We start from the raw sequence: 60,948 nt of genomic DNA, 5'->3' as shown, positions 1-60,948 counted from the left end.
CCACAGTTGGTCAAGGTGGGTCAGGGCGACGCACCTAGCTTCACGGCAAGCGCAATACTGTCTCGTAGAGGCCCGCGTAAACAGGTCGCGGAATAAATGGTCCCGGAACAAATGGTCCCGGAACAAATGGCCCCGGAACTTATGGTCCCGGAACTAATGGTCCCGGAACAAATGGTCCCAACTTCAAAGTAGGAAGAAATGGTCCCACCACTACTACGCCTTAGCGCCTGCATGAGGGAAGGAGGGGGGTCAATGTATTTACATTTATGCTTGTATCTGGGCACACTGTATTTTGCATCTGTTCGTACACAGTATATTTGCTAATGCTGAATTTGCTTGAGCTCAATGCTGTATACAAACTTTTTTTGTCGCACGTGTACGATCTCCCGTGCTTGCTTTGTTCGTACTTTTTTGTTATTCCGAGTGCCAGGCAAACCAGTGGTGAACCTTTTAATCAAAAATCCGCGTGTACTGGGCCGCCATCGGCCGCTGTTCAAAGTGAATACAATAACGGGATACCGTAATTTTCTTCGTGAATGCAGTTTTCTTATGAAGTGGAGCAACACAACTGTTTAAATTAACATGGCTGACGTGCAATACTCGCAAGAATACAAGATTTTGTTAATGCTTGAGAAGTGAGTCTGACTTCCTGCAGTACGTTGAGCCTATTTACAGTGACGGCATTATTTAGGTTAAGCAAAGTATCAAAAATGTGAGTGGGACGGCACTGTTGACCGCCAGTCAACATATAGCTCTACTGGTGCATTGCGCTCGCCGTTTTGTCGCTATTTCAAAAAGAAACTTTACTCGATGAGGGTTTATTGGGTAGGCTAAGCTGAGTTACTGTGCTCACCACCTGAAATGCTTCGATATCTGCAGTTCGAATCAAGCGAAGCAACACTAATCAAGATTTTGCACCTCGATAATTTTACAGCTTGCAGTTTAGAAACTGGTTTTTCTCCGAAAATAGGCAATACTTTGCTGGCGGGCGGCATCTCCTCAAAAGCCAAAGCCGAACGTTTAGAGCGGTCTTCGCGCGGCTAACACCTTAGGGTGTCGTCGCCTTCCTGCCCTGCCTTTGTCGCCGCGCGCGCGGGCAGTGAGGGAGTCGTGGCTAATCTCTTCCCTTCCCAGACTAAGGGACGCCGCCGCCCGCCGGACTACCGAGAAGAGCTCCTTCAACCCGAGGCGAATTCCTAAGGCGAATGACCATCAACGAACAGCGCCGACGCCGGCTTCGTAAATCGTCAAAAACTAGAGACAGCACCCTTTCGCTTCCCGTCAGCTCGTCACCGAACGACCCCATACCAACAGGGGAACTAGGGCTCAGCACCCCAGTCTTTTGCCACATAAAAGAGGAAGGAGCACAAAGCATGCACTCCGCGACCCCCAACTTCGCGTCTTTGCGGCTGCATGAAAGGAACTGAGCGTACAGCTAGAAGCTGAGGCGACGCGAATACATGAGCCACCGGCGGCTTTCATTAATTAAATATGAAGCACGAACTTAACAGTGCTGACCATCGCGACAGCCTGGCTTGACCAGCACCTCAGCTGATGTTTGCTATCAGACCAGACGTCCGCATGTCTCGACACTGTGCCCGTCACCCCCCTCCCTTACTAGCGGCGTCTCGCGACACGTGCGGCTTCCTGGAACACGGCCGGACTCACAAACAATCAAAACGTGGAAAACCGAAAAAAGGAAAATATTACAAAAATCAAATACCGAAAGAGAGAGGGAAGTAATAAATAAGAATGTTCGTCTTGAACATATAAAAAAATTCGACGACTAAAATAAAAAGGCCGGATAAATTACGCATAACAAAATTCCGAAAACAGGCCAATCGTGTAATGAATACCCTTCAATTACACAAAAATGCGTGGTTGGCAGAAATACCGCGTTTAATCGTTCTAATCGCCCAAATTGAGCTAACCGGTTTAACGAAATCTGAAAAAAAGAAAACAAAAATAAAGAAACCTAAGAAATTAGAAACTGCACTCCAGCAAAATAAAACAAATTTAAACAGAACCCACGTGGAGTTTTATAGAATCATTTTGCCTGAACAGGTGCCTGGGACAATTTGTTCCGGGGCCATAAGTTTCGGGACCATTTGTTCCTACTTTCGAGTTGGGACCATTTGTTCCGGGACCATAAGTTCCGGGACCATAAGTTCCGGGGCCATTTGTTCCGGGACCATTTGTTCCGGGACCATTTGTTCCTACACCCCGCGTAAACATGCCCCCGACAAATACGCACGCGACAAAGCGGAGCATCAGTTTCAGTCGGGCGTAGGGCGTTTCTACTCAAGGCCGAAAATCAAGCAGCTAATTAATGTGGTAGAGCCCTTTTGGGCAATCCGCTGTTTGTTCAAATCGGAGCTTTGCTCTACGGCACCTAGGACTCCGAAAACCTCAACTACTGACGTCTACCCCCCCCCCCCCCCCATCACTCCGTAACTGTGAAACTAATGCGCTCATTGTAAATGTAATGCATAACGGTCATTCGGACAGCGGTACTCGCGGCAGGGTTGGGGTGGGGGACGGCGCGGTGCAATGTGTTCGACCGCGCAACCACCGGACTGCACTTCGCCCACCGATTTGGTGCGGTACGATGAACTGTTGTGTGACCGCGGCAGACTGTTTTTGTGCATTTTTTTTCGTAAGTGTGCGTATCAGTGCCTGACGGAGGCAGCGTAACCGAACATTTACATTTCTTGCGCGGCGGACACTCATGGTGTTCTACGAGATGACCTCATCCTTTTCTGTGGGTTCCATTGCTTGTGTTTTGTGCATGCGCCTGTTTTCTTGGCTTCTTTTGCCGCTAGAGTTGCGCGTTAGTTCAGTCTGCGCCTCGCCATGTTATATCTTTTTTGCGCGTGTTCCCCTGAACTGTTGGCAACGCAGATCAAACCTTCTTTTTCGTCTTAATCCATTTAATCTAGTGGGATTAAATGTATCTTGTGTAGGAGGTGTAAGGTTTGACCATGGAGGTCGTTGCACTGCGGGTGCCCCCAACGACGGAGACGCGGAGACGGCCGTCACCCTTCGGAGGGCCGCTAACAATTAGGCCGTCTCGACGCACGGCGCCTACGGAAACGACCAGGGTCGTGTCCGGCCCGGGACAAAAAGGCGCCGCTCTCTTTGACAAGTTGGGTGGCGACGACCATGTGTGGAGGTTCTCCGAACGCACCTTGCTCGAGCCCCGTGTACATGGACGCGACGGGGGCGGGGTGAGTTGAGTGGCGGGTTCAGCTTACCTCGACGCGTCCGAGTTTATATGAACCCCGTCCAAAGAATCGAGGTGAGGGGAGCAGCGGGGTTCACGGAAAAGGGGCTACCGTATTTTCACGATTCTAACGCGCACGATCTCTTGCTAAAAGGTAGCTTAATATTTGTGTGCGCGTTACAATCGGGCTGAAAAACGAAATAGGCTTTAAAGCGGCCAGCAGCATTGCCATGCGCAACGGACACGAAGTACCCGCAAAATCCAACTCAATCCAATAAAAACAATCCGTCAACACCACGTGAGTGAATTTCGTCGCACTGATTCTTCAATGGCATGCCGCATACCCTGGTCAGATGTTGCACATTTTTTTGTGTGCTTCTGCTTAGCCCCTAACGCTTAGAATTATTAAGATCAAGGCACTTGAAATTGCGAGCAACTTCAGTGTTCCCCGCTATAACTTTATTTCCAGCAGCAGCTGGATAAGCAACCTTGTGAAGCACAATTCATTTTTGGCTTCCAGAACTGCATACACCAAATAAAATCTCCCTCTTCCAGGTACGTGGTGTCGTGTCTTTTCCATCTGCGCAGTACCGTCAGTGTCTCATTTTTTTTTTCGAATTTTCCTGCGCGAAGTTACCCGCGCGTTACGATTGGGGGTGCGTTAGAACCGCGCAAATGCGGTATTATGCTCCCCGCGGCCCGCCGACTCAGCCCGACGAGAGAGCTAACCCACCCCCTGCCTCCGAGTTGACTGGACTCGCCGCGACGGCTCTCTGACCCACCCCGTCCGCTTATACATGGGGGTGTCGAGTCCAAAAAACCTGTTTATTTCGACTCAACGCGCCCTCGTCGGGTCAATGTAAACGGGGCTTCGGTCGGGGAGTATTGTACCCGGCCTTGCCGTTTCTTGTTTTCTTTGAACTTTCCCTTCCCTCACCGAGGGTATTTATGTCAGGCCCGGCGAGAGGATGGGGTCTTTTTGCTCTGAACTTGCCGCAGGTCACGGGGAGAGTCCCGCCTGCGCCGGCTAGACACCCGCAAGCTTCTAAGCCCCACTGCGGGCTAGTTCTGCTCCCGTTGTATATGCCTTGTAAATAATTCCTGTACATAAACTGTACATATCTTGGACATCCGAGTCTGCCTCGTCCCTCACGGCGACACGAGACACCGCGGTGCATTCCTGGGTACGGAGAAGACCTGAAAATTACTAGCACTCTACCAAGGACTGCAAATTAACCGCATATAAATCGCTCGTCAGACCATTGCTAGAGTACGCTTCAGCGGTATGGTCACCCTATACTGCACTTGACGTAAATATGCTCGAGGGCATACAGAAAAAAGCAATACGGTTTATTTTCGGCCACTATGACCGCAATTTTCTCCCTTATTTCACGCATGTTCATTGCCGTTAGAACTGTCATGAATGGGCCTAGGACCAGCTAGAAAGTCACGAGTCGGTAATACGTGCGCAAGTAGGGATAGGTTTATGCGTGGAAAATGAGAGCAGAAGGTAAGAGAGTAACGGAAACACAGAGCGGAAACGAGACTACAGGAAAGAGCGTTAAATGCGGTAGCAGGCTAAGGAAAACTGTTCGCTAAAGAGAGCAAGGGAGGAAACGTCCTACATGGTCAGGATGCGCAGCAGTCCAACGAGGTCTCCTCACGAAGTACGTGGGATCGGCCGATGCACCACGGCGCGGCTTGCTCGCTGAGAAGTCTCACGTCACGTCGGGTCCGGACACGGGACAGCGGCCGGACGTCAGGGACCGTGCACTGTGGTTGACGGCTCGATGGCCCAGCGGCGGTTGTGAGCCGGTGTTTCCCCGAACCGCGCTGTCTGGCCCAGCGCGTCACCCGATCCAGGCACGGGCCAGCAGACAGACTTCGGTAACCGGACCAGCGGCCGACGGCTCTCCGGCGACAGCAGCGGTTGAGACCCTGGCTTCTAGCTCCAAGCGATCACAGGGCCGCGCTCACTCGCCCAGCGCGTCAAATGCGTCCGCTGAACCCTTGCCGATTCGATTCTTCTGCACGCACTCGATGCAGCTGCGCGCTCGGTCCCTTCTTCCTCGTCTTTCACAGGCACTTCATCACAATGACCCCAGGTTTAAGAAAGTTGTTGGGAAGCAACAACTATTCTATAAAAAGAACAGTCATTTAGAGGCGCGGAGAATTTCCGGGGAAGCACAATAAAGTCCACAGTTCACGGCAGCACTATCAGTCACAATAGAACACTTAAAACGCGCAACGCACGAAGTTACAGAAGGAAAAATACAAACAGAGTAAAGAAACAAAGTGACGTCAAAAACAATCGAAGAACACACTATATACAAAAGACGGGTGGCAGGCGAGGATTAACCCTACCCATGTTGGCAGCCCCTGCATCGCCAGTCCGGTAGTGACCGGCTTCAAGAAGACCAGTGCGTCAGTGACTTGTCTCTTAGATCCTAAGATTCTGTACCAAGTTCGCGAAATGGTCTTTGCGGCCTCGTAGTCGTTTCATTGTCGTATCGGACGGATTCTTTCGCTGCCCGACCTTGGTGTTCTTGTAATGGCTGGACGTATCATGTGGGCGACCTTCTGACTTGTTAACGATGATTCGGGTGTGATGAAACGGCGGCGACTGAGTGAATACGTTGTTGTACGCGGTTTCACAGTCTAGCCGTTGGACCGTCGACTTGGTAAATGTATCGTTGGACATGTGCGATGACGTTTTGCTCTTGAAAGTTTCTTGGTCTGGAACGTCTACGCCTTGGGTACAGCAAGTTGGCATGTCTCCTGCTAGTGCCGAAGGTCCCGTCTTTCTTTTGCGTACATTATGCGGACAGGTTCCGCAAGTTCTGACAAAGTGTCGTACGTCTCGACGTAGGTCTGGCCAATAATACTCTTGCATAACGCGGTCGGTCGTCCTTCGGACACCTTGGTGCCCCGCCAAGGTGCTCTCATGGGCTACTCGAAGGATTTGTTCCCGCAGTCTCTTTGGAACGACGACTTGTTCAAATTCTCTGCCGGAGGCAAGCTGGTATTGGCGGCATAAAACATTGTTGGATTGAAGAAACGAGTACCTCTGTCCTTTTGCCAATGAAAACGTCTTCCCCAACTTCCGGAAGCAACATCGGAGGGTCGGGTCTCGTCGTTGTTCTTCGGCCAGCTCTTCTCTTGGGATGTCGGCGCACCTGATTAAAGGCACAGTTAGAGGCGTAACCTTTCCCTTCTCTGTATTCGCGACAGCCGGAGCCAACCGATCGGTGGGCAGCTGAGTGGCTATTGCGGCCAGTGCCACACGTGGGCCATGTTTCCCTTTGAGCGGCCAGTAGGGATCTGGCATGAGAGATTCCCTCACACCTGGAATATTCCCGATCACGACATCATAGATTAGCTTGTCCAGGCAAGCGGCGGTAACCTCGCCTACAAAGTACGGGGTCTGGACGTATATGTGGGCCTCCGGGAGCTTCTTGACTGTCCCGTCCAAGAGCATTAACCGGGTAGTTTGTCCCGTTAACTGGGTTACTGCGACCAAGTCGCGTCGGACAAGAACGGTATTACTACCCGTGTCCCGCAAAACGGTGACAGGCTGTCCGAATAATCGCCCTTCGACCACTGGCATCCCTTCGGCTAGGCAAGAATGTTCTTTTACGATGCCACAAGAATACTTGGTACAAGCATTCTCATCGTGCTTGTCATCGAACTTGATACACTGCGGTTGAGCTTCCCGGGGCTCAGTGAGGGCACAAGCAGCAACCTGCTCTGTTCCACTCAACCCATGTCCGTAGTGCTCAGCTTTATGCCCGTGGAGACCACGCGTAGCGCGACTTGCCGGTTCTCTCAAGGAGTTGCGGCACTCTCGTGCACGGTGCCCTGGACGGTCGCACAGAAAGCATTTCGGTGACGCTTTCGTTTGGGCGTCTGCCGCGACTTTAGTTGTATCCCGGGCGTCATCGGAGACCTTCCCGAGGTTCGACAAGTTTTGCGCTTCGAGGAAACGATCCGTCGCATCGGCAAGGTCGCTCAGCGTTTTGCACTCGCGTTCTTTCAAGAAAATCACAAGTTTAGGATGGCAGCAGCTGATGAATTGTTCCCCGATGATATGGTCACGGAGAGCCTCGAACGTTTTCTGAATGTTCGCCATCTCTACCCAATGGTCAAAATAACCGGTGAGTCTCGCTGCAAGCTGTTTTCCGGTTTCACCATCCTCCGCCCGCGCTTTCCTGAATTTTTCCTGATAGCCTTGGGCTGTAAACCGGAAACGCTGAAGCAACGCCTTCTTTACTTTACCGTAGTCAAGAGAGTCTTCTGCGGTCATTCGGCCAATAATGGTAAGCGCCTCTCCCCTTAAGCACATGCTTACTGCAAGAGCCCATTTGTCTTGCGGCCATTGTTGCCCTGTTGCTACGCGTTCAAATCGTTGCAAGTACGCGTGCAAGTCGTCGCGCTTCTCGTCAAACAGAGGAAGCAATTTCTGCGGGTTGAACGCATTCATGCTGGCAAGAGCTTCATTTCCCGCGGCGGGATTCGATGGGTTTGCACCGCCCTCTTGGAGTCGGATTCGTAAAAGTAGCAGTTCTTTCTCCCTTTCTGCGGCTTCTTTTGCTCTTTCTGCAGCTTCCTTATCCCTTTCCGCGGCTTCTTTTGCCCTTTCTGCAGCTTCCTTCTCCCTTTCAGCTGCTTCTCGGCTAGCTTCCCTCTCAGCGGCCCTTGCGGCACGCTGCTCAGCACGTTCGCTATCTACCCAAGCCCTAAGCTCTTGACCCGAAAGCCCCAGCTGAGTTCCCGCAGCAATTAACTTCTCTATGTCCATGCTTTCCAGCCAACCTTACAGGCGCGTTCGCGGCTTACCGACTCCTTTCAGCGGATGTTAAGTATCCTGGCAGGCTCGCCACTTTTTGTCATGAATGGGCCTAGGACCAGCTAGAAAGTCACGAGTCGGTAATACGTGCGCAAGTAGGGATAGGTTTATGCGTGGAAAATGAGAGCAGAAGGTAAGAGAGTAACGGAAACACAGAGCGGAAACGAGACTACAGGAAAGAGCGTTAAATGCGGTAGCAGGCTAAGGAAAACTGTTCGCTAAAGAGAGCAAGGGAGGAAACGTCCTACATGGTCAGGATGCGCAGCAGTCCAACGAGGTCTCCTCACGAAGTACGTGGGATCGGCCGATGCACCACGGCGCGGCTTGCTCGCTGAGAAGTCTCACGTCACGTCGGGTCCGGACACGGGACAGCGGCCGGACGTCAGGGACCGTGCACTGTGGTTGACGGCTCGATGGCCCAGCGGCGGTTGTGAGCCGGTGTTTCCCCGAACCGCGCTGTCTGGCCCAGCGCGTCACCCGATCCAGGCACGGGCCAGCAGACAGACTTCGGTAACCGGACCAGCGGCCGACGGCTCTCCGGCGACAGCAGCGGTTGAGACCCTGGCTTCTAGCTCCAAGCGATCACAGGGCCGCGCTCACTCGCCCAGCGCGTCAAATGCGTCCGCTGAACCCTTGCCGATTCGATTCTTCTGCACGCACTCGATGCAGCTGCGCGCTCGGTCCCTTCTTCCTCGTCTTTCACAGGCACTTCATCACAAGAACCCCTTGCTTTTCGACTTACACTTGATCGTATCACTCTGCTACGTAAGAATGTACACAGCCGCAGTTGCATTGAAGCACCGATTACTTTTTGTCATTCCGCCCGACGAGCCACGCGCTGATCTTACCCACTCAACATTGTTCCCTTCCAGTCATTTGTAAATTGCTTTAAGCATTCCTTTTTTCCAGCCGTTGTTGAGATTTGGAACAACCTAGATGGTACCCTGCGCGAAAAACCAATTGAACTGTTTTTGAAACAACTGCCTAACCATATTTTGTAATATGTTTTAAATGCTTTGTATGCTTCTGTGGTGTTGTTTAATGTATGTTCTTTTCTTTTCCTGATGTACCCAATCCTGCTATGTCTCGTGTATCGAGACAGCAGTATCTGTAAATAAATAAATTAATTAATAAATAATATGGGAGGGAAGGGGGACAAGAAATTCTCTCTTTATGCCCAGGTGGATGGTGAGAGTATAGGTGTGGAGGGTGGGAAGGGGGTGACTGGAAAAAGTGGAGGGGGCGGCTCACGAACACAAATCCGTCAGGCAGTCACAAGGATAATACCACTACATTGGCAGTGGGTATAGATGGCGTGTGCCTGAATTTTGTTATAATTGTTGGGGTACTTACAGAAATATTGGCCCCATTGCAGTCAGGACCATCAGCAAGACGCGGTGTTATGTATGGCCGACAAAGGCTAACTCCAAACAAAGCTAAAAAAGAACGGCGCAATTATAAAAAAGAATATGCTGATTAAAACATTAAATCTGCAATACTGATTAATTGGTGAGTAAGTAAAAAGTATGTTATTCTAACGTTCTTTGTCCCCTTGAAGCAAACAAGTTTATGCACCAACCTTACGCTGCGAAAGTGGATGTCCAACGAGAGACACAACCATTACAGCTTCTGATAGGGATAAGTACTGCTTTATTGTTTCAGAGTAATGGTAATTAGAACCACTTCGCGGCCAATACCAAATACGTACTCGATCCGTACACAGAAGGTGGATGATTGAGGTAGTTGTGGTAAGCCAGTACAAAGTTGTCCAATGCCAAAGCCACAGACCATTCGTTTTTGCCCTGTTTCCCAATGTCATCATTAAATTCGCGGAAAATAAGCACTGGTATTTCTCGTTCGGGTATCCGTCATACAAAGTGCTTGGGTGTGAATAGAAGAATGTTTTGTGTTTTTAAAAGGTGGTGTAGGGTGTGCCAGTTTGGGTACTGCCATTCGTGTTTATACTGCAAACATTAACACAGTCAGTAGCTTTGGCATCTGGCTCCATCGCAGTGGTGGTCCCAAGAGGGGGGGGGGGGGGGGCGAAGGGGGCGATCGCCCCCCCCAAAGAGGTCCTCAGCTTCTTATTTTTTTGTTTTTTTCGAAGCATTCCACTTGCGCGAGGTTAAATCCCACTTGTGCGAGGTCGCAAACGTGTTGCGGCCGTCAGAAATACGGGCTCGAGTCAGCCGTTGCGCCGCCTACGGGGAGTCAAAAACCACTGTGTCGCTAAGTGATTTGTGCGCAAGCGGGTTACACCACATACGCGCACACGCCGGCATTGTTGTCACCTCCTCCGCAGAACTGGCGCAAGGAGAGAAGCGGTTCTTATTCGCCCCCACAAAAAAAAAAAAAAAAAAAAAAAAACGCCCCCCCCCCCCTCTTTCTTTCAAAAAAAAAAAAAAAATCGCCCCCCCTAAAACCAATCTCTGGGACCGCTACTGCTCCATCGTCAGTACGTGTATGGACTGAGTGGTATGCTGCTCACATATGAGTTTTGGGAGCGGCACGAAAACAAACGTCACGGGGAAAGCATTGCCAAATACGCATCTTTGGTTAGGAAACACTTGAGCACTGTCAGTCACCAGAACTGAAAAACCCGTGGTAAACGCCAGCCAATACGCCTGTGCAGTTACATGCTGCTCTTCGGATATGCAACGCTGTGTAAGAATTGAAACTGGCATGAAACAAAACATCCCGTAGATAAGCTATGGCCAGTATATATCTGGGGTACGTGTTATGAAACTTGTTCCGCCGAATGTTAGGTAGCTCCAACGTCGAGCCTAACAACATGCTAAGCAACGTCGAACTCGTTGAATGTTTGCCTTCCGTACCTGGTAAAGTCGTTAGATCTAAAGAGCAGTGATAGGCCTAACGTCAGAGCGTTGGCTGATACCCCAATATCCGTATGTGCTGCCGTTCGCATATGTAACATCGCATAATTTTTGTGGGCAAATGGAGGACACAGAAAAGACCGACTAACAAGACTGCATCTACCTCAAAACTGTGGCGCCCACTTTTTTTAGCACTTTACTCCGCTGTTGCGTGTTATGTTTCAGAACTGTAATCACTGTCCTCACGACCAGTGCCGTGGCAATGGAGAATTTTCCTGCTTCTATCTAATCAGTTGAACGTTTTCAGGGCGTATCCCCCTTTAAAGTGTGTGTCCCCCTTTCAGGGTGTGTCTACCTTTAGAGGTGGACACACTTCTTGGATGTCCATCTTTAAAGAGCACACTGTATATCGGAAACAATTTTAAGAACGGCTAGATGCAGTCACCTGTAAGTGTGACCCGCCGCCCTCAATGAACGCCCATGGGGTACCTTGCACATGTACAGGTGGCCCAAAAATTAAACGGAGCACACCTTCGTGAAATTAGAACAATTTCAATTTTATGTGGCTGCCAGCTTATATAGAATATGCGCGGCCCGATTTTATTTCAGAATGACTTTTTGGAGAGTCACTTTAAGGTTGCTGGCTAGGCGCATAGCGGAGAAATCCCCTCAATATATCCAACACGTGCTCCTTTTACTTTTTGGGGTACCTGCACGTCTTTATATTTATACACAAATAGATTTGATGGTCTAATGCGGCACGTGGCCTATACGACGCCCCCTTCAAGGTACAAAACTGAAAAAAGACCGATTTTCAGGTGTCTTTCTATAGTGGCGGATTTAATGGCATCCTCTCTATTCACTGCTGTCCGATATTAAAAGCCCGTTAGTTCTGGGAAGTCCACTGCCACAGTCTTAATCTGGCGCATTATTTTCCTCAGTAACAAACTTTTGCGCTATTAGGCTGACTGGTAAAGATACTATCTGGCTACTTGCCCCGATTCATCATCATCATGCCGGTAAAGGGTGCCTCAATGCCGCAAAAGTGTAATGGCGGTAAGAAAACATTAGCATTAATTTGAATACACAATACTCCTACTATCCACGCTATTCTCCCGCCCCGTACTCGCATTACTCCACTTCTTTTCCGTTTTGATCCAAAGATCATGATCTGTGGATGCATCTAAGGTAATAGCGAGAAACTCTCTCAAAACAAAGAACGTTTCGCATTTCAAGACAATCATTGGGAATGAATTCCGCCTGCGATTCTTCATTACAGCTCCCTATCTATCGCTAGTTGATAGTTGAAGTTCCAGCGGCATAGAGGTTTGGGCGAGACATGCAGAAGGACGACTTTTTGCGTCGTCTTACGGGATCATACAAACTTATTCTAGCAAATGAACTGAAAGGGACGGCCATACTTCATGGCATTTATAGCGTTATGTCCATGGATTTCTTCATAACAACCAGACGGAATATATGGTGTTCCAATAAAAGACGCCTTTGTCATGCATGCTGGTGTCGGTTCGTGGTTTGGCACCTCGAAAAAAATCTCCATACTACATGGTCGCGCATCTGTCGCATTTGTTTTCACTGTTTCTAGTCTTACGCAGTACAATTTACAAGCTCGTATTCTTTAAATTGAAGCTTTTCTTCCTCTTCTGCAAGATTTTACGGACAGTTGCTGCTGGGCCGATCTTGCTGCTGCTACTTTCTTACCGGATGCGCCAGATAACGCTGGCGCCCGTGTAGCGCACCCGCATGACCTGGCAAGAGACTTGCCGTGAGGCAAGATAACGCTGACCTCCCCGTACAGGGCTCTAGGGGCTGGCTGTGCAGCGAATTGTGGATGGGGGGGGGGGGGGGGGGGTGACGGAGGCCTGGGGAAGGCCCAGTTCCTGCGTGCATCACTCTCGGCGCGTGGAACTTCTAGCGTATTCGACAGGAAGATGGAGGCGTTGAATGTTTATCGTGAGGTCTCGTTTTCCTCGGCACACTCGCAACTGCTCATCGTTGTGAAAAATCAGTAACTACGCCAAGCATAATAACACTCTCAAAAATGCCGCATGGCACTTCACTTTAATCCAATCATGCCGCGATGAAAGCTTCGCGTTACCTAGATTCCCCCCTACACGTTGGGTCCCCCAATTTTCTTCTTAGAGGCAATCATGACGCTATTGTGACCCATGACGCAATCACAATTCCCCCAATTGGAATCGGAAACAGGCGTTCTCCGCTACGCATAACAGAACAACCGGTGTTGTTCATTCACCAGTCTCACTCCAGACTCTCTGAGACAAGCGCTTAATTCGCGTGGCGAATATTCACAATTCCAGCCAGCTCCAACGTAACCACTCAGTTTAAGAGAACACCCCTTACCTGTAATAACTGTTGCGAGCCCAAGAACCTTGGACACCATTTCGTCGAGTTACGAAAAGTTAGTTGCGGTATTTTAATGGTGTACGGCAAGCTCACGTTTGGCAGCTTGAAAGCGAAGTGCACCACTGGCTGAGTAAATGTCCCAACATCTGATTTAACATTTTTGCTTGGCAGTTCACCAAGAAACAAACGGCCCATCTGAGGCTGCTGGTGCCACATAACTTTAACCTGCCGTCAAGCTTGACTTGGACTTTTCACGTCGTCGAGTTAAGAAGCGACAGGCGGCCAGTGAATTCAGTAGGTATCTTGAAAACATCTAAGACGAGCATTCTCAACCTGTAAACACCTGCGTAAGGAACTTGCTTGTCGTAGGCGTAAACACATAGCCTTGTAAGCGCCCACAAGTGCCGTCTGGACATTTAAATTGAACACTGAAAAGGCTGACCGTTGGGCTGATATTTTTAAAAACACCCTTTGGGACTGTGTTTTTATTGCTCTTTTGAACAAGTGAAGTCCTTGTAGAAAATCGGCTGTCTAGTCGAGAAACTGGCAAATATAATTTAAATTCACGTAATTTCACGGGCGTCTTTTATCCGGGGAACCATTTGGCTGCTTGAAAATAAGCCGAATCACTGCCGGTATTTTCAAATTTGAGGTTTTATGCACTGAATCCGCTTCTGGGCTAAGAATAGCTTTTATAATAACACCGGAAGTCCTGAAATTTACCAGCTGTTTTGTGCATTTCTTTATTATCGTTTTCGGAACCATAAAAAATGAAACAAAAATGGCTGTCCGGAAACGTACTCATGGCATCGTGTAGAGCGGCTCAATAGGTTAACCAGTCAGGCACATACTGAACATATATAATTGGTCTGGTTGGACAAAAATATCGTCGCAACACATGAACGAGTATCCTGGTTTTAATTTTTTCGTAAATGGGGCTGAGCTTTTATTTGTATCCATTGCCGGCAAAGGAAATTTTGGCAAAATTCAACCGCATAACATCCACAAAAAAGGACCACAGGGTACACTGAAAATAAGGCTTTCATATCTTTTAGGCGTGGAGGTGGCTCGTTTCAATGAAACCAGGGTTTATTTGCTTATTACGTTCGTATTAAATTGTCCGCGCTTCCACATAACGGGTAACATGTCGCTTGCATTAAGGAAGCGCCAGGAAACATATGGAGCTCGTGCTGAGCGCATTTCGTAATTCCAAGGTGATGCTTTATGTACTGCTGTGCTTGGGTACGTAGAAAATCCAACCGGTAAGCCACCCTCTGTGCCTTCGGCCGGGCTGGCGGCAGCGAGAATATCTGCAGGTCCCAGGTGGGTACTTCTTGTAAACCTGAAACGAACAAAACAACAAACACGTTTCATTATTGCCCCTGGGGCACATTCGTGAATAGGGCCGCTGCGTTGATCGATAACGCAAGTAACGCAGCCCGTTCGAAGCCTGGTGTACTCACCGCAACCGATACGTTTTTTTTTTGTTTTCTCTAATTTAAAGATTGGGTTGAGCTGCAATGGATAATTAGGCTGTGGCGGGGCTAGACACTGGATGAGTGAGGTGATATCCTCTCCCCTGAAGCGCTTTGTAAACTACCACTGCTCAGCATACTGCCTTCTCCTGTCAACAACATGGAGATTTGTGAAGTTCTACTCCCAAGTCTACGTTCGCAAGGCCCCACCACTGAGCTTGACCGATGTCTGCAGACTGTAAATAGGCGCTTCTTGGATATTTTTTTTCTCTCTTGTGATCGGGCTTATATGTTCTCCGCTAAAGCGATCAACAGGACGTTAAGGCTACTTCTAAACTGTTGTGCTCGTATAGGCACTATGCTGAAAAGCAAGAAAAATGCCCGCGGCGACTGACTAGGCCACAATAAAACCGGCTCTATGCGAAACACAGCGTTAAACTCTTGTGGGCCATGTGACGAAGTGTCGCATCCTTGGCGTCCCGATTTTTTGCGCCATTTATTTGCGTTGCCGCAAAAGACAAAATCCAACTTCCTTCCCTTGGCCTGATTCCGACGATACGGAAGAAATTGCCTATTTATTTAGGGGAAAAAATGTGTTGCTCGAACATGCTTATCCTCGACGAGAGCTATTTTTTTATTGGGCACTAGCTTTCCTATGAGATGCAGGAACTAGACCAAAGCTGAGTTTCATCTTCAGCCTCTCTTAACAAAAATTGTCAGCTTTCTTCTCCTCCCCGTCCTCTTCCCCGCACGCCTCCTTCCAAGATAATTAATAAATGTTTTTGAAGCTTGCGTGACAGAAAGTTCAGAAAACATGTATTTTTACCCTGCAGGGTGTTCCATTTTTCTCTGGCAACCGGTAGACTCTGTAGGCCTCAGCGTTGAAGCAATAGTACCAGCACCTGTTGTTTGGTGATTCTTTCGTCGACTGCGAAGAAAAGATGATAAAAATCAACATGCGACTTATATTCCAAGACAACATTTCTACAGCAGTACAAGAGTTGAACACGCATTGGCACTTGCAATGTTCTGTTTTTTCGTTTCAGCCCTCATCTACGATACAGAGGAGGAAGATCCTTTTTCTCCTGGCGTCGCGTCATTCAAAAGAAAGTTCTCAGAAGAGGGAGCATCGGTACTGGGCCCTATAAAGATGTGAGTTTTAAATGCAGAAAGAAATAGGTCACTGCTAAAAGACACAAATATTGGTCAAAACCTAAGAATACCTAAAAAACAAAAGAAAACATCAAGCAAGTTAGCTAAAATTTGTTCGAAAATTTATTGTTTTCGAACCCTCTTGTGTATCATATTAAGCATTTCCCTCGAAAACAGGCCGCGGGAAACGCGTTCGTTTACTAATTCAATGATTTTGTTCCTCAGGCGTGTTTCCACCTTTGCCGTTTTTGCCTTGACGTATACCCTTTAAATTGTATTATCAGTACTATTGGCGCTTACATCCATGTGTACAGACTTTCTACTGTGGAAGCTGACCAGAGATACGTATTCTACGCTTTCCGCAGTTCATAGCAACATCCATCGCGTGTTTGTTCAGAGAACGTGTATTCAGGGAATATCTTAGCTGCACTTCTAATTTTTTTTTCTCTTCAGGGCACGTTGAAGAGGCCCAAGTAGCCAAAAGAATGTATAGCGTCTGGAATGTAAGAATGTATCGCGACCAGGGTATTTAAGATTCCAGAGTTTCATTTCTACCATACTTGATTTGTCTGGTCTGTTTTCCAATTCACAATGTCCCATTTATTTACTAATGAACATTGTATATAAGGGTATTCCAATATAACCGGTCACCAGACTTACCGAAGGGTTACTTCCCTCAATCGGTAAATGCTTGTAACATTTCCCTACTCTTTAGTGGCATTTGTAAACGTATTTTCTTGCTTTAAAGATCAGATGTTTTTCTTGCTTTTAAAGAGAAAACTAAAGCAAAATTCTGGCTCTTGTGGATCTATGAGAAGGACATCAAGGGTATAACAACAGCTACGGAGACGGATGACCAATGAAAGAAAGATTACTGCACGTATACGTGCATTCATAACTCGGGAATCCAAAATAACAAATGCAAGGGTGTAGCATAAAGAATTTGTAGGCACGGAACCTAACAAATAGCGGGTATTCTTCCTTTCAGATGCGTGTAACAGCCTTGAAAATCGCAAATTACTCGAAGCATTAAACGCAGTTAGGATGGATAGAAGGAATGGCAGAGCAGGATTGCATTGTCCTGCTCTGTTAAGTACGAAAACCGCTTTGTAGAGTATGTTGAAGGCGTCGTGCATTCGATTCCGCTGTACTGTGGGTAAACGTATGTACACCAAACAAGACGATGCCTTAAAGGAGTAGTGACACGAAATTTCAAAGCTGAGATAACTATGTAAAATTCTTTATTTTTATCAGGAGCTATCTCCCAACAAGTTTCAGCAGAAGCCGTTCAGTATTACATATTTTAAATCCATTTTAATCTCTGCCCGCGCGAGAAAGCCCAGAGCGGGCCGCATGACATCATCTGCTACTTGCGCCAACTTGCGACATAGGGGCTCCCGTGACGTAGCAGACGCCTTGGCTGCGATTGGCGTGCGCGGCTACCCCGTGTGTACACGTCATGGTTTTTGGAATGACGTCATCCTGCGCGCGGGGATGGTGAAGACCTCGGCCAGTGTGGGCGAGCGTGTGCGCTCGCTGGCGCGTGTGTCCAGACCGGCAGCGGTGCGACAAGAATGGTGCTACCTCCTGTCAGGGGCTACCTCCGGTTCTGTCAGGTGCTAGCTCCTGTCATGGGGGCCGCTCCGCGTTCGTTTTGTCGAAACCAAAACTGGCACGAAAAAATTCCCCCGCATTTCCCTAAGGGGGAGAATGCGAAAGTGCGAATGCACGGTTGTCGGCCCGCTTGCGGCGCTTGCGCTCGGCCCCCGCAGCCCACCGCCTCGCCGCCTTCTCTTCCATCTCTTCCATCGGGTTTGTAGTATCACGTGTACACCACGCAGTTATCAAGCCGCTATAACGCCGCTGAGTCGCCAACGCACGCCGCTGACGACGTAGTTTGAATGCGTTAAAGATATAAGGCGCGTCACTAACACTGATATCAGCGTCGCGTCCGTGGCTTGGTCGGTAGAGCGTCGCGCTGCGGCCGCAAAGTCCTCGGATCGAAACCTGGCGCCGGATGCTGTTTCTTTTTTAAATATAGAGGAGCACTGCGGACGCCGCCGCCGCCGACGCCGCCGCCGCCGGCGGTGGATGGTTTGGGGTCGCTTATAAAGTGCATTCGCACTTAATATACGACGCCGTAATGATTGTTTACTCTGTGATCGACCGTCTAATGTGCCATCGTATGATTAGTGGGCTAATAGGCACCCATAGCAACGAGAAAAGCCTCACACGAAAATTTCGTGCCATTACTCCTTTAATGAAATATTAAAAGAACATAACTATAGTCAGAGTCCTCCAATGCTTTTTAAGGACTCTGCTATAGTCTACACAAGGTGATTAGTGGCCACTTAGGTGTCCACTGTAGAGATTGCCGAGGCTATGCCCCAATCTTTCACAAAGCACAGGTCACTGAAAAACACAAAGATAAATTAACCAGAGTAATAATTGAAGCAACAGAAATAGAGCGCTGAAAAGAAAAGTGTGTGAGCGTACCCTCGTTGACTCTCTCCCAAAAGGAGATTAATTTTCTTTCCCATAGACAGCTCAGCACGTGTTTGTGGCACATGGCCTTGGTGCAGCGAGACGACTGCTTGGGTTATCACAGCATTCATGATATTTCTGCTTTCGTATATTTTTTTACTGTCAGCGTACATTTGTGCCATGCCGAAAAAAAATGGAGTTGTAAGTTAGTGCTCCTGGGTGTCACTTTCTTCTTGTGTTTCATCAATGTTGTGCTGTTCCCGTCTTTGTAACTATGCACCAACTCGCCCAAGACTTAACCATTGCAAGCGTTTCTGACGTCACCAGACTTCGCCCAAAAAGGGGTCCTGCTGCCCGAAGGACGACGCAGAAGACGTCGCCAGCCTAGTTGCCCGGTTTTGGAAAAGTTATTTCTCCCTGTCTGTCTGGCGCTATTAAGAGCATAGTGTAGTCGTGTTGTTGAGGTTTTATTGGTGGGGCCGCGTATCTGCTCGTTTCATTTGCAAATGTCGACGAAAGACGATAGTCGACTGGTGCCCCTGGCAAGTAAATGCCTCCCTTCTCTTTCGCGTCCACTTTTCATGATGTTCCTCTCCCGTCTCGTTCCTCCCAATATAACACGCTAGGGGTTTGCTGAAGTAACTTTAAAGTTACTGTGTTCCAGTGCTCCTAGTCGGCTACGGCGATGCCAGCGCTCCCGTACGACGAAGACGCGCCTGGATCGAGGCGCCCTACTACGACGTTTATAGAACCACGTTGCCCCACTCCATGAGCGTTCCAAGCGGAGCGTCAAACCGATGTAGTGGGACCTTTCGTGGCTCTTGCAATTTGATTTCTTAAATGCCGCCACGTAGCGCGGGCAACAGCAGGCGACGGTTTTCTGCAGTTGACGCAGTATTTCATTTGCTATCGCAAAAATCAAGCATCGGTGAATTTTTTCAATAAAGGAACACTGCAAATATCACTTATGTGCTAATTTTCTGCCTTATATTTGCGCAATGTCTTGTCATTGTTCAACAATGTTGACACGTATGACCATTAACACCGGACTTAGACGTGTAGATTTAGCTGTGGGTATATAAGATTGCGCAGTTTGTTTCACTTTGTCCGGGTGGCTGAATCGAGCTACAGACAGACAGACAGACAGACATACAGACAGACAGACAGACAGACAGACAGACAGACAGACAGACAGACAGAGACATCAAAATTTCTGCGTTTAAGTAGCCTAACAAATACTTTAAAACATTACTTTCCCACTTCCGTACCCCGTTGAGCAGACTGGAGCCTTCCAGAATTTACGCAGATGGTGTTGCGCGTGGCTACACTCAGAACAGAGCCTCGAGAGTGTTTTGCGACTCTGGATGAGACTGCGACCATTACCATATGGCCACTTGGCATTGAGCTGTTGGTTATTTTAAGAAAAATGAGGAGGTCTTAAGCCCTGCGTGCACGATCCAGCAAAAAAGGGCGCGAATGTGGGGATTCTACCATCTACCACGATTCGCCCCCCACCCCTGAGGAAATACTGGAAACAGTTCACGTTACAATAATATCATCTACGCAATTTGTACATCTGCGGCATTCGCTTCCGTAGTATTTCAAAATACGTTACGCTTTCATCAAAACTGTTCGTGACAAGTCTCCGTACGGGCCATGACGACACTTTTCAGACTTTTCTCACTGCCGTAGCCTGGTTTAATCTTTTTTTTTCATTTTGGCTTTTTTTTATCTCCATTGTGTACGGGACTGCAGATCATCCAAAATTTCGTACTCAGAAGCTAAGAGTATAATTATGGCAGCTTCGTGGAAACAGCATGACACACATGCAATGTGGGAGTGAAGATTTTCTACTGCCATATTTATTTTAGAGGTGCCATGAATATACCCGAGTAAACTCGTCACTGTGTAACTGAATTGTATTTGTTATATTTTTTTATAAAAAGTGTTCTGTTGCTGTTTAATTACAAACAGGGCATCTGTAGTGAATCTGTTTTTTTTTGTTCTAACCCCTCTCCGCTATAATGTATATATCCTAAGGGTAAAACGAATGAAATGAAATGAAATGAAAGTATCTCCAGGGGGTGCCTTTGTTCAACATAGACTTACCTCGCTTGATTTTCTATTAATACAAAGGCACTCTAAGGACACACATTTAATCAGCGCTGCCTCGTCGCAAAATATTGTACACGCCGTTTCATTAATAGGTTTCTTTCCAGCTGTCTCGTTCTCACAGAACTTGCTCGAGCCTAAAGCAGAACTGCTGACTCATAGTTTCAAATTTCGGTTCTGATACCACTTTTCACATCCTTTTTTATGTTAAACGACTTTTATTTCATTTCGGAAGGGAAATGGGAACTGTCGTACGCCACTTCTGTAGAATGTCGTCAGTTCTGACTTAATCACGTAACCGGCGCTCTCGTGAGCGATCTTTCATTTTTCTTGGTTGAAATACTCCGATATTTCATTTAAAATATCCTGGATCCGAAAATATGTACTTACAACTCTACCGAGCCTCGTACATTTCCATCGCCTGTGAAGCTCCGGGGTCGGTGGTGTGGTGGCTCCTTTCGATGTAACTGCAACTGCATGCACGTCGTTCTCAGCCTGCGCGGTCTTCGTGTGGGCCCCTCCTTTTACGGAGTTAGCTGTTACAGTGCCTAATACAGAACAAAAAGGAGCATAATTCGCCCACTGTATCAGTGAAATTGATTGACTGATTCATTATTCAGTAAATGGAATCAAACTATTCATCACACAAAGTGTTCAAAAATTCAACCAAAATAGAAATTTTGTGTCTTTTTCTCCCCAAGTTTGCGCTCCATGCCAAATCAAAACATAAGCATACGCGTGGAAGTTCCCCATAACGAATATTTGTTATCGCAATTCATCAATCAGATTAAAATGCCTACTTCTAAATGAAACTGTACTTTCACGGTGTTCCAAGATTGTTACATTCAGTAAAATTATCGTTGGCGGCCTTTGTACCCAAATACCCCGATTCGAAGTGGCTGCTCAGCCTGATCAATCAGTACTCAAAAGGGGCTCACCGTCCCGCCTCAACACTGCCATGCGGTACCTACCACGAGCGAAACCTCTCGCCAACATAAAGACAAAGGGGAAATTGATTTCAGATACAACCCATTGGCATCCGGACGGTTCATACAACAGCTTGTGTCTTAGTGGAAAAGTTTACGACGACCTTGAAACCTCTGATACGTAATTAGTCAGATTAATCGAACTTCTTAAATCGGAAACGAATATGGCGATGTAGCGCTCATGATGATACTCCAGCACGACGGAATACTCTAAGCATACGGGAGCCATGATGTCCAGTCGTAATTAAAGTAACAAAAAGAGAGGCCCTCCAGCCGGCTAAATTCAATGATGTGAAAATGCTACACCGTCTCACAAAAGGTAAGCACATGCGAGTTAATTTAAATGGTACATGCCTTCAACGGCGAAACAAAAGATTTCGTAAATTTTGCACAGGAATCACAGGGCGTGGAATCGGAGCGGCGCAGTATGATCTGCGCGATCGGCGAAACGCTGGTTGGGGGGGGGGGGGGGGGGGGGGGGGGGGGGAGAGCATCGTGCGCTTACACCAGCTGTTTAATTTTGCCCCATCGACGACATTTGCTACACTGCGATACAGAGCCGTGCATTTTATGAAGCCCGCATCGAGCGAGAAGCCTGCGAAGCAAAGCGTGCGAACCACCCCTCCTGGTACAAGTGGCATGCATTCCGAAGGGTTCCATCGTAAGCACGCGAACCTGTTGCCACACCCGCGCGGAGGAAAGCTTGCGCCTGTAGTGGGACAAAAGTGAAGAACAGCAATAGCCGATGTAGTGCATCAATCTGCCGAAGCGACAGATCCAGATGTCACCGCGCGCGCGTGTTTGGAAATTGCGCTCAATGCGTAACATCGTCTTCTTTTTTACACCTAGTTTTTCTGTCCTCGATGGAAAAACTTAGAAGCAGCTTTAGCGCGGGAAATCGCGGAAAAGACCCGTGCCACTTTCAAAATACTCACAGCAAGGGTGTAACAGCCGGCTGGGGTTATGAGGCGCAGGGGCAACTTCCGTTTTCTTTGTTAAGTTGTCCCCGTGTACAGGAATTCAGCTACTATGTTGGTTGCAGAAAGGAAATCTCCCGATGGCAGCCAAACCTTAACGCTAGTAGGAGTAGTATGTGTTGTCAAGAAAAAAGGAATGGAAAGGCCACCAGCAGGAGTGGTTTGTTAACCTAGGTTGGTCACAGCGACGCCTGCTGGTGCAGGGATGGATAATGATGAATTTGGGTTGCGAAAAAAAATCAGTTCATAAGCATACAAAAAATTAAGTTCCCGATTGCGTAAGCATAAAGGTCTCGGACGGTATTAAGCGTGAAAACGGCAATTACAATATGAGCTTGGAGGTATTCTAAAGCTCTAGTTTAAACACGGTCGTCCACGAGCGCTCTTTATTGCGAGAGGTTGATTTCTTCATTGTATATCGTAATGGTGAGACGGTTTCTTTCCGATGAAGTATGTGTACCATGGCCTGCTTAGCACTGCTTTTTTATTGAAGGTGATGTAGGTGATTGAAGGTGATCCTTTGGCCTTTGCTTGGAATAAACCTCGCAATGACCCACCGCAGTCATGCCCGGTGATCGAAATTTAGCATACACTACCGAAATTACATGGCATAAACGTCTTGATGTCCATGGTTTTATCTGCACCAGGTCAACAATCCAAAATTATTATGCAGCGTCTCTGCTCTCATGCCCTGCCGCCGTGGGTAGTATACGCCCTTCTGACATTTGCATTGACTAGCAAACAGACGGTCGAATTTTATTGATTGTTAAACGGAGTTCAGCGAGCTTGATCGGTATCACTGTGTTTGAATTAGCCCGACAAGTGGATTCTCTGGTAAAAAAAAAACGCGAAAGGAGCGGATTTGTTTATTTTTTTACGTCCCGTAAAAATCACAGAGCGACCTTCTTCACACACCGTTGTCGTGCGGGCAGGTAGTTTAATGTACATTCGCTCGGTGCTTCTAAACAGCTCGTTCTACATGTAGCTTTCTATAGAATATTTCAAGTAGAATGCAACCTTGCTGTCACCCTTTCGGTAGCTTGAAACAGGTGCTTTGGCGGCGGTCGATGCCACCAGCGGAAGTGGATACTACAGAAGTAACCTCGCTTATAAATCGCGGTAGTCATGGCACTGTTGGCGTTGTTAGCTCCATTCACAGGGAGGCTTGAATTGTGCCCTGATACTGCGAATTCCGATCGGTGATTTACGCGATTTATTTTTGCTGAGAACAGTCGAGCATAATTTCACAGACAGCGGAATGCCTGGCGTGTTGCGAAAACAGCCGAACATGTTAAGTTTCTGAATCAGCATTTCCTTTTTCCGCCGCAGTTTAATTATGCCCAAGCTTCTTTGCACAGAGTAGCCCTTATTAGTGCCCCTTCCTTTAGAAGAACTCCGAGCCACGCGGACGGGCAAGCCCATGAAGGGACAACAAATGCTTATAGAAATGTGTTCGAAGGCGAAAGTGGATGAACATTTTTAAGGACACACTCATGAGTCGTCAAACTAATTGTTTAGAACGATGGACAGCAGCTATAAATCGCGGTACCCATAAGGTATTACGCAATGGGTGAAAAAGCTGACGATCTAAGTACAGTTAATCTACGCGCTCTGTAGACCTCAAATGACTAAATATGCATCGAACGTGCCTGGCTTGTGGCACTGAAAATATTACGGGTATGTTAAAAATTGTCCTTAATACAAACTACAAACTATCGGAAAGTGTCAGCAAAAGGAGAACTAAACGGGGTGCTTTTTTACGCGTGTGTGTATGTACCAATCGGTGTAAATTTACGGGAGCACCAAATTGGTAGATCTAGGCTGACCTATGGATTGGTGGGGGGGCATGCACAAGATTTTAGAATTTCGGCACTGAACATTAGTTGTCGAATTTGTTGTTAATGTTCTAGTATGTTTCTGGAGTAGTTTAGTTTGTGTTAAAACATATATTAATGACCACAAACTCCGGAAACGAAGCACGTACTGTTTTTCCCTGATTCAAGAGATAATAGCCCCACACGGCTTACACCTGTTATGGCTTCGTGGAGTAAGCAATGGCAATCTGCATGTTCTTTGCCATCTTGACATGCACGCGCACAGAAAGGGGCAACACAACCCTACGCAATGCGAAGAGCACGGGTGGATATCTTTATAGCCCTGAAAACGATGATATTACTACAAACTAGATATAGCATCACCAATGCAGGCCAGAAAAAAATGCACGTTCCGGTATTGAGTGAACCGAAGCTCAAAAGACCTTGTCGTTTGCTTGTCTTACACTGTACGAACCAAGTGTACGATGTTCAGAATTAGGATGCAAAAGCAGTTGGCAGGAATGCCCTGAACGAGGATGAGATTTTTCCGCAATATAAAGAAATTTAAACAATTTGGTTGTCCGGTAAAATTAGCTAGAACACAATAAAATTTACTCTGACGGGTACATTTTTTCTTAAAAGACATGTTTATTTTAGAAGATCAAGGGGGACTAACAAGATCAAGGGGGACTAACAAGAAGCTAGGCGACGTGAGAGGGCCAAATAGCAAAGGTATACATACAGCCATCACTCGCTTACCACTGAACCGTAGAGAAAGCAAATGGCAGCTATTGCTACATCACGTCACACTTTCACTTTTCTGGTAATGATACAAAAGGAACTAAATCACATAGTGTGCAGTCTTCGCGGCCAGCGCAGAATTCATCGCGCTGGGCGGACCCCTCAATGCATGAATCCTACATAATTGCTTAGTTCACTCTCTTTTTTTAAGGATGGGTGGTAGTGGAAACTTTCATGTCACAAACCTTACTAAATTACGGGAAAAGCGCGCAGCCCCAATTGTGCTTCGACAATATGACCACCGGCGCATTTGAGAGTGGGAAAGCTCCGTCACAGCACCTCCCGTTTCCTCGGCGCTGTAGGCTAATTTGTGCGCAGAAATATTTTATTTTCTACCAAATGGAGTTGCCAAGAATGTATTTCCTCCTGGTAATGAGCTAAAGCTCATGCCGCAAGAACATCGAAAGCGCCGTCCTAATGACCGTTGGTCAGCAATGCAAACGCATGGAAAACGCAAAGGAAAGTACTACTCAAGGCCTCTTTCCATGTGGCGCAGTGTGGGAAGCGCATGAGGTGTATAACGAACGACCTCACGCTGTAAAACGATGAAGTGACACAAGGTAATATGTTGCGTCAGCTGCTGTAAGACACAAGAAATACTTCCTAAAACTTCCTACTACTGTTACTACTACTACTACTACTACTACTACTACTACTACTACTACTACTACTACTGCTACTGCTACTACTACTACTACTACTACTACTACTACTACTACTACTACTACCATTACTGTTGCTAATGCTGTTACTACTATTAGTGTTTCTACTATTGTAAGTACTACTGCTACTGTTACAACAACTACTGCTACTACAACTACTACTACTACTGCTACTACTACTGTTTAGGGAATACCTTCGGTCAAATTACTAATCCATATATGCGCAGAAATCACAAGTACCTTTCGCAGAACAGCCTAAATGTACGTCACTCGCGCTTTCTTAAAAAGTATATCGTTTTGCGTTATGTGGCTGCAGGTACATGGAGGCAGGCTTTGGCCGCGTATGTATTCGCATGCTGCCACATAAACAGTGCCTTATTGTTCAAAAATGTTCCTCGTGGGAGCCGCTATTATATACATCACAAAGAACAGTTTTGACATTATATAAACATCGAATGGAAATAACCCCAAACAAACACCTTCTATTACGTCGTGAGAAGTCCTTCCGTTTGTGAACAATTCCATGTCATGTACGCATTACCGCGCACCGAGAGCAATAACAACAGAAAACTCTTCGCACTGATCGTTCTATGGTTCACATAATGGTTACGAAATATAGATACAATATAATTACCCAACGTTTGCCCTCTCTCTGTTCTTGAATTCGCTATTTCGGACGGACATTTCTGGTTACAAGGAAGTCTGCAACACTTCTTCCAACTTTTTTCTAAATCTTCACTGCTTGTAGAACGTAGTAACCAACACATCCAGTACTTTGATTATGGGGTGGCAAAGTGCCTCATCCAGAAATTACTGCCTTATGCCCATCATGTAAATCGGAGAGTTGTTCAAAACATTTTCCTCTGTTCCCATGTCTTTGCATTCTTCGACCGCTGGAATTATGACACTACAGTGGTGTAGCGGCTATTGGCCGGCTTTTCTTCAGTTGCAGCATGAACGCATTCTGTAGCCACTTTAAAAAGACAGCCACAAAAGCAAAGCACACGCGGAAGGCATATCTGCTGCGACGAGAATCCCGCGTTGCCGCTCCGTGCTGGCGATAACTATACCTTTCACAATGCTTCCAAACGCCAAGGAAAGAGTTAAAGTTTTTATCGGAAGTGTTGCAGAGTTCCTTCAAGGTCTGCACGTTTCATGGGGCTTCAGAGCTGTGTTTTAAAGCGGGTGACATCAACGCACCAACGTACACATAGGGAAACTGCCGGATTGGACAAAAAGCTAGATGGACTCTTTTAGTCAGAACCAGTTGGCAGCTTTCATGCTAAAAAGTGAACCCTCCGGTGATGCGTCATCGCTGGCAAGTGTTGTTCGCCAATGGAACACTCCAATTCCCCTTGTTCTTGGAGGCCACGTAGATAGCAAGTAATTGGGCCTCGTTCCGATTAAACCTAGTATTTCTCGTGTGCCAAAATTAAAATTGATTTCCTAGACAATCGTTTGTAAGAAGCTAATGTGTCCAACTTGGCTTTGCTAGCCGCCGTTCCTACACTGAAGGCACGCAATCTAGGACTATAGAACAATAAAGTCATTTTTCAGTAACACTTCACGTCACATATTGTTTTGTTCATAAATAAGCCAATTCCATAACACTGGTTTTGATACAACTGGGGAAATGCTGCTTATTTAGCAGCCTTTCCTATGGTGCAGCGAAATGAGGGAATTCGCTTTCAGCACATGCTTACTAATATCATAAAAGGAGATTGGATTCAAAATAAATGTACACTTTTAAGGTGACGTGAATCACCTAAAGTACATCTCCTAGAAATTTTATGTTAAAAACCTATAAAACAAAAAGCAATACTGCTACGGCCCGCCCCTCAACTTTTTTTGCGCCAAATTCCGTATCTACTTATACTGCTCTGCAAAAGGTTCTGAAAGCAATTTCCGTCAGGTGCATCTGTCTACCTTGTATGCGCCAAGTACCGCAGTCGAGCACCGCACAGTGTAAGTCAGGAGTCTATAAAGGAGGCTAAAGACAGTTATAAACACTGTCGAATCACTTCATGAGACTGGGAAGCGTACGTTATGTAGCATATATTTTGATTCTTATTTACAAGCAATTCAGCATAAGTAAGGACGGCCAGAACTTGCCTCCAATTTATATCAAACTCTCAAGCTGACTTAAGTACATCCGTTGTGGCAAAATGCTCGTAAGTATGCATGGTTATATGTAACACGGTGCGAGAAAGACTCGTCAGTTTGTGCGGTTATTCGTTACAAACTGTGGAAATGTTTTATCTGTACAAGGCCCGCCTGTGCAAAAAGTTAATGCCAACCATAAAATGTGGGGAAAGCACAACATTTGGACTTAGAAACGTCAAACCATAACGAAGCCCAGCGTGACGTTACCGCGGTACTTCATGAGGTAGGAGATTAGTGCGGATGATGTTTATTTTGATACAGGCTTTACCAGTAAAATAAGCATTTAGACCTCCTCTTAGATCTGATATACTGTAATACATTATTTATAGTACACTTTACAGCCGCAGACAAGGTGTATTTAACAAACATTTTTGTCCCTTTTATTGCAGCCTTTTTCCGATCGTTGACACAACAGAAACAATTTTTGTGTCTTGCATTTCAACACGAAATTGCAGTCGCAGGCAAAAACAATACGAGAAGCTTCCTGCCAAGCAACAAGGAGAAGTGTAAATGACAAGGATATGACAAGCTCAGCTAGCAATAGGGTATCTTTTAAGACTATTTCTCGGCAATTGGTCGCTACAAACCACACTACGTCATGGGGAGGTCAAAACATAGGGACAGATCCCGACAGGCGGCCACAAGCCACGTCATCCTGCCACGCCACTGAAAACCTCGTTTCCCCCCTCTTAAACGTATGCACTGAATGTTAAAGACGGCATCTGCCAATATTCAACGTGATTGGCATTTTGTAAAAAAAGGCTGCATTAGGAGGTTTATCATATTCCACTGAGCGCCTTCGCATTGCGCGCTTAACTATTTTGTGCAGCTTCCGCGCCTTCATTTCTGCAAAACAAAATGTATTAGCATGCAGTGACGAAATATGCATGGCTCATCTGAGATGGGGTGTAAGTTGCCCTAATTTTCTCTTTCACTTCACCTAGAATCCTAGGTGAAATCAAAGGGGACCCGCTGCCAATCGTTTTACCTCCCTAAGCAATTTCTAATAAAGAAAATTGCCCCGAATGCATTCCATATTTTTGGCACCGCATTGCACTGTTCACTAAATTTTTTACTTCAGCGCCGTCCTAAATAAAGTGTTTCTCAGTCATGTGTTTTGCTCATCTAGTACCAAACATTGTCTTTAGGAAGGCGGGCCGTCCTGCTGCCAGAACATATCACTCATTAATTTCTGCAATCAACAGCAACCTAAACCACCTGCCCGTTCCGGCCATAGCAGTCCAGAAAACCACTCTTTTGTACAACAGGATTCTGCAATATCTCGCTTGGTCTCACACCAACTAGACACATTTTTTGCCCCCAGCTCTCTTTTGCAAAGCCTAGTGGCCCAGGGCGGAAGAAACAGATAACAAAACATTTTTTTCAACGAAACCATTTCTGTTTTAAGGAATAGTGGTCTACGAGAGTAGACTCCTTTACTATTTCTGGAAAGATAATCAACCATTAGGGATTAAGAAGTGTAGCTATAGTTCCTCTTACCTATTACTGCAAGAAAGAGCAACCACAACCAAAGCAGCTTTCTTTTCTTCATCTTCTTTTGTAGAACCAATGGCGATATTTGTTCACTGACCGTTCCTTGCTCGTGGCCAGAGTGGGGCTGCCAAAGATGGGCTTTGTGTTCGCTCTCTAGGGCTCTCCTTTGTCTCCCTTCGGGAGAGTTGGAAGAGAAGACAATGACAGAGCAGACAACCTTGAACAATCTCGAAATAAGTTAGTGCAGCCTGCCACTTGGGTAGACAAATGTTGCATCCTCATTCGGAAAGTTTCGCGCTTTGGCAAGGGGTGTGGTAAAAAACGGCAAGAACATGAGGATGGCTAAAATCCTGAAAGAATCAAACTACGCACAAAACACTGAGGTTTGAAATAAGTGGTACAAAATGGGGTTTATGCTAATGTTCATGAAAAGCTTTTATGATTGGTGCTTTGACTGCGATTTCCGAGTCAAATGTGTCACCAAGGGGGATAAATGCGTGGCTACATGGAAATATGTTTCCTTACAGACTTACATTACAAGGCTCCAATCGCCGCGGCCATCTTCCTAAATGATATTCTCTGTGGTGGCGTAGGAGTCAACGGAGCGTTAATTTGATTCCTAAAAATTCTTATTTCCCATTCCTCCGTGTCCGATCTCATCAACCTTAGTACAGTGACAGATTACAAATGTGTATAAGTGATAAATTCGAGGTGGCTAACTGGTAAACTAAACAGTATGCGCGCAAAGGCGCCTTCCTCCCAAGCGATTTCTTTGCGGTTATTAAAACGCGTTCTAAAAAACTCGTGTTTCTGATCCATTTGTTTAAATGTTCGTCTCCTGCTAGTTTAATCTTATTTCGATCCCTGAAAAGAGCTGGTGGTAGCACCTTTGTATATAAGTATGGCACCTTGTTCCATGAGTTACTGGGTACCCTTATTCTCCGGAGAGCTTTTCATGTAATACAACTGGTTTCTTGTAATGCCACTGGTTTCTTGTTTCTTGAGCGTTTCTTGTAATACCACTGGTTTCTTGTTGCTTGAGCTTTTCTTGTGATACCACTGGTTTCTTGTCCTAGTACAGTGACCTCCATGTTGTTAATGAACCTGGTTTGCGTTCTCGTTTCTTGTATAAACAAATACACTAAAATTTGGCACTCACTGTAGGGCACGGTTCTTTCTTAAGAAACAAAACAACTAAAGTGTGTCAATTTTAAAACACCTGCTACTTCATATTATGACCAGAAGACGACCTACACACGGCAGAGTAGTGGATGCTAAACTAATCTTCACCATACGCCAACCAAAGCGCAATATTGCATCGAAGAAACAACCTAATATAGCACTGAACCGCACGTGGACCCTTAAAAGTGATTTTACAAGACATCTTGCCTAATAGGTAGTATTACATGTAGCGTTTCATTGTAAATATAAAAAGCGCGAAACTCAAATGTGAGTACAAAACCAGAAAATCCTTCTAAATGCTTTGCGTCATTTCCTTCCACCGCGCCACTAGAAAATAAGAATCGACGGGGTCCTGCTGGTATGGCTCGGATACAAGTATTCAACAAACATTTGCCAACGTGCTAACAAAGAACCTTTTTGTTATTTTGCAAACAGATGTGCCTTCACCAGTCAAGAAACACTTAAAATATCTGAAATAAACACACGCAAGGAAAACTTTGAACTGGATGGGAAGGGTATCAAAATAAACTTGCAAATGAATGCGGAGCTGACAATCACCACTGCTATTATCTAGTACTGCTGACATTCAAAACAAGTGACCTTCTTGATGTAGTGCAATAACGGAATAAATCCCAGAAAAATTAGGATGTAAAAAAATGTCTGTGATTCAAAGTTCCGTGAAACTAGACACTCTGGAGCCCAAACAGTGTAAGCCATCATGGTGACAACGCCAAAATTTCTGCAGTCTTTCCAATGCTGCTTGTTTGGTAATGAGAGCTTCGTTATCGAGATATTATTCATAAGGCCTATGGAACGTCCGAAGTTTACTTTCTTTGAATATTTTAATTTGTTAATCATTTTTATTGCTCAAACTCATATTTTCTTTGTAAATCTATTGTGATCACAGAATTTTACTGGCAAATAGACAGAGTTAAACACAGGATAAGATTTTAGTAACTAAAGTAGGCGTCATTGAAAACAGGAAACAAAAAGGAGCGTAAAGGTAAAGAAAGATGAAAATAAATTTATGTAAGGCTGCAAAGGGCGAACTGTGGGGGCAAAAGAAGACAGCACATGTGACCGGAGACACATTTTTAGCAGAATTATGTCTTTCAGATCACAAACCAAATTTCGAATAGTGTTTCATGCAAATGAATACGTTGATTTTTAAGTTTTACGGGGTCTGTGTAAGTCTGGGTAGCCTCAGAACATTCGCGATGAGAACGGTACGTCAACGGCTTTTTAAAAGTGCATGCCATCATTCGCTGTTTGTATTCTGAAGATGTATTATAGTTACCATACAAATAACTCGAGCAGTACATTTTTTGTGTACCAGTACTGGGCTAGTACATAGTTTCAGTTTACTATATGCCGTGGTAGGTTTATTATTCGGTTTATGAGTGTTTAGCTGCGTTTTGTTCCGTTTTATATCGAACATTAATGCGAGGCTTGAACTTTAAGCACAATAGGCTACGTGGCTACAAAGCTATAACAACGAATTATCGTGACTGCGAGGAGCGTAAAGGAAAGCGAGAGGCAGAAGGTGGTTTATTGAAAGTAAGAGAGGTCATCTTTAGTTTGTTACACCTGAAAGAAATTACGCGTAGGCCCATTCTGTTACACATTAATAGTTGGTCTTTTAGGTATAGGTTCATGGTGGGTACTGTGCAAACAAAACTTGGACCAGAAAGAAAACAGGACGGAGCACTACTATCAACTGAAAAGTTTAATAGTAACACACACATACACGTACACACACAATCAAAGCCACCGTCATCACATTACAATCTGCCACCCGGCCAGATCGCGGGGAAATAAGTTTGTTACACAGTTGTGTTATTTAGAATTTACAATTAAATTGGAGTCTGGAGTTACACCTAGATTCATGAATTCATATAATAGTAGTAGAATAGCAGTATAATTTGTATTCTAATTCATATAGAAGGAGTAGTAGAACTTCAAAGTAGACCACCGGTAACGATGGGAACAATACAGGGTGATGGACGGAAAGGGAAGATATGAAAGGCCGGAAGTTTTAAAGGCTGAGTTCGTTGAATGCAGGATGAATACGCCAGTTCCAGTGGAGCTGCCAGGAGAGCGCGATAGTTGATGATAATGGTAACGTGTACTTCTTCGATAAAGGTATATCCTGCAGAGGTCCAACTGAATTATCTGTGCTAGACTGATTTTAATCAATCAAATCCGGTCGACTGTGTTGGACTCAATGTTAAATACCAAAATTGAATAATTAGCGCTTAAGATGCACGAAGCTAGTTGGCCATTGGTCGTTACCGTTATTGGTCCTGCTCTTATATCCTATTAGAGCTCACAATAAATTTCATGCATTATAACGGTATAGAATTCCTCCGAAGATGCAATAAAATGGTATTTGACCTTGTACCTGACCTAGTTTCACCCAGCCCGTACCATACTGTGGGCTACGACATTGTACTCAGTTTTTACAAAATAATTTTTATCGCCTAATTAGTGCCAAGGTACGGTAAAATAGTCCGCTTAACATGTGACAATCTATTTGTATAAAATGTAATAGTGGATGGCCGAATCGACGGTTTCTTTACAATAGCAGAAATGACCATTACACGCTAAATATTTGTGAACGAAATGTTCTAATGCTGCCTCTAACGCCATACTACCGTAGCCGGGGGGGGGGGAGGGTATAGATGATTTTGTAACGGTACATTTTGTCCACTGTGGGGCGCAGTGCATTGTAAAGCTGCGCTACAGAGTAAGCCATCTGGTTACTTTGATGTGCAGAGAAAATAAAACAAACACCTTCTTTCAAGCTCGCCTTAGCGTTTGAATTATAGTTCGTTTTTAAAGGAAGAATGACTATGCTAGCCAGTTCTGAGACCCCTTCTGTTTTAACAAGCACATCACTTTAGCCTTCAGGACGAATCCCCAGTGCCGATTTGAATTTAACAGCTCTAAGCTAACACAGCCCGATACGGGATGTCTTTAGCCTCATTCTCTCGAGAATACTGGCAAAACACATAATTATATAGGCGTGGACAGTCTTTACACTTTTTGCGACCTAAAACACAGGGGCTCGACGTTTTTCTTTAGACTCATTTTTCCTACGATCGTTATGTTTCGTGCCCCCCGAAGTTAACAAAGAAATGAAAGCTGTAAAGGTCATTCATCCGTACTTTTCTGTGTAAGTAACGTTCGCGTTGTGACTAAGGCTCGCCTTGGACCCATCTTGCCTATTTTTAAAGATCCGACGCCTGTGACGCAGGTCGGCCATCGTCTGCACTTTCCTTGTTCTATTGTTCGGATGCACGAGAAACAAGTGTGTGGTTTCTTCAAAGCAGTTGTCGAGCGGTCAGCGCTACAAGCCCAGAAACGCCATCCTATGACATATAGTCCATGTTCTCGCTCCGAGAAATGGAATTGTTTTCGTTCGTCTTCGCTGGGCCGTTTCTACGTGGCTTAGAAAGAAAATTGAATCCCAAACCAAGACCTCCCAGAAAGGTGCCTGTAAGCACACGGAGGCCAAACTAACAAGGGAACTGTTCCTATAATTCGCGATAGCCGTGTTGCCTACTTCTGCACTCAAGTCATTTGAATAACGGTAAAAATTAGGCAATGACGGGTTCGCGTGGTTATTAAAGGAGAATAAGAGGGAGCAAGCTTTCCATGCGAAAGATTGAAATTAGCGTTAAAAGCATTTGGAAGAGGATGAGTCCCGTAGTTTAGTACTGTCTCTCATGAACTGCCTACCCACGCCTTATTGATTGCCGTCTTGTACCATTTCGCTGTTGAGGCATGTTCAGGTACTAGGTGGTTATACTGCTTTTTACTTAAGATGTCACCGCCTGTCGAAGACTTGTATTTGCCTTCTAGCTCCGTGACCCACTCGTATGGTAGCAATGGTACTGTTTGCTGTTCGATGTCGAAGTCGCGAAGAGAAACAGATCTTTAGCGGCGTGATTGCTCATCATAGTGCCTGGATAGCGCCTATAACCATAAGAACGAGTGTATGCGTCGTCGCGATAAGTATGTGATATAGACGAAACGTGACAATGAACCGTCTGACCGAACTAGGCAGAAAGCATATCAGCAAGAAGCCAACAAGCACATCAATGATCGGCTGGATGAGGTCACGTTTACCGCAGGTAGGGAACAACCAATCCAGCAATTAACAAGTTGTCAAGGTACTCATTTTTGTGGAGAATATCGTCGAGAAATAAAGAGAACAAGGGAAAGAAGGTGTTCGATTCGACTGACTGGTCGCCACATATACAGCCATTGAGGTGCGTAGCAAGGCTTACACCACAAATACAAAAATGTCTCGAAGTGAAATAACCTCAGCATATTTGAGAATCATAGATGCGTCGGAATATAAGTACAGGATGCGCGCCCCTCCGCCAACATGCCCAAAGGAAATTATGCGAGAGCAGACAATTGGTCCGCCGGGTGAAAAAAAAGTGTACCATACAAATAAATCTCATTTGAATCTTAAATATTTCGATACATGTCCATGTAGGGCCAGGTATGACCTCGCCGATTCTGTGGATCAGATAACAGGGTAAAGTCCAGTTTTATTATGTCGGCCATACCATGGTCCAGTTGAGCCTTAATTACCCAAAGGTAAAAAATCCCCCTTATTTGCAGAAATAAGGCGTGGAATTGACATAAGAGAACATTTTACAGAAAAAATGACTTCGGGGGAAAAAGCTCTAGCTGGTGCTCACGCCCAGGCTGTTAGCCTCAAAACCCGAGACCCTACCCCTGCACCATAAAATCCGACGAACGGACCCCTTTTTCTAGTCGCTCGAATCAGAACATCACCCTGTGGTCTCGTCCACACAGTTAACCTGACGTTATTCTGTGGTCTGGACTACAGAATAGGCAGTGCGGACAGGTTTTGGATTTGAAGGGGTCCGGTTTGCTAGCGGGAGGGCTTCCTATTTGTGACGATCTAAGGAGTAATTAAAAATCTGGAGGCAACATTAAGAGAAACGAGTAAGAGGAGTAAGATATCTAGGTGAAAGGCGCCCTTTTACAGATGATCGGCCGAACAAATTTACGCGTTCACGCACGCGCAGGGTTTCGGAATAAAGCACATGAGGACTTCTGTACCCATGGCGGCGCCATTGCGACTTACCCATGAACCAACGTAGCATGTGTGTATGAATCGCTCTCGTTTAGCAGTGAGCGCGCTACTGCGCTGACGCAAAGGATTGCACGTGCAGAATAAATGATTGACGTCATCAAACACGCCGCGTGCAGCGATCAGGGGCAGGTCTGCAATTCCGAAATGCTCAAAATACACATTTTAACTCAAGAAACCGGCTGGAATCTCAGCGAATAGCAAAATTTCCTCTCCCTTTATTTGCATGCGGATCAGTCAGGGCGCCATTACAATGGGTCGCTGACTAGCAACGTTATTGGCCGTTTTCATTGACATAAGTTGATCCTATAGCATATTTAGTACGAAGGGGACAGCATTAACGAACTTAAGCCAAAAAATATGCAAAGGCAAACCTACCAGTAACTTACCTGTCAATGATGCAGTGCCATAAACTTCTTCGAGTACATCCGTTCTGCAACGTGTAACGTCATGAGCTTCTGGTTAAAAGCATTATTTGTCTGCTAGTCCGAATGCCATGGAAATATACAAGAAAGAAATGGCGGGTTCAGAGGACTTTGCAGAGGAACGATGTTTTGTTGCGTCAAAGCTACCTTTTTGGCGACAAAACAACGCAGAAAGCTACGATGAAGTCGGCGCAATCACACAATTGATTTACAATTTCACGCGTGCGGGCAGCCCAGCATAGTCATAGCGCAGTGGCTACTGTTGTTCACTGGTGCAGTAAACAATGCATGTCGTAAGAAATGGATTGCCTCTAGGCCGACCAATAAACCACTTTTTTCTGGAATTTCTTCCCGGCAGGCCTACCGGTCACAGGTATGAACAAAAAAAGAATTTGATACTACATAGATCGCTTTTAAGCCACTCCTGACCTGTCTTGTTGTCGGATATAAGGAAAAGCTGAGAGGAAACGAAAGTTGCGAAATGTAGAAGCGAAGCATAATTTCAGCGGCGTTAGCAATACAAGCTACTGCCGCAAGCCAGAGAGATCAAGAGAAAAGATTTTACATTTTTGAACGTGGGCCTGGTTAGCGTTCAATTGCAATGATTTTCTGATGACGCACCAGTTTTTTAAATGTTCACACTTGTGCTTGTTGCGGTCAGCCATCCTTAGTGGGGTAGAATTCCGCTGTCGTTGGTGCAAATAAGGATCTCCCTCTGCCATGCATTTTGGAAGAAGTCCGCCCTTCTCCATAACGCCGATGTCACCTTCCACCTGCAAAAAAAATCAAGAATAGAGAAAAGAACACTATGAAACACCGCTCAATTGGATGTTGAATATCCTTTGTTTAAACAAAGAGAAAGAGGAGTCAACTTTATTTACCGGAAGGGTTAACTAAAATTATCTTATAATTTTCTCTACCGTTTTTGCGGCCTTTTTGTTGAGGATCCCTTGAAGCGGCCATTCAGATAAAACACAAGTTTGCTTCATTCGAAAGATTACCGCGCTAGAATCACACTGATATTACTTTAAACGCACACTTCGCCCTAATAAGCCATATAATTAGGAAAAAATGGAATGACCATGCGACCTACTAGCTCATTTCCCGCAACAGAACCTATGATGCCATAACAGCCAGCTCTGCTATTGGGTGTAGCCGGAGAAAGCAAACACAAATTACGCAGCCAGCATCAGAACCAGCTATTTGCGCCTAAATTTAGGGCACATTCTATTTATATCAGTAAGACTGGTGGGACAAACAGTGGAAGTCACGAAAGCACACGTAAACATAGAAGTACCAATGCGTTCTGCTGTTTGTATTGGGCCCACTATGCTTGTTTTAACTTCAGAGCAGTCCGTCGCTTTGGGGTTGTCGTACACGACACTAGCCCATTGGCGTAAGCGATGGTGTCTTACGTGACCCTGTTTGTCGAGCATACCTCATGTTTCACGAAACGATTACTTTATATCGTAACAAAAGCGAGCCAGATGCAAATGCGGTCAAAACAAAGCAACGGCGGCCAATGAGTATGGTGGCACCATCTAGGATGACTGAAGGTAAGCAGGCTGCAGAGCCACGGCCGGACTGGAGGAGCGGCGGGCACGCGCGCCCGCCTCTCCTTGAGTCTGGCCGTGGCAGAGCCTTACGACGCACTGGAAGTTAGTTTGAATACCGGCCCGGGCCTTCTGACGTCATGGAAGACGTCACGAAAACGCACCATTTGGCGGGAAAATGAAAATTTTGACATAAATTGATTAATTGCTTAGTGATTATGACATCAATCGCTACCGGACAAGTGCTGGGGGCACTATAAACACGAAATCTCACAAACGCATTTTGTGTGCATGGGCCCTTCAAGCTGCGGCAGCCAGGCTGGCCTGATGTACCAGGTGAAGCTGCTGGCCTGGGTCTGCGCTGAGCGTGCCGGACCAACGATATATTTTTATTCGTTACCAAGTCCTCAAAGAAACACGAATTAGGGGTATGAGTTACGTGGCCATTGCTACAATATATATGTGCCTTCTGTTTCAGATTCCGGTAGAAGCCCCTAAATAAGTAGTGTTCCGTATTTAGCTTGCTTTAACGCCATCCTTATGCAGCTACGAAGAGGCGCAATTAAAGCAATATTCTGAATTCATATAGGCATTTTCAGGGGGTCTCCATCTGGACTCATTCTTGCTGTCACGAGGGAGGTGGGGGGGGGGGGGGGGAGGACATGCAGTGCAAGTTCTTATGCGACGCATACCTTTACGAACCTCAGCAGGTGTGTTGGAGTAATATTCCGGTGCCGTTTGGGTGGGGGGGGGGGGGGGCGAGGAGGGGTCAATTGTTGTTAGGAATCGCACTTTAGAAGCCAACATCTCTTCACAGCACCGTGTACGGTTGTTTCAAATAGAACTTTACCACTGCAAGGCAATTGTTAAGCATCGCATTTTAAAAGTGAATATCTCTTCCCAGGAGCGTAACTGTTGTTTCAAATAGAACACTACCACCGCAAAAACACGCTGACATATGTTATCGCTCTGTAATTATCATTGGCTAATCCCATTTAACGGATATGTGAGGCGTCGCTGCCAAATGGGAATGCGCGAGACATCCATGGGCTACTGAAGGAAGTTGTCATAGTCCCTGGCCAAGCCACCTGAGCCGCAATGTGGTTAGGCCTAAATTCAGCTCCGACATAAATTACCTGAACTTTAAGCCTAACCACATTTCAAGCACCGTCAGGCGAGCTCCGTGTTCTGGACATCGACGCTCTCCAAGTCGAAGTGATCAACGTTTCGTTGGTCGGAAATGTTTGCTAAATTAGCATTCAGTATGCCTTGAGTACCATTCCTATTCGGTTCAAGTAGTAGTAGTAATAAACATTTATTGAATTGAAATGGGGATAATGGGGGTGAGTTGAGCCGTCCCGGTCCAGAAGACCGCGATCCCCCTCTGCTTCCAAGGCTCTAAGCGCGATGACTTGCTGTTTCTCTCTTTAATACTCAACGGCTCTACTTTTATTCGCCTTGTGCCATCAGCCATTTCAGGAGCCGTGTCTCTGCTACCGTAGAGAGGGTGTTCCGCTGAATGTTCCCCTTAATGCTTTCGTCATAAAATAAAAAAGGTGTACGGCCTTTAATGTTTCTGTAATTCTGCGCCCGAGCTTTGCGAATACCTCTTCTGGATAACTTCTTGCAGGTATTCTTCGGAATCATTGAACGAGGCGCCGTGATGTCCATAATTAGATTGGATCAAATACTCTCCATTTATTTGCAACCCGTCAGTTCCTCCAACCAACCGTCTTACGTACTCTCTTTTGGCAGGTTATAAATAATTTTGTGGTCCCCTTGAATGTCGCTATTCCCATTACATGATTTATCCCTCTCCTTAGACGAATATCTTTACGCCATCGGGCAAACGTATTGTTTGCCTTCCTTAAGCAATCCTCCAAGAACTCTCTTCTAAATCTTAAATCTCAAAAGTAATTCTGAATGATCCTGAAAGCTTCTGAAAGCTTCCTCCTCTTCCTATAGCCAGCATAACGACCGGCTACAAAAATGCTGAGAATGCGGGTTGCCCTGGCATAGGAGGAAGGCACGTGCTGGAGTGGAGTTCATTACGCGGAAAACTCCGATGTAGCATAAGAGAAGAAGAGCAGTGCCGCCAAACCTGTGCGATTAAAATGTTCTTTCTACCTCAGTCGGGAATAAGGTTGTGGCGTTTATCTGTGGCGGTACACTGTCCGCAGTTAATTTTATGGTGCTATTTTTCTAAATATCTTCTACTATGCATTCAAGTTACGCATGACCCCACTTGCTGGTGTTGAGTTCGGAAAAGCTGTTCTTTTATGAACGAATTGAGGCAGCTGCGCTCAAGGCATCCAGAGTTGCCTTGTCTCTGGTACCAGCCAATCTGGCAGCACACGTGCCACACAAAGGAAAATACTTCCAAAAGCAGCGAATGAGACAAAATGTGCAGTAGCTGCACGCTCGGACATGCTCAATATCGCAGTAGTTTGCGAGAATAAGCCTAACCTATTCACTTTTATTTGGCAGTGATTTGCATATCAAAGATACGTAAGTGCATTTATTCCCTCCTGGTTATTTTATTTGATAAACACCAGCACAATAACTCAAACAGGCTTATGTAATGTATTTTGCTGTAAAGTTGCCTCTTCAAAATTGAATGGTCAAAGAAATGGCGTGAAATATCTAAAAAGAGTTTTCTTCTCGAAAATTGTCATTGGTTAAGTAAGGGCAGTAATTTTAGGGTTGCTCAGAAACTTGGACATTAGGGATTAATTTTTATTCCCTTTGCGCAAATAATTGTCGCTCAATTACAAAGCAGGCTTACCACGTAGGCCGCATGGATGACATTTGTCCGCCAACACGGTTTTGGTCATCCCTCCCAAAGAAACCTACCAGTATAGCTTTCGCCAGGTGTTAGTGTCGGCAAACCCACATACGTGCGCGATCATTTCGCCCGTCTAGAAACGTAATCCATGACGTCTAAATGCGATCGTAGCTGCTGGCGAAGTGTCTTTTCTATTTATACATAGTGACGTATTCAATAAGAGTATAAAATTTCCCTAAATAGTACTATTTTGTTAAGCTTAACTCACAAAGACAAACACAATTGCGATCAAAGGTAACTGTTATTTATTTTCTTTTCAGGGCCCGTTAGGAGCGCCAGGTGTGTTCCAATGGTATACTGTGTACATAAGTTTGGTCCTGGATACAGATTAAATATACAGTCGAACCTCGTAAATTCGAACTCAAAGGGCCCAGAAAATTTGTTAGAATTAGAAGTTCGAATTCACGACAGCTATTTAAATACACGTATCTTTTCCCGGACCGCAGCGTCACTTCGAATAAACCAGAAGTTAGAATTGAGCAAGCTCGAATTAACGAGCCCCGACTGTTTATAAAAATGTGAGAACCCATCTACTGTGAGGCTAAAAAATGATACAGACATAATGAGGTAAAAACAAAAGCATTCTGCGGAAATTCCTTGTCCGCACGAATTTCGGTGGGGATATACAGTTAAATCTCATTACTGCAACCTCTTCAATTCGGATCTTCGGTTGATTCAGAAGCACCATCTGGTCCCTCCCAGAATGTGCATTGTTCTATCAGTAAAAACTCCCTTTAATTCGCACGGATTCGACCACGCTTCGGTTAATCCGAACTCCCGCCTTAAGTCGGGTCGCGACAGGGAAGCAGCAGTGAATTCAGCCGGGGTCGCGCTTCGGATATAAATTCGGATTCGCCGCCAAAATCGACTGCGCACCTAAACAACTTCGACATCGAATCTTGGACGTGGAGATTTAAAACGAGGTACGAATGAGCTTTGAATCTCGGAGGCACACACAAAAAAAGAAACACATAGCGCTGGTGTACGTAGAGTAACAGAAAGCGATATCCTCGCCGAGGTCTTGGATGGCGAATGGGAATCCGCTGACGAGGACCCAAGCGATTCAGACGAACATCCACGTCACACGATCACCGAGGCTGCGCGTGCGTTGCCGTTTGGAAGAAATCTGCATGGTTTCCTCGGGCAGTGTGCGCGGACTAAGCCACCTACAGGAACTTCGCAAAATTGGGATTTCTTCGCACATTTCTTCCGCGAAGCAAACCGCGATCACTGACTACAATAAGAAAGGAAAACCCCATGGTCTCAGAAACATTTCCAAGTGTCTTGATCGTACTCGCGATAATTCGAACCCTCGGTTAATTCGGACATTCTCCCGGTCCCGTAAAGTCCGAATTAAAGAGGTTTTCCTGTAAACGTTTTTGTTCATTTAAGGCAATGCAATCCATGTTCAGATATAAGACAAACTGACACAGTAACAACCTGGAAGAGAAGTTTCCCATATTAGACCGACCACATACTACTGGAATGAAATAGAAATGCATAGTAAGACAGGTTTGTTCAGAGATCGAGACATGGAAAACGAGTTTAAATAAAAATTATAGCGCTCTAGCGAAGTGACAGCTGACTGGAAACTTGTAAGAGAAGATGTCCAGATAACGCATGAAGTGCTTGTTGTATTACCGCTGACACCTACACACTGGAGATAGGTTGTCAACGGCTTCGATGGGAAACATTTTTTTTGGATAAAGATATGTTTATTGCATTAGGTGGCTGACAGATTTGGTAGTTTGCAGTCCATCATCGACATCTTTGGAAGTTTTGTGTTTTATAGAGCTTACAAACTGGGCTAACTTTGGCTTGCTGGGATCAAATTAGCAAAACCTTTAAGGCGCTGGCATCCCTTGCGTAACAAACTACTCTCAAGAGACGCGAATGACCGGAGGAAGTGTATTTTGCCATTTTAGAAAATCGACGCCCGCATTCAATGGAGCCTGCTCTCGGAGACTCACAATAAAGGAGAGGAACATTAGAGCAAACAAGACGTCATTCCTGGCTGTCTACACCTTTCAACAAAACTCAGCAATTTTAACACCCACCCGTTTACATTAGAGACTGCTTTTGGTCACAAACTCTGCCCCAGGTGTCTCTACAAAAGCCCTTGCTTGACTGTCTGAAGGCCCAGGTTTGTGTGAACGTTTATAGGCATCTAGTTCGTGGGCATATCATATCCGTAATCCTTGCCATTAGTATGAAGGAATAGAATAGAATAGAATAGAATAACGCACCGTCGCTATTCTCATGGCTGTCTCGCAGCACCGAGCTGCCCTGCCGAGAGGCTCTGCTCACAACGGGTTCGAGAGCGAGCCACGACTCTCGCCGCGCGTGTACGTCGTCAGTCACTTCACATGGAAGTGATAGCTTCCACAGTACATGGGTTTATTGCGCGGACAATCGACTCTCCCGATCTCCCCTGCCTCGTCCACGCAAGGCCAAACCGGATCGCGGTGGCGACACGAAACGAGGGGCTGAGGGAAAGCAGAGTACAGAGTCGCCCAAGCAACGAGGCCATCACCCTCTCTAACCCAACGTTACTGGTCTAACCCGCGTCTCCCTACCATGGAGAAAACCAAAACAAAATACAAACTAAACCACCCTCTGAATTTCCAAGAACCACAGGTGGGGACACAGGCTGCCTAGCAACAGTGCGGAGATCCCCCTCTACGGCCAATGAAACAGCCATGCCTCGTCCCTTTTTTTTTTCGTTTTCAAAACTATTTTTTTACACTACTCTGCACCGAATATTAGTGACTATAGACAAAAAATGCACAATTCCTTAAACAAATGTACGAACGGCGATACGAACAGCTTCACGCGTGTACACAACGCGCAAACTTTAACAAAACCGAGCAAAGAACAATAAGAAACATGCGTTCTCTCACTCACATAGCGGGCTCAACAAAGGGTCAATTGGCTAACCAGGAATCGCCTCGGGAGGATTATTGAGAGGCTGGTGTGTGCCTGCGGGGTCATCTATCGGCTATGACCGTTATCAGGCCAGGCGACTCCAAAAAGGTGATGCTCTGGGGGAGTCTCCTGCTCGCATCCCCCGTTCCCTCGTAGGGAAAGGAGGGAGGCGCGCGAGGATTGCCCTCTCCCCACTAGGAGGACGTAGCTAGCGCCTCCTCGCCCCGGTTGGAGCTTTGCCCCCACAAGTTCAAAACAAATACATACTATAGGGAATCCTGACGTTAGTGTCAATGCAAGAAGCATTTCAACGATCTTGGCATAGTAGACCACAGAGGAGTGTTCCATTTCTACTTGTCCTGGTTGGTAACCGAATCTAAAAGTTGCGTGCTACTGCGAAAACAATAGTTTTGTTAAAACACTAAGTTTTCTATAACCGTGAAACTTTATTTTCTTAAGCCTTTTTTAACTTATGCACTTCATACTTAAGTTTATCCCGTACCTATTGCCAACCTTGGTGAAAGAAACCACCTGAGCGCTTTGGTCTGTTTCTCCTGCATTTCTTCTCATCTTACCCGGCTTGCCCTTTTAAGCTGTTCACTAAACATTGGAATGCGTCGTGATTAAACTCACGCCTCTAAAATTCAATTCCGTACAATTCTGTTTCTATTTCGCGATAAAACTGCTGGCTTTCCGGGGTAAAAGCTGCATAAGGAGCTTGGCGGCACACAAGAAACCACTACAAGGCTGAGCAAGGAGCATATATAATAGCAAAAATACAAGTTTACACTTGAACATAGCAAAATAGCATTACACATTAAAACAAAGAAATTGTTAACACATTTTCCAAAATTAACAATACTTTACAAAAGGTGCACAAAAGACAGACAACAAGATGAGAATAACATTTTCTGGAGGTCATTCAAAACACAACTGCCAAACTTTATTCACCACAGATCTCAAATTATGGAAATAGAAGTAATCAAAAGGGTGTTACACTAAAATCTGAAAAATACTGTCGGAATTGTTTCTGTGAGAGTTTGGCTAGGCTTTGTTACTTATTCAAAACCGACAGAATGTTATGGGCCAAGGTAGTTACTAGTTTATAATTGGTACAGAAATAAGGTGTTTTCCAGACGTCATGCCGTCTTGTGTTTATATTGGAAATTGTAAGCCAGCCAGTGAGGTTAGGCAATTTCTGATACGTAGTGAAGAAAAATAGTAGGTGTGAATATGGCCAAATGTATAAGTGTGCTCTATTTTAATTTTATTATGTCATTTGAATGCATCCTGTGTTGTATGGAGTCGTTCAATATTTGCTATCAGCCAAACCATTTTTTTTTTCTGGGGGCGGCAAATTTTCGTGTTGCATTAGTTGTATTGCTGTACACTAAGCAACGGAAATTCTGTTGTGAGTGAAATAATGCGGAATAAAACTGAAGCGTAACCTTCACCGCAAGTAAAAAGCGTGATCTGGATGCTGCACCACAAACAACCAAAAGTTTTACCAACCAAGCTGTTTATCAAATTGCTATTTTTCGTGTCCGCAGACAAAAATAGCGAGAAAATGCCTAGCGTGCGTGTGTTCGTGCCTAGCGGCGACTGCCCAGCGTCCCCGGCGGCCGTTTTTCAAGCCAAGCATACCAACTTAGGCCGATTGGCCAGGTTTAGCCAAAAAAAGCTCCAGTGTTCACTGTAATCGTGGGAACACTTGGTCGGAACGATAAAGACTCCAGAGTTATTACCAGCATATATTACATAATTTACGCCTTCACCAATATCAACTATGTCGTTGATGTACCTGATGAGCAACAATAGACCCAGGACACTTCCTTGGGTGCACCAGAACTTATTGGCTGAAAATTAGATTTCTGGTTACTAATGCAAACATATTGGCTTCTCTTACTTAAGTACGGCTCTAGTAATTATAACGGCATGCCACGAATTCCTTAAGAGGAGAGTTTGTTTAGAAAAATTTTGGGATTAAGACAATCAAACCCTTTGCTGAAATGGATAAAAACACCGATTGAGAACAAGTTGCTGTTGATACCATCTCAAATACGTTCTTCGATAACTAATATTGCAGCTTCGGTAGATCTGCTTCAAACTGGAATTCGGATATGATATTATTTAAGATAAAATATTTTGCCACACGGAAACATACAATTTTTGCCAGTCCCTTTGAAAAAGCAGGAATCACCGATATGGTTCTGTAATTAGCAGCACAATTGTGGTCACCTCGTTCATAAATAACGGGGACCCTGGCAGTTTTCATTCCATTTGGAAATTTCCCTGCGGAGAGCGCTAGATTAAAAATGTCATCCAGTGGATGAGCGGTGTGTCTCAAGACATATTTAATTGGCTTTATTTGGAAGTCGTCTGCATCCAATGGTTTGCTATTTTAAAGGCTGATGACTGTGTTAATAACTTCGCACTCATCCGTAGGAAGGAGAAATAAGCTGTCGCAAGAACTATAACGCTGAGTAAGTGGGGCTGGGCTATTATCAGGAGGAATAATATTTAACAGGTACTAATTCAAATATATTTGTGAGCGCTGTGCCAGGGAGCTCATGAGAGTTCGCTTTTAATAGCTTGGGGGACGAGTCGCTTTTATTTCGACCCACGATGCTGTCTATCAGTTTACATTCCGCGTCAAGGCCCTTTAGAGTGCTATCAATGAACAAGTGCTCGCCATACCCTATTTTAGCTCGTCTAAGTTGAGCATTGAGTCGATTGCACCTTTTCTCAAATTTCTTCAGCGTTAACTTTGAGTGTGTCCGCAGAAACGAATGATACATCCTATTTTTATTCTTTTATCATGCGCATACGATCCGGGATAATCCAGGGTTTTCTGATTTTCCCTATTGGTTTATAGGCCTTGAATGGAACGTATTTTGCATAAAATGTCGCAGAAGTTTCTAAAAATATTGTGGTAAGCCTTTCAGCATCAGTTTCAGTGAAATCGGCACGCCCTAAACAATTGGGTGATGCACTTCAATTTACTCAACTGAGTTATCGAGGCCGCCAAAAAAGCAAGTTGGTAAAATTACAGCACCGTAGATACGACCTCAACGACCAGATATACGCTCTAGAACTCAGCCAAACAAGACGTCATGGTTGCGTTGCGTAACGCCACAGCGCAGACTGAAATCCCCAGCAAAATCATGTACTGGACATTCGTTTATTCGTGGCATAAACACAATATTCAACGATGCAGAAACACCCATAAACGTCCAAAAAAATATCGAACAAATTATGCCATACAACTTTATTTTCTCTTCTATTCGCAACCGACTGGCCTGCAACTTTTTGCGCACAGAACTTGGTATCAAGACAATATCAGCAATTATACACAATTTAGTGCGTTGTCAAACGGCTTTTTACAGGGTGATATCTGTCTATTTTGACCTAAATTTCTACGAAGCACTTTATAAAGTTCATGTTTACTTCTTTCTGATACTCTAGTATGAAGTGGTAAAGATCTGTCACTTGTACGAAATTCGTTAGGTCCTTTTGTGACGTCTGTTTCTCCTTTGCCTACTTTAGGGCTGTGCATATTATGGATTCCCAATACAGCAGGGTACCCATGGGAATAAATCTTTGTGCGCTATATTTAATCGTACATACGCCCATGGTGTTTTTTCTGTTGATGTGACATGAAAACGTAAAAGCACTGAAAACACAATAACTGAAGCAAAAGGTACCATTATCTTTTCAACTGAATCTCGAAAACAAAGACGAAACAACCTTTCCTAAAGTAACGTTTTTATTGTACGTCATTTTTTCAAGCAGTTCATGAGTGAGTGACCGTTCAATGATCTTTATTTTTCGTTCGAGAAGCCTAGGGACAAATATTGTAACCTTCTGTTCATGGGAACGAGGATATTATATCTCAGTATACGTGTCGGGATCTGCACAAACACGAAGACGTGTAACCAAGCTTGCCTTTAAATGCATCGACATTTCAAAGTCTAAATGATCACCGCATGTTAATCATGCGCCACTCTCGGACAACACGTCTCTTACAAAAACCTAAAAATTGTTCCGGGGACGAAACTTGTTCAATCAAAGAAAGTGGAACACGTCGATTTCAACTGTGTTTAGTAAATTGTTGCTCGTGTATAAGTTATGTCCGTGTGTTTTGGGGTGGCACTGTGCAGAAATATCATACACATTTAAATATTTAGCAAACTAGTAGCTAGCTTGAAAGAGTTGGTACATGATTGGTGATGTTTAAAAGTACACTGTGTGTCTTTTTTATGTTTTGTACCTCGTCTTTCGCGGCGCTTTTGACCATCGCCAATTAAATATTCCGCTTTTCTGGCAAAACTGGTGGTTATTTATAATGCCAGTTTTGAAAAATGTCCACGAGGATGCTGTTCTGTTACAATTAGTTGCTATATTGGGCCGTAAGGCATGGGGAAAAATTCATTTTAGTGACCAAGCAAATGGTTATAAAAGTTAAAAAAAGTTCAATGGCAGCAACAAGTGTCTTCAATTTTTGGAAAATCAACACAGTAGGAAACTCGCTGCTTGAGCTAGGAAAGAGCACTCGGGTGGGAACTTGACGAGAAAAAAAGACGCATACGTTTTGCAATACACAACTGAAGAACTGTTTTGATGGGAAGACACCAAAAGCAACATATGGTAGTCGGAAATATTGCTTTTATTACACCGCTGAGGAGGCTAATGTTCAACATAAGCTTCACTTTACGAGTGCTTACGACGGATGAATGCTATAAGCTTCTAGATTATTTCAAAATTATCACGTTTCGTTAGAAAGGTTAGAGTGGACCCGAAAATTAGTGAACGCAGCAGGCCATAACAACCTGCTTCCGTAGATTTTAGCACCATGCCTGTATTGTGGGTGTATATATATGTATATGACTATATTTTTAGAATTTGTCATGATATTTGTATTTCTAGCCTGTATTTTACTGGATTATTTGTGCATTATCTATGTGCATAGATTGTTCCCACATTTAGGCGTGCACAATGATGTAAGTGGTTTAACCCTTATATATTAAAACAAAGAGTTTGTAATCGTACCCTGCATCGGTCTCACCGGCCAACGGTATGATTAAAATCAATAGGCACCAAAAAATTAGATGTTTCCAACTTCGAAACACCCGCGCGGGTTCGTTGGCTAAATCGTGTCATAACGGTACTCCGTGTTCATTTTGAGTGAACATCGCCGCCATTTTTTCAATATGATACACCCGCCGCGGTGGCTCAGTGGCTAAGGCGTTGCGCTGCTGAGCACGAGGTCGCGGGTTCGATTCCCGGCCGCGGCGGCCGCTTTTCTGATGGAGGCGAAAAGCAAAAACGCCCGTGTGTACGAGATTTCGGCGCACGTTAAAGATCCCCAGGTGGTCAAAATTAATCCGGAGCCCTCCACTACGGCGCGCCTCATCGCCTACGTTGCGTCGGCGCGTTAAACCCTGCAATCAATCAAATCAATCAATATGATACCTTACCGTTTCGATCACCAGGGGTGAACTTTTGAAAACTATTTCTGCCTTGCTTCAGTGTTAAAAATTCACAATGGGATGTCGCTGAGGTGAAACAAATTCAAACTTTTGCACTGCCTCTTAAAGACGGAAAAAGTAACACAACTTTGAAAATGAGCCGAAGTCGGAGTTCAATAGTAATTTACAAGCATTTCAAATTCATACTCATTACAGAACCGATGCATCTAGAATGCCATCCATAAATCATTACAAATTTGCTAGGGGAAGTCGCTGTCGTGCCACAAATTCAAAGTGTTGCGCTGCCTCTTAAAGACTGAAAATGTAACGCTACTTTGAAAATGAATGAAGGTCGGAGTTCAGTAGAAAATTATAAGCACTTCAAATTCATATTCCTTACAAAAAAACCGATGCCTTTAGAAATGCATCAATAAATAATATCAGGATAAAATGTTCTAGCCCGTAAAAGTCTTCATGAGCCCGCACAGCTGCCTCGTTCCCCCTCCCCCCCGAGGTCTGTTTGAATGATGGAATATTTACTTTTTCCGTTACCTGCCATTGTTTCAAGAACTCCAGTTTACGCAAACCCACACGTGTATATTGATTCCCACACATGTGGAAATTATAATGCTGTAAATAACTCAGTACCGCCGTCAGAAAGTCAAACAAGATTTTGTATTTCATAAAATTCAAACTCTGGAGTACTCTGAGAGCGCTTGTGTGTGCAACACTCATAAAAAATATTTTCCTCTGTTGCATAAATCTCGGACCATGTGCATTTCGTACTATTATGGTCAGCCACGTTAAAAATCTACGTGTCACTGCGGGTTGTCAGACTTTCCGCCATAGCCCACGCGACAAACCACAAGCTTTGTTCTTGTGAGGCCAAGCATAGCAGTACGATGAAAACGAGCTCCTCCCCTCTCCCCTCTGGATGATTGATGGTGTATATAAGCAGGGTTTTCAAAAAAGCTGTCACATGACGAAAACACCTGCGAACAAAGTGCGCCCTAAAGTACGGAAAGAAACGTGGGTCCCACGTGATACGTGATATTTTGAGTGTCCTTCTTACCTACCTTTACTTGCGCTTCGCCGCCGAAAAGTCTTTGTTGGGGAAAATGTCGTGTCACTCTGTCTCCCAGTTGATTTGTTGCTTCTTACGACGCCTCTTAAAGTGCATTGGGCTCAAGCAATAACATTAATTCATTTATTGCAGTCCACTTGGTCAGAAACTGGCGCGTATCTTTACTGTGCAGTCCGAGAAACATTTTCCCAAAACAGTATTTATTAAAAATTTCTACGCAGTGCTAAGAGATATTAGGCCAGCAAAGGCTCAAAATACAAGATAACCTGTGCAGTGAGGCTCAGATGTTTTATGCCAGTGAGCTGCCAACAGCGGCTTTCTTCTGTCATAAAAAATTCAATCTCAATTAAATGTTAAGTTTTTGCTTCAAATCCTTTGCGGCATCAAAAACTGTTGGCATGGTCTTCAAATGTTTTACAGTAACTGTATGTGTCTAGCATGATGGAAACGGTGATATGTTATCGATCCTGCGTCGAACAGAATGAAGGCACGTAACCAACGTTTGGGTGAAAAGAAACGATATAGTAAAAATGACGTCAGGCAGGCTCCACCTTTTTGTTGATACAAAAATTATGCATGACGACAAAAAACTGACAAGCAACCTAGCATGTTTTGTTGTGTTGATGCCCTAGCAGTGATAAGTTACATCCAGGGACTCGTATGTGCAAGTACGTCAATTATCTGTGGCGTCCCTTGAGGCCTTCGGCATGTCTGACTCTCATTTTCAACCTCCTTCGCCTCCCTCCAGTTAACCTACTCTACCTCATGCTAGTTGTTTTTGGTATAGGAGGGTGGTGAGCTTGTTTTTTATAATCTGCATAATCCGCATAATTTGCATGTAAACCACTCAAGATTCCATTTGTGCACATTTGCATATATGTGATGTGCACGTCGCGTCACGTTAACAGTTAGTGGACACTGGAAAAGCCGACACTTGAGACAAAAATGTAAAGCTCGGCGGTAGCGTTAGTGCCAATGATTTGACTCGGCAATCGATTGAACCGATTCAATGCATAAACATTCTAATTCTCGAACACGCAGCATTGACAAAGCCGGCTCTGCGGCAAAGAAAGACCACGACTGTAACAGACGCAAAGAGTCTGTGTAGGTACAAACGCGTTTACACAAATAATTTAAATCATGAAGTTGGTGGCGTGAGTGCAATACTGACACGTTGGCTTGGCTTAATAGTTGCAAGTAGTCATAAGGTGTCCAACGCAAGTGCCTTTACGCAAAATACGAAAGAATCTTCGCTGCATAACGTGAGTTGTATACGCCAGGACAATTCCAATGCTAATCGCAAGTACTGAACACTGTTAGAACTTGCTAATAACAAGTGCTGAAACCTACTAATAAAACGCTAAGGGTCACTGGAATTACGTAATACAGTAGATAAATTTATGGGCAATGAACGATGTACTGAAATGTGGTTGACATATTCATTAATACATGCGAAGGGTCTAAATAAGCCCCAAAATTATGAGTCGTTTTTAATTTGTCCTAGTTTGACCTAACACACTAATAAATTTTGAAATAGTGGCGCTTTCTAATAAGTAACTTCAAAAGTGCTTTTTTCCAGATTTATAGATGCTCTATGGAAGAGACGCCGATTCGTGGAAGGTCAACTTCCCACCCGCAAGGCACAAAAACAGTCGATGGTAATAACTGGAACAAAAAGAATACTGTCGTCAGAAGACTGCAACGTCTTGAAGACTAGCCACAAAGTGGTTAATATTTATTCTCTTTACCACGTGCGCTACGCAGGCGTGATCCACAGTAATGACAAGCGTGTTTATTTGTTTAAAAATGTGCTAAGAGTTTCCACACACACATCAAAAGTTGAAGATGGGTTCCAAATACTTCTAAAGCCATTCTAAAGCTAATATTTTGTGTGCACAGTATGGGCTGTTTGTGTACTTCTTTGTTTCTGAAGCGGTATCCATAAAAAATTGTCACCTTTTCTGAGCCAAGCTGTTCACATATCGCCCAAGCGCTTTCGTACTCGGTACGTGCCTGTTTTCAACGTCTACGCCGGTCATTCCAGAGGGAATAAAGATGTTGGTTGGAGCACAGTTCACTGTTCGTGACATTGAAAGTTCACTCTGTTCATAGTAATTTGCGATTAGTGTGAACGAAATGTGCAGGAAACCTTCTTTTTCCGCAGTAAATCAAAGGTCCTTCGTCGCACTCGAATTCAGCGTTGTTTTGTGCTGCAAGTTTTTCGCTGCGCCGGGTCATGCTCTGGCGAGCCGAGCGTCCGAGTTTACAAAATACGCTTGTTTTTTTTTTTCGAAGAAACCGCGTTTTAACCAAAAATGGATTTTATAGGCCAACTCATCTTTCAGTTCTGAAGAGTGAGGCATTGCAGAGCGACCTTTATACAGTACTTGCTGAACCCAAAGTCTCTGTGGCTTCAAGCGTTAGTTCACGACCTCGCATTTGATCTACAGAGAACTCGCCAGCTGTTTCTCAATTTTCTGTTGTAATAAATACTCTCAAAGCAAGCCTGATAAACTAACCTTAAAGGGACCATGTAGACAAAACACAAGTTTCGTTTATTCGAAACATTTCCTCGTTAGAATCATAATGATTCCACTTTTCACGTAAAATTCGCTGAAATAAGTTACATAATTAGGAAAAAAAGGCAATTGCCATACGACCGACTATCTCATCTACCGCAACCGAACCGATGATGTCATATGTGCCAGCTCTGCGATTGGCTGAGGCCGGCAAAAGCAAACCCAAATTATGCAGGGGCTATATGCTTGGCCGACGAGCTATTTGCGCTTACATTTACGGCATGTCATTTTTATAACAGTAAGAATGGTGGCGTAAACAGTGGAAGGTACATACGTACACGTAAACATAGAAGTGCCGGTGCGTACTGCTGTTGGTACTGCGCGCACTATGCTTGTTTTAGCCGCACAGCGGTAGGGTGCTTTGAAGTTGTCTCAGACGACACTGGCCGGCCGACAGGCGTAAGCGACGGTGTCTTACGTGAGCATATTTGTCGAGCGAACACCAAATTTTCACGAAAAGATTATTTTCTACCTTAACAAAAACAAGCCAACTACAAATGCGATCAAAAACAAAGCAAAGGCAGAAAACGGCCCGCCGCGGTATGGTTGCGCCATGTAAATTGACTAAAAATAAACAAGGCTCCCCAGTACATATGATGTCATTGCACACGTCACGAAAACACATGATTTGGTGGCAGAATCAAACTTTTATCTTAAATTGATTAATTTGTCTGTGAAAAAAGCATCGTTTGCTTCCGGACAAAGGCTCAGGGCACAACAAAACACGGAATCTTTTGAATAAAGTAAACTTGTATTTTGTCTGCATGGCCCCTTTAAGCCAGAGAATTCTGTCAATTTATCCTATTTATAAAGCGGAGCTTTCTACGCATCACCGATGGCGTTAATGTCCGAGCAAAACGCACTGCAGGAAAGCCAACTTTACACAGTGGGTTTCACGAAACGATGATATTGATACTGGGTTTTCACAAAGTCACGTCAAGTGCCTCAACGAAAAAACGCTTACCCTGGTAGGAATCGAACCTGGTTCCCTCTAGTTATGAAGCTTACGTCTATCCTATTGCGCATTCCGACGCGGTCGAAGCAGTTTGGATTCCGGACTTTGCATTTGACTTACGCTGCATGGGAGACAGAATTGCGTTCTATCCACCTTTCTCTGAAGAAAGTGGCTCTGATTTTTTTTCTATTGTATCATAAAGGAATTTTAATAATGCAAACAATATAGCCTCATTCTAGTTAATGTGAACGCATTCGGGGATACACGTATAAAACAGTCAGCATTTGTGCCTGGATGTCGACATTTCGCCCATGTGTTTTGCTCAAAGCGAAAAATCTATCGTCCTAGAAACGCGGCAAAAAATGTTCAATTTGAAGTTTCGCATTCAAATTCAATTTCAATTTCAATTTCGATCGCACCTTCCCTAGAAAATAAAACACAGAGCACGCCACGTGGATCCATAGCACGTGACCAAGAACTAAAACGCAAGAGGAAAGGCGTACAAGCCTGTGGCTGTGGCCAACGCCACCAGAACAACGCCGAGAGAGGACGAGACACAATGGAGTTTGAAGCCTCCACGGGCTCAGCCGTGGCAGCTACGACATCAACAAGTACAAAACATTCCCCACCCCTGCAGTCCACTGCTTAAGAATGGCGAGTCTGAACAACAACGAGGAAACATGCTGAAAGAATGACAAAACGCAGCAACAAAGAGGGCATCGTGAGCGACGTAAACCTAGCCATAGACATCGCCGATCTGGCATGTTAAAACGAAGTTAAACTAAGCAATTTGGTCTGAATGTCTTACGGTTATTACCGAGGTACAGGTGTAAAAGCAAACTTCATTCTCAGCAAAACGCTTTCAAGCACTCGACTATGCTTTCGCATTATGTACATCATACAAAGTGATTTGAATGGAGAGCGCTTAAACTTTGACAGTAAACAAGGACGAGAAAGACTACAACACAGGACGAAGCGCGTTGTAGTCTTTCTCGTCCTTGTTTACTGTCAAAGTTTAAGCGCTCTCCATTCAAGTTATGCAGAACCAACTAGCCCCTACAGATGCCCTGTTAATCATACAAAGTGGCTAGGTGACTTTCTAGCCTTCTTTCTTTGCTTCCTTCAATTTGGGTTACTCAAGTCTTGCTCAGTAGAGGCAACCTCACACCACCGTTCGTGAACTAGTCTGAAAATATGTCATTTATTTAGGGTTGGTTACAATATTGCTACACCTGCATAACATATGCCAAATTCACCTGACTACTTATATACCACCAGCCCGGAAGTAACCCCTTCGTTTAATTTAACCTGAAACAGTCACTTACAGTTAAATTCGCTGTCTGTCTTTTCTGCTAACTCTGATTCCCCTATCTATTTCATCATATCCTACTTTCCTCCCCTTCTTCGAAGCTTAGGGCATTGACAAAGGTGCTTTCAGAAGAAAGTTTTTATTCATCCGAAGCGCGACCATCCTGTCAAATCTGGAAAGCTTGCTGCTCCTTATGCTGCTGTGTACAGAGGCGAAGCATCACCCATGCAGCATACCTAAGCAAAATTGAAGCTGTAAACCCCAAACCACTAAAAAATTCACTCTACGTTTGAAAGCCGATGCCTAACCGACTATACCATGCCGACAGCATGTTATGCATAATAACAAAGGTTGACGTTTTATTTGAGTTGCGCGCGTTAATACGGACGCTGCGACGCCTGGCGCATGCTGAGGCACTAGAGGAAAAATTGAAATCGCTCAAACCCAAACCCTTGACTTTGACTAAAATTGGCTGCAAGAAATACGATCTAGCAGAACATACTTTGCTTGGCGCCGCCGACCCGGCTACCAGTTTTAAAATTCCATATCCCTCAAACTCACCGCTCCTGCGCTCAAATATGCGCATTTATACTTAGTCTCACTCACAACTCCCGAGGGCACAGAATTCGGCCTTACGCTCACGACTTATAAAGACTCATTTGTGCTCATAACTGCCCATGGATCATGAATTATGAGAACTAACTTGGGTTCCGAACCCATTACGGCTCGGAACAGGTTCTGTCAAATTATTCATTCGGACTCGCACATCTATGCTATGAACACATCCATGTGTGGTTGTGTTCTCTTTAGAGCTGACTCGCTGCTCTAAATCGCTCGCGCTAGACCGCTTTATAGAGTAGTGCGCAATAGTAATCAGTGTGGAACACTCCAATGTAAAGGGTTGATGTGTGAAAAGAAAGTATTTGGAGGAAGGTTGAAGGATCTGTAGCGAGGGAGTTTCGGACAGTGTTATACTATGTGCTGAAGATAGAGAGGGAAAACAAGGGGTGCAACCACTTATAGGAAGTCTCTTGGGTAAGGCTAGCGTTGTCAAAGTATTTGTTGCATAAAAAGAAGAAAATGCCAAAAGCAGGAAAATGGGTATTGCCACCCGTAATCTTGCCCACACTCACTTCGAGAGAGCCAGAATCTTGAAGGGTGAATCCCAGGACTGGAGAAACTTGCCTAAGCGTTTCTCTTAAATGAACACTTAGACAGAAACTTGCAAATAAAAAATACATTAAGCGTCTTGAAGGGAAGCGTAGTCGACATACGTACGAGGGAAAGAAGACAACTTCGTGTATGTGTGTGCAACGCGCCGCTTAAGATTCCTAACCAATACCAGCGTGCCCGAATGTCGATTCTTTTGAAACATGAAATAAATATATGCGGACACTTTCGCGAAGCACATGTGCTTCCAAAAGGCAATAACTGAAGCTCTTAAACAATATTAAAAATGAAGGAAGCTCACACTAACGCTTAACACTTAGAGATGGCGAAGCTGTACGCAACCTTCACGGCCATCACGACTTTTTAAGTGCATGATTGCAGCCGATTTGCTTCTTCTTCACTGCCACAACGACAATCATTGTTGTATAGGTGTGAGCTTCCTTAATTTTTTTTGGAAGTGATAATCATCGGACATCACCTTGGAGGAGCGCACGCTATGACGCTGTCTTTCTCGTTCCGAGCAAGCGTTGCCACAAATACTGTGAACGCTGGAGCTTTTTCTTTTTTTGGCCAATTTTGGCAAGCCGCCGTAAGTGGGTATACATGGCTTGAGAAACGTGCGTCTGGGATGCTGGGCACTGGCCAGGAGGCTCGCACGCAAGCGCGTGGCATTTTCTTTGTTTGTTTTTTTAACTACTTGGCGCTCGCCTCGAGGCACGCTCTCACATGCGCGCGCTGACGTGCGCTCTACATTTTCTTTGTATTTTTAACAGCGGACACCAATCTGTAACGATATGATTAACAGCTTCGCTGTTAAAATATTTTTACTACGGCCACAAGGAAAAATTGGTTTCAAATTCCATACAATTTTTATATAGTCGCTAGTGCCACTGAAAAACCTATGCCAGTAAACGCGTGAGTTGTTGCCCTTTTCCGTCCTCCGTGTTCATGCATAACCGCAAACCAGCGGCAAAACTCTGAGATTACTGGTGAATCACGAAAACGACATGACCGGCCAGGAGCCGCCGCGCTGCGTAATAGCACGATTAGTTTCTATTACTCTTCCCCCTTGCCTAAAATGACTTCGTAGGGGTTCTCTATCCATTATATGTGACATGCTTTGGGCGTCATGAAAAAGTCTAAGTAGAAGAAAAGAAAGAAATCGCAACTTGAATTATGAACGAACAAAGCATCATTTGCCGTCGAACAAAACCCTAAATAGCTCTTGCAACAGCGGTATTTTTAAGTTAAAACAAAAGTCACTCAGCCTTTATAATACCTATAATGCAGCTATGCTTGTTAATGCCTTGTGTACCAGCGCCATCTACAAGGAAATGCAAGAATCTACAGGTTGCGAAGGACTTGTATGGTGTGCGCGTCCTTTCAAACATTGTGCAATTATATATGTATCAGTACAAACAGTCTGCCCAGAATAAGACGGAACTGCAGTAATAAAACATGTACGCAGCAGTAATTAGACAACAATTCTACGCCGTAACAATTTCGGTTTCGGGAAAACTTGGCAGCGCGAAAGTAAGTCGCTCCCTTTCATTCCACAAACAAGAAAATAGTCTACGCCAGGGATCGGAAACCTGACCCCGCGGGCCGCATGCGGCCCGCGAGGCAGTATTATACGACTCACGCACGACGTCAGAACCCCCATTCCCCTTGTCACTTCCAATCTCAAGACCAACATGGCAGGTTTGACCTCAAAAGGAGGTTAGACTTTACAACATGCATGCTGACAATGAACATGATTTCTATTACATTTGTGTACATTATTGCCAATTCGCGGAATTTTTTCTCTTTGCCTAAGTATCCCCCCCCCCTTCCGATTTGCCCTCCGGCCCCTCCGTTCTGCTTCCTGCTATTCGGTCCTCTACGCCTCAAAAGGTTGCTGACCCCTGGTCTACGCCGTTGGTGTACACAAGGGGGGCTGGTGAGGAAGCCGCGGTCACGGCCGGCCAATTTCTGATAAAGGCGGCGGGAGGCGCGGAAGACGAAAATAACCGTGCTTGTCGACAAATAATGACTGCCGATAGTTTTTTTTTTTGTGTGTGCATAAGCTACTCACCAACCAAATGGGGTTTCGGTTTATGTTCTAATCTTGAAGATCAACCATTTTGCAATTTCAGTGAGAAAAGTGAACAAAACTATAAACATGTGTGGTGTACGAAGTCTTCTCGAAGTTTTTGTATTAAAAAAAAATGAAGGAAACGCACACTAACGCGCAAGACTCCAAGGTTGGGAAGCTGTACGAAACCTTCACGACCATCACGAAGGTTTAGGTCCATGATTGCAGCTGATTTGCTTCTTCTTTGCTGCCGCAACTCCCATTCCTCCATCATTGTTGCTATAAGTGTGAGCTTCTTTCAATTTTGTGTTAGTGATAGTCATTAGATATCACCATAGAGGGGCGTATACGCTATGACGTGTCTTTCTCATTCTGAGCAAGTGTTGCCAAGATTACGGCGAACGCTGGAGATTTTTTTTTGGGGGGGGGGGGGATCTGGGCCAATCTTCCTAAGTGGGTATGCTTGTACCCTTTCGGCCCTGGCGTCTTCATTTGACGACACAACACATAATATCCTCTAGCGCATTAACAAGAAAACCAAAACTGCTAGTTTTCAGGCTGAGGGTTGTTCAAGGATGCCTCTTGCGAATGACACCACGATTGTTGAGATTTCGCGAGGCTGGACTATATGAAAAAGACGAAGCTTCAGTGGACACAGTATATGACGACCGTGCCGGTAAGGAAACGGAAATTCCGGTTCTTCAAAATGTCTATAAATCTGTAAATACTTGGATTACCAGCTTGATATTTTTTCTGTAAGGTCAGGGTGTCATAGGCTTTCTGAAAAAAAGAAAAAAAAACTTTTTTTACGAAAAAGAAAATTTGTAATTGCCTAATGACCTAATTAATTAAAGTGTTTGTAAATTAATAAATACTTGCACTATTAGCGTAATTTTTCATTTCTGTGCTTCTGATGTCCAAAGGTGTACAAAAAAATGCATAAAACCAATTTGCGCTTGAAATAAAAAATTAAGGGCTTAAAGGGTTAACAAGCAGGCGAAGAGGACGCTGGGTGGTCGTCATGAGGTGCGCACACACAAGCGCTAAGCATTGTCTTGGTTTTGTTAAATGCCGAGCGGTCGAAGCGAGGCCTGAGCTAACATGCGCGCGCTCGGCAATTTCTCGGTATTTTTAACAGCGGGCACGATAATTTAGGATTTGCTAAACATGTTTGCTGCCAATATTATAATATTCCTGTAAATTCCTTGCTTTGGATTTCTTTTTTTACGTTGTCCTCCTTTCATGGTGTCCTTTTCTCTTTTTTGTTGGCAAGCCCCCGAAATAAAATCCTGCGTGCGCCGCTGGTCTGAACCATTGCGACTTGCATATTAAGGGCTATTCTCACGCATGCGGCTTATACAATACCACCGAGCTGAGCGGAACCGAAGCAGGCATAGAAAATGTCGTTCGTGTAGTTTTTGAATCCCTCAGGTATTATCCGAAAGCATGGCACGTCGGCCCAGCTCAGTGACGACACTGCAAAACGAAGTCGATATTTCCAAACGAACATTATTGACCAGAGGCAGCCGTGTTTTCCACCTGACAGCCTAAAATGTAATGTCATGACTCTTCTCGCGAATTGTGTTCGTTGCAGAACCAACAGATGTTTCCAATTCGTAGACATATGGTCAACACACCGGAAAGATGCAGTCTTTTTACGGGAGTGGTGCTGCCATCTGTTATTGCCCGCTCCAAACTCGCGCAGCGATCGTTGGGCGCGAACTACAAACAGGGGCAAGTATGCACGAATAGTAATTATCACGTCAGGGTGAACTTGAAGGCAAGAAATAATTTCTTCGAGCAATACCGATTTTCACTAAATATTTTCGAACCAGAGCGTATGCTTTATGACCGCCAATGTGTGATTGCTAGAAATGGCGATTAACAACTGCAAATAAACTTTGTTTTCGAAGGGTGACTTTAAGGCACCAAAACAAAATAGGCAAAGAAACTTTCTGAAGTTGTTATTAGCAGTTTTACGTGCTGTATGAGCCTTACTGTGTAACCACATCACTGTTTTCAGTACATAAACAATTATGGCATGACAGTACATGACAATTGTAAATTATCATTGCTGGTATTGACAGTTGCGTAAAATAGTACGTTCCCGGCCAATCCCAGTGGTGTAGGGATGTTAAATTAGGTACACCGGTTTCTTGGCGTCATTTTCTAAGAAATTTAAAACGTTTGTCGTTCGCAGTAGGTATTTTAATTGCATGCTTTTTTGTGCCTGGTCGTTATCCTAAAAATTTTCACGAAGCTAGTAGCCTTCCTTGTTATAAAAAGCAATGACATATTTATCCTAGTAGTCTACTCTGTTCGACGCAGTTCCAGATCATAATATGGGGTCCTATGCCAATTCGAATTTCCAACCTAAAAGCAATATTTTATATTTTAGATACATGAATTGAAGGAGGACATGTCTTTATTTTGCTAAGTTTCACCCTTCTTTCGCAGTCCGTCATCACATCGCGACTCCATGTTCAACAGAAATTGAGACAAAAACAGCACTGTAACTATAAATTTGTGGAAACTATTATTAAATGAAATGTATGAGGAGTTCAGAGAACATTTGGCAGGCCGGGTTGACGACAGGCTTCAGGCGCAGTTCTGGACCACCAACAAGTAGCAGCATGTACTTCTCCAGACCACCGTTGCGATACGTTTGCTAGGGCACATCAGAGAAATAACGTAGGGTCCGGGAAAGTTCATTTCATCATTCATAATTACAGTTGGTGCAGGATTTTCCCAGCGCTTTCCCGACTGAAGACAGAAGCTTCGTATTCATTACTACTTTGTAATGCGAACTAATTGAGGCGAACAGACCTTTAATCTATAGC

General features: G+C 44.8%; 1 long non-coding RNA gene across 2 annotated transcripts; it reads right to left on the bottom strand.

Moving 5' to 3' along the window:
* Positions 1–14,200: 14,200 nt before the first annotated feature.
* On the bottom strand, positions 14,201–36,308 carry LOC144145851 (uncharacterized). Of its 2 annotated transcripts, none has more exons than XR_013317606.1 (6): positions 36,294–36,308; positions 36,111–36,203; positions 29,412–29,579; positions 20,899–21,056; positions 15,587–15,688; positions 14,201–14,627 (listed from the first exon to the last, which is right to left on the bottom strand). It is a non-coding gene; the product is annotated as an uncharacterized LOC144145851 (long non-coding RNA). The 2 variants fall into 2 exon arrangements; XR_013317605.1 differs by having other exon boundaries at positions 36,111–36,200.
* Positions 36,309–60,948: the final 24,640 nt, after the last annotated feature.

The sequence above is a fragment of the Haemaphysalis longicornis genome, unplaced genomic scaffold (genome assembly GCF_048455015.1).
Source record: "Haemaphysalis longicornis isolate Haplotype H1 unplaced genomic scaffold, Haemaphysalis longicornis Haplotype H1 scaffold_7, whole genome shotgun sequence".
Taxonomy (NCBI): Eukaryota; Metazoa; Arthropoda; class Arachnida; order Ixodida; family Ixodidae; genus Haemaphysalis; species Haemaphysalis longicornis.
The sequence above is the reverse complement of the archived record's forward strand: the minus strand, read 5'-3'. Positions and strand labels throughout refer to the sequence as shown.